The sequence below is a fragment of the Myripristis murdjan genome, chromosome 6 (genome assembly GCF_902150065.1).
Source record: "Myripristis murdjan chromosome 6, fMyrMur1.1, whole genome shotgun sequence".
Lineage (NCBI taxonomy): Eukaryota > Metazoa > Chordata > Actinopteri > Holocentriformes > Holocentridae > Myripristis > Myripristis murdjan.
Genome location: NC_043985.1, coordinates 11,517,776 through 11,589,864, shown reverse-complemented (window position 1 = coordinate 11,589,864; position 72,089 = coordinate 11,517,776). Strand labels below are relative to the sequence as shown.

Below are 72,089 nucleotides of genomic sequence, written 5' to 3'. Positions count from 1 at the left end.
GATGCATGTTGGCAGTGTGCTCTGGCATTTACTCTAATTGGCCTGATGCGGTTGCTCGGGGTGCCTGCATCATTTGTGGAGGAGTGGGGCATTGAATTCATTGACTACGTGACATGGAAATGGCTATGTGAAACATTTTTACCCTGTCTGTTTCCTCTCTCTGACCGAAGGAGTGGGACATCTTTGCTGTGAGCTTGATGCTGAGTCAGTTCTACAGTGAAAGGAATCTGTGCACAGAGGACCACGTTTCAAGCAAGGTTGCAGTAGGAGGAAACTCATTAAGGAAATATGATGAATGTACTCTATTTGTTGGCAGACACGATTTTATGTGGTACATACAGGAGTAGGAGGATTTGAATATAACTCAACAGATTGGAGAGCTCCGCGAGATTTTCTGTTGGTGAATGATGTACAAGGTCAGCTCTCTTGGGATGAGTGGGTCAGTGTGACACAGGAGCATTTTTTAGTCATTTTAACATGCTCATCTGGGGCGCGGCTGAGTTGCATAACATAACATAGTTATGTTATAGTGCGGGATGATTTTCTTATTACCAAATCAAAATTGGAATCTGTCAGTGTACTAATTGTTGGCCAGTTTCGGATCAATTAAATTAACTGCAATTAGGACCAGAAATAAGATCACTAATGTCTTTTCATTTCATTTCATTCTCATTGACCTGTTTCAGGGGATAAATGTGTGGCTGTAGTGGTCTGGTCTACGTCTTGATTGATCACATTATCCTTGCCAGTGAATGTCAGTGATGCTTTCAATTATGGCACATTTTGGTCCAATTAGGGTTCATTAAACATTAAGGTTATATTGTATATTTTCTGGGTGGCCATTTACATAAGCCATTACAATACATTTTAAAGTAATGCAGAATCTAATATTTTTGAAATGATAAGGTAGCAGAATGTACTGGCCTGACATGACTGGTTTCCTCTGTGTTGGCTTTAGATTAATTGAAGTGGAACCAAATTCAGCAATCTGATCTGTAGATATTCACTGAAGCTCTAATCAACAATTGTATAAGTTTCTAGCCCTTAACTATCGAGGGCATCATTGTTCCTCTGTAGTAGAAATGATTGAATGGTTAAATGGCTTTCCCTCCTCTTTTTTGGCATATAATTAACCTTCAATCACCATTTCACTCATCTGTGTCAGCCATAATTGTATAAATGAAATGTAGCACAGCAGGGTCCTGCTTGTGCAGGAAACATCATCAACTACTTTATTAATAGTTCTTTGGAGGCAGGAAGTAGTTCATATACGCTCAGTCCTCCCACAGTGAAAGGCTTTAATATTTGACAACATGTGCTGCCTGAGCTATTACTTTAGAATAGTTCAACTCGCACAGCCAAATAGTGCACCCCACAACTATACACTCACAGAAAATCATGCACTCCATAGAGTCACTATGCTATGCATCAACAATCATGTGAAACCAGCAGGATAATCAAGAGGACTGGTACAGCCAGGCAGAGTGTATTTCAGAATCCAAAACATACTGTACATCCCCACAGTTCTGAATGGCTCACTAAAAAATGTTTTCCGTCAGTGGTGGGTTGGTATGGGGTGGTGGGTCTGTTGTCATGTGAAAATCTTTGATGTGATTTTCATATTCTACGGTCAATTAAAAGTAGTGTTTAGGTTAGGGAATCTCTACAACCTTTCCATTTATGAAACACTTGAAATGGATAAACTCAAAATAAAAATGCATGGTTGTCATATTAATATGAAGGCTGGTTTCTGCAAGGTTGGCATTTTAATTAGTTAAATAATAATACATTAAGTTGTAATGACGAAGTGAAATATCAGTTTGTGTCATTAAATAATGGTAGAAATCTTTTTTATCTCATAATCCATGTTATGTTGGTTTAGCTGCTGGCTGAAAGCTGTAGGCTCTCTGGAGAATAATGTCATGTTCACTGCAGTGAGGGCAGGCAAGGGCAGGTGAAATAACTGGTCAATTTGATGAAAGGTATTGACACTGTTGTCAAACTTATTTCTGTCCTTCCAAAGATACTTCATGCTTTGTTTTACGACTTCCTGGTCACACTGTCACTTTGGTTATTAAAGTCTTCACCAGGGGCGGCTTGTGCCTTAGGGCTATAGGGCTACAGCGTCCAGCTGTGACCCAAGAAGTACCGCCCCTTTCAGGTGATTTTGGTCTGGTTGAAGGTCATCCAAACGGCACGCATAGACATTCATGTTAAGGCAAATGTTTGCAAACTGCAGGCAAATTTTCAGTAAAAGTAAGTAGTGTGTCTTATCATCTAAATGGGTTCAGCATGGGCTTGTCACTGAAATCTGTATTTAGCCTACTACAACCATTTCTGATTTTTAATAGACTAAATCCCTTTTCCCAGAGGTCCCACATTTGTGAGCTATATGCATCATGCTCAAACTGTAAAAATGTATATAGCAGAGTATATGGTGATTTTTACAAGTTGTCTGTTTTAATCTTTAGATTATACACATTATATTTGGGTTGCAAAAATAAGATAGTTAGCAGGGTGTTAAATGGCTGGTTTACTAGGTCATGAAATTTCCAGCAGTGAGTTTCATACAAGGATGGAAAATGCTTTCTTTTCAAACTTTAGTGCTCCTGTGTGGAGAGGAAAAGTTTCAGACAAAAAATTCTAAAGAGAATAATACAGCAACAGTGCCACCGCTCTATGTTCTGGATTTGCGGCACCTAAAATGAAATGTATGCAACAACTGAATCAGATGATTGTGAAAGATGATTGTGAGAGTTATTATTCACTAATGTTCCAGTCATTGCCTTTACATCCAAAGGTATTTGTGAGGGCAAAGTGATAGATGACAATTTATCTGTTGATGACCAAAGTGGATTGTTTGATCACTTTGGAGCTAAAATCATTTTAGTCAAGATTTATAACTCAATAATAAGAACTAGATGTAGCTATCCACAAATAGGCCTATTGTACAGTAAGTATGCAACCTGTGGAACAATCCTTGTCTTATGGTATCATGGAGTGCTTGTCCCCCCTGACAAATCTGGCAGGTGCCACCACTGGTCTCAAGTATACTCTACTTCAAATCAGTCAGAGGTACCAGAAGTATTTTAACAGTCATTATGGGGGGCAGGAACAAGTGGTAGGGAGGAAACAATGACAAAGAGACTGACATAATGATGCAACACATCATCAAAAGTTGCCACTGAGTAGCTACTACATCCCAATATGACTGTCATTTCCATCAGTGTCTTCTTCCATCAGTGTCTCCTTTTCTCCTCTGAGCTTCCAAGCACTCTTCCTCTTTGGGATGTGAACATTTCCTATGGAGACTGAAGTAGTCCCTTGGAGGCTTTTTGACAATTACTGTTGATGTATTTAACTGTGTATTGGCAGCTCCTCTAATGAGTAGCTTGAGATGAAACTCGGTGAACAGCCATGATTTTAAGTCCAGAATTAATTTGTTACTGATGCTCTCATTCCCATGTGTGGCTTATGTGCCCATTAAAACCTCACTAGTGAGTATTGCCAGGGAAAATTGTCTTCTCTTCAGATTGGAGAGTGCATTAGGATGAGCCCATTGAATGACAATGAAATTAGGACATCGGGAAAGGGAACTGCAGGAGTAAAGGAGGGTAGCAAGAGATAGGGGAGGGGGGCATTACACTCCTATCCTATTTTTAGACATGCTCTGTTCAGTGTGGTTTGATTTAGCTCTCTCTAATTACCACATGTGAGTAAAACCATTTGACATTTGACCCCTCAGTCATTTGCTTAAAGCCCCAGTCCATGATCAGTGCTGACAGCAAGTCTCTTGTGCCTGAGCAAGGGATTGTTTTGTCTCCAGTAACCCACTCCACTCATCTCTGAGATGAATCTAATGGCAGAGGGTTTTTCTTGGCTTCATGAGAGGAAGTCAGGACAGGTAAAAATCAACAATATTATTTTCACTGTCATAACTAAACTATTAATGCTGTAGTTCATGTTTAATCTTTGGGGGAACTGGGAAATATATTGTTTGTTGATGCTAAGTGAACTAACTACAGCAGTTGGCAGGCCTAGTTAGCCAAAAGTAACTGGCATTCACGATCTGTGTGGGCAGTTTCCAAGGCACATTGGCTTGCACACACTCACTCTTCACCCCTCCCGTTGACCACAGTAAAAGCTGCATTCCAATGTATACAAAACAAAAACAAAAAGAGAGCTGGAGCAACAACTGGGACAATGGGTGCACGGCACGGCAATCACAGATTGGGGTTTTAAAGTCTGGACAGACATTTCAGCTCTGGATTTTCATCACTATAACTGGTGATAATGATTCCAGAGAGTTCCACACACACAAACACAAACACAAACACACTCACACACACACACACACACACACACACACACACACGCACGCACGCACATAAACACACATGCACATAAACACACACCATGATAGGACCAGCATGTGCACATATTGAGAAATGACTGTTACACTGAAACAAATAAATCTGCCCAAAAGAGATCCAACAAATAACATTTTTCCCAACCTTATAATCTGCTTGGCAACTGCAAGGAAGTAATGCAATTCTGTTGAGACAGTTTAGAGGCCAGAGCAAATGCAATAGATGTCATATCCAACCTGTGTACAGTTGGGACACATGCGCATGTGTATCTGTGTGCACGCTTTTCTGCATGCACGCATTTGAGTATGTGCCAGTATGTTTGTGTATTTGCCATTTGCTTGTAAAGGTTGGACAGGTGGAAAAGGTTAAAAGGCTTTATTTATTTGCTGTTACCTGTTTGCTCTGCTGAATCTCCTATCTCCATGCTCCTGTGAAATTGCTGTTTGTACCATATCTGTATCTATCCTGAATATAGCAAAGGAAAATGATACCATTGTAATGATAATACATTGCATACCACTGGTTTTCGAAGAGCATTGTGGGGTAAGCAAGCTACTGACTATGAATAGGCTTGGTGGCATGAGAAGGAATATTGTGGAAAGTCCTGTGAGATTAGTGCAACAGAATTGCACATAAAGCATTTACCTTCGTATTACCTCTATTATTCAGATTTTACATGGCGATCACAGGTTAAAAATGTTTGGATGGTGATACTTAACAGCTTTCTTCAGACCTGTTCAAAGTGCTACAGGTTGGACTCAGCCATAGCTGATGCAAGTCCACATGCTATTTTGTTTCTCACTATAAAGGACTGATTACAGAAGTTTAAGCATGCTGTTGTTAAGGTTTTTGGTGTTTATGTTTGTTATTGTGATAGTGTTACATGGGGGCAGTAGGGTAGCACAACCTGTGGATCATCTGTACTTCAATCAGAAGGCAGAGGTACACAGCCCTGAGTCAGAAAGCATGACTGCTAAAGTCTTTGAGAAAGATAATATAACCATACTAGCAACCATGATGTTGCATGACCTCCCTGAAAATGTGCGGCCAATGTGAATCAGTAAAGTACCAGGGTGGGCTGGAGGGGGATCCTCACGAATTGTCAGGCATATAACTTCCATAACACCATTAAACACTGTAAGACTAACGTGAGGGCATTGCAGAGCTCATCTCCAGTATGGACATAAACTTCCCTGCTAATTGGTGCAGTGGAAGGAGGATGCCTCTACTGACCACTGAGCAAATATAAAGCTGATTGACCACATGGTGTTGCAATAATTGGCTAAAATGCTTAAAATTAGCTAGAATTTCACCAGGCATATCCCATGAACCATTTACGATGAGGCTGTGAAATTGCATGCAACCCCTCATGTGAAACAAGTTGGTAATGCACTTGGCGCTTTGAAGAATTTATTATTCCATGTAGAGCTGGCATATATTGAAAATGGCATAGCATTGGATAGCACTTAAAGTGATGTACTATAGTTGTCTATTTGTTTGCTGACTAAGCCTTGCACCAGTCGAGCTTTGTCATTTCTTGTATTGCACCAATTAGAATGGCTTCATATCTCTTGTAACTGCACCGTTCATGTCTACAATTTTCGAAACATTTTGTTCTATATTTCTTTTTAATTGCCAGGTTTTGCAAGTTGAGCCCAACATGTCTTTGTTGTATCGCCCAGGGTGATTAAAGTGGAATTCTTGTACCCTGTCAAGTAGATTTTACTGTTGTGGTTCATGCTGTAAAGTTTTCCATGTTTGTCTGTGAAATTGGGAGGGCAGTTGAAGTTCAAAGCTGCTGCTCAGTTTTTTGTTGCTGCTGGCCCATTTTGAATGGCAGTGGGTTGTTCATGATGGAATGGGTACTCCTGTAAACCACCAACACAGAACTGCAGATCATGTATGCACCTTTGTTCTCATTGTCAGGGCATCTTGCTTGTCTCTTTCGATTGAACTGACCTTAAATGGCAGATGGGTAGACTGTTTGTAATGTCTGAGACAGGTCTGCAACAGAAGTACTCTGGGACTTTAGATGTATTCCCAGAATAGAAATGGAATATAATCCTAATGAATAGTCACAGAGCTTGACTACATGACCTAAAATGGTACATTTCAAGTGGTACTTTGCACCTATCTGTACAGTATACTATAGTGCGGGCATCACCAAATGGCAGACCGCTTTCCGGGCATGAACCCAGTGACAGTTCTGTCTGGACCCGTGACAATTCTAATATTAATAAATAAATCATTTGTTGTTATTTTTTCGTGGCTACAGATTAGCTGCATGCACAGCTAATCTAGCTAATACGACAGGAGCGTCATCAATAGCCAAGCGAATCAAATGTATTGTTTACCTTTCAGCACCAGAGAATAGCGGAAGATAGTAGTAAATGTAGTTAAGACAAGTGCAGTATTGTTTTCCATTCAAGTGCTATACAAGTTCAGACTTATCAGTATGTTAAAAGTATATTACTTTGAAAACACTTGAAAACAATTGAAATTTGAGATTTCACAATAAATGATATAGAAATTTACATACGTTGTTGATTTTGTTTACATCAGGGTACACTATTTAGACATTATAAGATTCTGACCTTTGCTGGGAGGAAATTTTAGTAACTGGACCTCTTTGAATTTTAATTGAATACCCCTGCTATAGTGTCAGCAGGGTTTGAGATAAACTTTTTTAATTATCACTGAGCAAACTGGCTATGAAGTCTGTAAGTTTATCAAAGTTTATCAAAGTCACAGCATAGATTTAAGCATTTATTGGTAAAACTGCATAGCAAATGATAAAATCAAGGAAAGCCAAGGAGGAAAATGCTTTAAAATGACAAAAATCCCTGTTTCTCCTTCCTTCTTCTTTCATTGTCCTCTCTCATAATTCCTCCTTTTTCTTGTGTCTATACTCTACATCAGTTCTGTCTTTCTGAGGTATACGTCCAGCACTTTTCACATAGCATTAACTTATTTTCAGACTTAAACAGAAACCACTCGCACACCAGTCACCACTTCAAATTAAAACTCCTCATTTTCTTCATCTCCCCTGCTTTTTTTCATATATATATCTCTGGTTCCTCGATTTTCCTATTTGGCCTGGTCTTTCTCCACATACCATAGCTGGTGATGTTAGATAAATTGAGCTTACTAGTTAGCTAAGTTAACCTAGAAATCACTCACCACATAGTGTGAATACTAAATTTTTCCCATGTTGCATGCAGTTCCACTAGCCATGGCAATTCTATCGTTTAGTAGGATTTTTTGTGTGATGCATGCACAGTACGCCCTCGTGCCTCAGCTTAATCACACAACAACCAGGAAATACCAAAGCAAGACTCATGTACACGTACATGGCATGGGTCTGTGTGGTTTTGCATTGATAAATTGCCTGTCACTGAGAACATCCGCTTGCCAGAGAAACTTTTCCTATGAAACTAAGAATGCTCAAGGCAGTGTACTATGGGTCTTGCTATGTTACAGAATACAACTGAGGTAATGAACAGGATAACAAGAAGAAGAAGAAGAAGAATGGCTTTGTCTAAGATGTATTATTGTGCTATCAACACTTGATCCAAGGGTGATAATCTTGCTGGAGCACACAGCAGTGTGTGCAGTATATGCTCAAGGTTTGCGTGAATACAGAAAACAAAGGTTGGCAGTGTTGCAGAAAAGAAGACAATACCTGAGACATCTCAGTCAAGACACTGTCATGCTCACACCATATATTAGAATAAAAAAAAGAAATCATGCTTGGGAACGAAAAAGCTTTGTTGGGGTATTTTGTATTCATTTTGAGTACCCAGCACCTGCAAAATAGTAAGGATGGGTGTGCACTTCTTTGACACTATCGGGGTTACAGGCCTTTAACGTAGATATCATACAGTAGGGTTAATGGTGCTAGCCTTCATGAAAGGAAAAGATAGTGTGGGAACATTTTTAGTCTTAATAGCCACCTCGTTCAAATGAGCCATTAGCTTTGCACAAACCAAAATATTTGCACTGGGAAATGTGTGAGGGATTAAAAGTGACATGTCTATCACTTGTTGAATATAAAAATATGCTGCCAAGAAAACAGATAATGTATAGTGTTGGTGTAAGGAGCAGTAATGTATTTTTGATGCACCAGTGGATCGCTAATGTGCAGCAGATTTCTGTGTGACGACAGTTTGTCAGGTCGCAAAGCAGGGTTTGATGGGGAGGGTGTAACTTTTCCCTGGCATAATAGCAACATGACAAGGCTTTGGCTTTGGGACAGAGTGCCTATTTACACCCCAACTGCAGTGTGGATAGCATGATGTACAGCTTTACATATTAATATGCATCCATATCTGTATCTGTGGTGTTACACTTGTCTTTGGTGTCATATTCGTACATCGTGGCTGTAATGGGTCAACAGGGAAACACTGGACGAACAAGTAGTAAGATGTGTTCACATTTTGGATGCACAAGACAGAAGAAAGAGCAAAAAAATCACAAAGCAGATGCTGGTCCCTGTGGGATGTCTGTGAAGGTAGCTGAGTAGGCAATCATTTGCACACAATTTCTGAAGGATTTCAGTACATTATATTCCTCACAGTTCTCATCAAAAGCTCAACCAAAATAGATTCTGGTTGCACATCTCTCTTGTTTGAGCCAAAGCTGCTGGTGCCCTGATTCAATAAAGGACACAATAAACAGGAGACTGTTTGAGGCAGGTGTCAGTGTTGTCAGCAATGTTATATAACTCTTTGTTGAATCTCTTCCTTGGATTCTACCAAGGAACAGATACTTTGTCTGAAATAGCCCATATTATTTCTTTTAAGTGATACAACTCTTATACATTGCTTTACAATTTCTCTGTGACTCATGCCTTTGAGTGACAGTATTAAATGCATGAACAGCATTAAGCAACGGGCCACTGGAAAATAACCCACAGGCACTGGGCCTCTATAGGCATGTGTGTCTGTAATATCAGCAAAATCCACAAAAACAGTCCATCTAGGTCTTTATTTGAAGCTTTTGTGCGGTACGAAGAGATTTCACAGCATAACGTCCGTAAGGCTATCCCTCTCTTGTGAGTATCCTACATTATGTAGCAGTTCAAGGAGAAGTGAGAAACACAGTTCAGAGTGGACAGATTAAATACCTGGATATATTCTACTTAGCATTGCATTAGGTTTTGCAGGTCTTTCTGATAGATGAAGGATGTTTTGTATTGCCTTTTTTTTTTTTTTAACAAATTTCAACTCATGAAATTGCCTTGCAATACAATGTGCATTGCATCACACTGAGGAAAACACACTGAGTAAACTAAACTTTATGTCTGTTCATTAACAGTGAGTCAGAAGCTGAAGAGAAAATGGGATTAGACGATTCGCAGTATGCAATCACTCAACTGATCGGCACAGATTTGGCTGTCAACAATTTACTAAAGAAATGGCGGCAGCTCTAAAGTGATTGAATTCTCTCTAGCACTCAGGGTGGGGTGTGTACGTGTGTGTGTGTGTGTGTGTGTGTGTGTGGTGGTGGTGGGGGTGGGGGGGGTGGGGGGGGTTGGGAGGGAGTTAAAAAGATCTGTGTTGAGCTACCAAACCCCTTGAAATAGTGATTACCTTACCAGTGTACACTACTCTCCAAATCCCCCCCTCACCCTTTTTTACTGTCAGAAAAATAAAGGGATAGGATTTGATTCAGGGCCAGATTAGGTTTGTGTGCAAGTCTGTGTGTGTGCACGTGTGCAAGTGTTTGTATATGTGTGCATGTCTGTGTGTATTGCACGGAGATCGAGGGGCTGCAACATCTTTTACAAGGAGCTCTCATGTCAGGAGGCCATTGTCTGCGCGGTGAGATGACAGGCGGGCAGCCCTGGCGATGGATGGTGCCCTGCAGATGGAAAAAATAAATAAAACAGGGCCATTGTTTCAGGGGCCATGAGCAGAATATCTGCAGGGGTCTGAGGCTGAGGCACTGCTCATAATAGCTCATCTATAAGAGAACACATTTGTAACATTTGACTCATTGGCAAAAAGAAAACCCAAATATGTCTTTATACTAGATAACAGAACTCCAACACTGTAAATACTATTTAATGGCAATTGGTGTCCTACAGCCAACATTTAAATATAGAGTTTTATTTGAATGTGAGATATCCACTGTTTGGAAAAATGTCATATATAATATGACAAAATGATCATTGGTTTTAAAGTAAGTCTTGAACCACTGGCAAAATAGTAAAACTTTAACAGACGTATTTCTGCCATTCAAATATGAGTTAACACTGGATGTGCATGCCTACATGTAATACAGTGTAAAATGTAATACAATGTAACAACAGGCAAAATCAAATGCAGATGTGTGGATAAGACTTTACAATAAGAGTACAACAATTAACGTTAGTTAATGCCATAATAAACATTAAGTAACAGGTAATAAACATCAAGTGACATTTAACTAACCGTGTCTAAGAATCATGTACTAATGCTGTTCATGCTAAGGTATTAATTTATATGTTATTTAAGGGTTATTGTAGATATTATTAACATTAGTAAATGCCATAATAATCATTAACTAGCAGTTAATTAAACATTACAGAATTAACTAACGTTAACTAACATTAATTGTTGCACTCTTATAGTAAAGTGTTACTGAGGTATGTTTGTCTTTCTGATTTGCAGTGTGGGAAAGTGACTGTCAAGTACTACGCTGCATTTTTTTTTTTTTTTTTTTTTTTTGGGCCTCACTCGGCCATCTGATTTGGATAGTATTGTCATGGGCCAAAGCAGTGATGATGGGAATTTCACAGTGAAGCTTCATTTGTAAATCCATTTTATTCATGATGACATTTAAAGATATTTCAGGGCACTACAGCTGCATTCTAGGCATTTTGAATATTTGCTGCCTCTCCGGCTGCAAGAGTTAAGCTTTTTTCTCTGTCAGAAACCAGAAGAATCTATGCATAAAAAAGTGATCCATGACGAGCTTACCTACTCCTAATTGTAACAGCTGCAAGACTTATACCTTTATAGTGAGGTAGTTATGAGGCTATGATGCTAGCACTTCTTATGGAGACTGACACATTTATTACACATTAAGAGGAGAGTCTTAAATAATTGTGTTTATTTTAATTAAACACACACACACACACACACACACAAACACATAGAAAGACACACGCATTTACCACAGGACCTTCATTCTTCACAAGGATCTTTATAGGACTGTTTTGTTGGTGTGTGAAGCAAAATGAGAAAATCCAGTAATTTCATTCTACCGGGTTGTGCAGTTAAGGGACTGCAGCATTGTCTTCCCCCAAAAAAGAAATTTGTGTATACTTATGAAATGGAATAGATATCAGCGATAATGCAGAGTACAAAAAGGCAAATAGCAGAGGATTATGCAGTCTCATTTGAGCCTCAATGATAGATTAAGCCCCAGAATTCAAAGACATAGTGTTTTGTTCAAGGGTGGAAGTGACTTTGCCAAGACATTGAGAGATAAGAAGCTAACTGTTATTAGTTTAATGAGAATGATAGTCTGCCCAAAGCAGTGTGTGCAAGTGGCATGGGAGCATCATTTTTCTTTGCAGTGCTCTTGCACAGTGCAGAGGCTGGGGAGCAGAAAGACAGTAGCAGCCTTTGTGGGAAAAATAGACCAGCAAAGAAAGTGTTGATCATCCGACTGTTGGCTTAACAGAGCTGGGATTGATTTGCTTCAGATGGTGTGAATAAGTTCCTTCTGATCTACCTTAATTTGATGGCATAATTTTGTAAGCATGCCTGGGATAGCTTAGACAGTACTGTTGATAAGATGCTACTTACAGCAGCAACCAAGTGACCAGAATAAAATGTTGTCATTTTACATTTCTGAAAACCAAAAACGTTGAAAGGTCAATGCTTCTGAAACAAAATACATTGTATATTAACATTTAGATTTATAGCCAATGTGGTGGTCTGTGTTAACATCATGTGACTGTTAATGTTTTTGCATGCACGAAGGCTAACTAATGTTAGCTCCGTAGCTACTTAAGCCACATTTGTTTGGTTCTTTAGATGGTTAGCCCCCAAAACTACTTGGTTAAGGTTAAGAAGACCTTTGTTGTCATGGTTAAGGCTAGGAAACATTAGCAGATGTTTGTTAAAACGTTAGCTAAATACAAATACAGCTCTTGCTTGACACAGGATGTGAACCCCGGCCTGCACAAAGTGCTGTTGTCATCTACTAACCCATCTACATTCTAACACAGAGTTTTTTCGCTCATTTTATATATAATGAAGTTTGAAAATGTGATGTTTCAACATATGCTTGGATTGTAAACATGTAAAATGGTGACTAGTCTGAAAGCAGACTTTTTCAAATACTTTTTATATTAGGTTTAGATTGATAGGTGGATATGTTACTGTACTACTGTACTGATAATGCATATAAAACAGTGGTGGATGTTTTTCCGTTTCCTGTTTTTTTTTTTTTTTTTTTTTTTTTTTTTTCATTCTTATGCATGTAAAATAATTTGAAATGAACATTTCAGACAGTAAACACTGACTGAAATATGTTACATAAAGATATTTACCTATGTACTTATGTACTATACATGTTAGTAAGCACTGTGTGTAAAGCTGTAACCTTCAGTATGTTCTTGCCTGTGATTACAGGTACTTAGAAGCTGGGTATTTGGCTGCTCCTTATGCATATTGCATCATCGCTGTACCCATAATTATGGAAAGATTGTCATCTCGTGTAGTGTTGCTATTTCACACAGATTTTCTTGATCTTGATAACTGTCATTATGACTCAGGTTCAAAACCTTAGTCACATCATGGCTTTGAACCACCTGTCATCAAAATAGCTTTTCCCCTAGAACAGTTGTGATGGCAAAAGGAAATGTCACGGACACTCTCAGCCTCACCACTTTAAATATCAGATGTCTGTAACAACAATACAAATTCATCACTGCTTTGTTGCAGCAAGGCAATAAATGTTTTTGATTCTCATTCAGAGCCTAGGCAACTGAAACCCACTGAGGGTAGTGTCCCCTTATAACCTAACCAGATGCAGTGCCTTTCCAATTTCCCTGCACCAGATACTTTACATGGTAGCATGATACAGGTATGGTTGGATGAGTGACTGTGAGGGAGAAAGTGGATGACAGAGCATGAGAGTGTGTGGAAGAAAGACTAAATCAGTGTTGGACTATTTGAAAGGAATGATGTGTATTTTTACAACACCTGTAACACATCTTCCCTGTTATAACTGACGTTGCACACCCTCATTATCATGACACAAGAAGGCAATAACTACTTTACTGGGTATCAAACTGTGACTACAGTTGTATTTTTGACAAACCAGCATTGGTGATGTTCCTCTGAACAAGAGCTACTCTGCAAACCATCCTCCAATTAATTACTTGAGCGCATTGCCTGTCTGTAAGCACACTGATAATGTGAAGTGGATTCAACACAGAGAAATGACAAAGATGTGTCACAGTGGAAATCTTCACATGTTTGTGTGGCTGAGAGGAGAGGCTGTGTGCTGCATTTGGCTGGAAACACAGGAGAAAGTAGAGAATTTTTCTGAAACTGCTTCTGCCGCTAAAGCATCTTCCATTTAAAGGTCACACAGATAGGCCTGGTGAAAGATGGCAGTAGAGCAGAGTCTTTTAGGGAGCCAGTGTTAAAAAGGCCACAGGGGTAGGGTGTTGGGTGTGGGGGGCAGAGCAAAAGACCCTGCCTTGGAGGGTGATCGAGTGGTCTTGCTGCAGCGCTGCTTGGGATGATGGAGACTGTGATATGCTTTTGCGATTTAGATACTGATCTGACCTGTGTGTGCAAATAAAATAGAGAAGACCTTGCACGCTTTCATATGTTCCTATGATTATCACCATAGGCTGTAATGTAATATCAGCCAAGTGTAATAAAAACACCATGGGGGCATCTTAGAGTGTGCCACCAGCACTTGTTAGACCCGTAACACTGCTGGAGAGGTTACATGTTTCACAGAGCCCCAACAGCTATTAGCCTTGGGAACTTCCATGGTCCTGTTTACAGTTTGGAGGCACTTCTTCAGTGCATGCCCATTTATGCCCAACAAATAGTAGTTGCTAATGAATATTTCTGAATGTTAAGTGTTGGATTGATATTCACAATGTTTGAGTCAGAGCTATTGCCTGATTGATTTGTACACTCTGATCCACTTACTAATTATAACATTTTTTTAACTGTGCAGACCTGGGAAAATCATCATAATATAAAGGACACCAAGCAAGCCTGGCTAAGCATAACCCGACTCACGCCTTTGAGAGGAACGCCTGGCTGTGCTTCCTTTATGAGTCGTGGCTCTGGGAAGAAAAGCTGTCCTTGGTGCTGACTGAAATAAATAAAAGAACACGATGGCAAATAATTTGGCTATAAATGTGGTGTGGATTGGAAAGCTAGCTTTGTGTGTGGTGCTGTAACAGGAGAACATGTTAAAGAATGACATTTCTGTGGCCGTGGACCCATCTGCAGTGCTGTCACAGTATGGTACTGTCCATGGTGCTGAATAGAAAAGAGAGCTGGCCTTGTATTGCTTTGGCTTAGAGTGACTGGCACTCTCCATGGCTCTGAATACAACAGTCTGCACACACTGTGGACTCACATTAGGCAATCTGTAACACTGCACATGCTCATATCATGCATTGTTTTTGTGTGTAAACTGGAGCTTAATTGAGTATAGAGAGAAAGAGGCAGCCGTGGCAATGACAGCTCTTTTTGTGATTTTTAGATGCTGCTGAACAGAGCAGAATATTAAACAAAACAAAATGTGAGCCTATTTTCTTTTGGCAAGTTGCAAGCTTACGTCATTGGAAAATGGGGTCAACTTGCTGTGAAGCAGATTTTTTTTGTTTTGTTTTGTTTTCAGTGGGAGGGTTTGGCTAACTTTGTGTCTTGTCAAGTGCCATCCAAATCCTGTACTAAGAGAAACACTGTAAGGTATTCTAGTGGGGCTGCTGTCATAGCATGGTGCATAACGCTATCTGTGCGGCTGAAAAGAGGACTCAACACATTCACCTCAAAAACTTTTCTGGTAGGAGACCTAGTGAAGATTCACACATATCGCTGGGGAGAAAAAAGAAATGCCTTGACCAGCAAAAACCTCTTTCAGTTGTAAACAAACCTATGTCAGCATCTGTGCTACTGAAATAAGTCAGTCACACAGTTTGTGTTCAGTTTGTGTTTCCCTGCCTCAAAGCTTTATGATACAGAGACATCATAAAGTCCCATGTTATAAAGTGGTCAAGTGCAGCTGCAGTGCTCACAGAATGTAGTGAATAACACAAAGGTAATGGCCTTAGGTGAACCCTGAGAGATTCAAATCACCTTTTCCACAATCATGCCTTAATATTTTTCTTGATTATTATTTTTCTGGGTTTATCCAAGTTTTTTGGAAGCTATTTCCGATAAAATATAAATGGCAATATAAGATAATATAAGATCTGTTTTTGTACAATTGATTTTTCCTACACCCTGTGCACTGTAGACAACTTTGCTGGTTGGTGGTCCCAAATAGCAGCAAAAGGTAACCGTGTGAAACCTGTTTGAACTTCAGTACACAGAAATCAAGTAATTTGATGTCAATAAACTGCACACAGCATGCTCATGTTTACCAAACCAGCCAGCCTGTGATGCTCTTTACTGTACCAAAGGATACCCAAGGGACGAGAGAGGCAAAAGATCTAATGTGGGTGGGTCCAGCTTACTCACTGTTATTCAGGAGACATTTTGTATTTTGCTCTGAGGTTTGATTTTTTTTTTTTTTCTCTCTTCCTGTGGGTGTAAAACTGAACATGTCCAAAACCAAAATTTTATTTGGCCAAACATGGCCAATCTACAGCATCTGAACTAGCAAGGATGGGATGCTCTTCTCTGTTGCAGCTCCACTTGATTTAGGCTGATAAGATTATGTATTTTTTACCCTTAATATCCTTGAATACCAAGAATGACAGCCTCTCAACTTAGTATGCAAATCACATACCTGCAGAAGACCAGGGGAAGTGGCTCTGTAATAGCAACAAGAACAATGTTATTTTATCATCCTATCAAAAAACCTTTATCTTTTAGAGTCAAGAGTCTCCATGACTGACATTAGTCAGTCCATGTAGAACAAAAGATTAAGGACAAGCCTGCGTGCGAATGTTAACGACCACATGCAGCAGAACACATAAATTATTGATGGTATGCTCTCAGAGCCAATTGCGTCACTAGGTATCCATTGTTACCTCAGTTGTTGTTTGCAGTTCTTGGGAAGGAAGGAGGACAGACAGACATGAACTTAGCTACTCTCCACCCTCACATGAAGTGCATCCTGCCAAAGCTATTTTCCTGATTTCCTTTTCCTCCTTTTTATTATTTTTTGATTTCATTAGTGAGGCAACACATTTGGACATATTTGACCAAAAAGCTTTTTTTTTTTTTTTTTTTTTTAAATAGGAAATAGGATAGGACAGATGTAATATGTGTAAACAAAATTTAGGCTGCAAAACAGGCAGTGCTGAGTTCTAACATAGCATTGTTGGTGTGTATATTTCTGTGTTTATGCATTGCTGTGTGTTGATTGCTATTTTTATTTATGATGTGGTTGTGTAACTCTTGACAAGTGCCTCACTTATGCTTGGCAATATCTTTTTTCAGAATCTGAACATGAGGATGCCATTTTTAATGCTCTAATTGGAAGTTATTGATTCATAATGCTAAAAAAGATCTTATTTTACTAAAGCAGCTGTTCAATTGCCTCTACCATTGAGTTTAAGTTTGGTCATTTGGTGTACAGCTCTGAAAGGAGAAGATCTGTATCACCTCATTAAGGCTAATTCTGGTATTTTTAAAACTAGGCCCTGTTTTCCACATTTTTGGGTTGAAATGACTGATAGGGACAAACGTTTTTGAAATTGGTCCAATATCGAGCAAAAATGCTTCAGCCGGCCGCCACAAAACAGGCTGCAATGTAATCAAGCTGAGCATATACACCTGTCAAATTATGTCCAATAAAAGTGCTTGTTTCGCCACTGACAGGCTCAGATTGTTATTTTAAGTATTTGATAACATTTCTGAAAGGATCCCCAAAGAGATAGGCATTTTTCTTTATGTCTAACAACATTAGCTTCACCATGTTGACAGCAGGTGTTGTCACTCTCTGACCAGTGTTTTTCTTTCAGTAAAAATGCTTTGATGTAGGATTTCTTCTACTCTTTGGCTGGCGGTTGTAATCATCATGGTCGAGACCTGATGATCTGCAAGGCGTAGTGTACAGACAAGAGTGTTTGGATCCATTTGTAGCACAAGTAGCCGCAACTTCAGTGTGTCCCTATCAGACGAAAGAAATCTGATGTGCAAAGTATGGCACGTCATTTTGTTGCCACAATTTGGAAATGCACAAACATGAACCGTTGTTCTTTTTTTAGCTTTTAGATAACAGTAAGCTATGCTTTCTGTACTCCAACACAACACCCTCTTCCCGGTGACTCCTCTCTCCAACTCTCATGTTTCCACTGTTGTTGTTGTTAGGGACCAAGCAGTAAAGCAATGAGGAAACAGGTTTTGTAAATGAAAAAAATGTGTTATATTTACCCCCCAAAAATGCAACTTATTAAAAACCAAGGATTTTAAGTACAAGGCCTATAAAACAGGTCAACAAAACATAACTAAACTCAATATAACAGCAACTAAACCAGATGTTAACTGAACAAACTGACCTAAGACCTAACACATGAGGGAACATATATGGTGGCTTGGCAAAACAAAATAACAGACAAGGGGGTGAACACAATTAACAGCAACTATAACTAAATACAAAGCAAACTAACTAAACCTCCGGTGTCCAATCAACCCTGCACTGTCAAAATGCGCGCACTCCATGTAAAACAATGTAAGATTAAATCAAATAAAGATTCTAAATCAAACAAACTGTGATGTCAATTGTTGAGGTGTAATTCACTGCAAATGAAATTAATCTGTGCAAGTAACAAAATAATGAGACTATACTGAAACTATGTCATGAGAAAGTGTGAGTTATGGGGCAGTGTTACCCTGTGTGGCTGTGACCATCACAGTCATCCTGCAACAACTCACCTAACACAGGATTTCAGAAAAGACTTCTCCTTGAGCTGAACTTCTGTTAAGGTGATGTGCATGTCTGTTTCTTTTCCATAATGTTGTCAGACACTTAACAATCTGACTTTTACGGGACGTAATTTGGACTTTTGGTGCAAGTAATTTGATGGGTCAACTTGCCTTGTGTGACTACAATGCAGCTGGTTTTGTGGCTGCCAGATAAAGCAATCTATCTTAACACTGGACCAGTTCAAAAACATGTATTCCTTATCACTCTTTTAGACCCCAAAATGCAAAAATGAGGCCCAGGTTGAAAACTACCGGAATTATCCATCCAGGCAGGGAGATGCAGGTCTAAAATACAGAGAGTGCTCTGTACTCATAGTCAGGGTGCCTTGGCCATGCGTGAACTGATGTTGATGACATTCACATGTAGCTGCAATGCCTGAGTGGCTTAAGTTGCTCTGTGGGTCTGTGCAGAAAAGCTTGAGGATACAGGAAGGGCAGAGAAGCATTTTAACACAGCCAGACAAATACATTAGTGGCACATGCTTTGTTGTGGCTTATGAATGAAAACTTAAGTGCAACATGCTCATTTTGTCAGGATGAGTGCATTAAGTTATGTAGGGTAGATTAATCACATGAAATGCAACTTCTGTTTTAATGCCTGATGCCTGCAACTCAACTGCTACTGAAGCTTGTCCAATTCATAAATCCTTTATCCCATATAGCTTCTCGACAACAATGGAATCAATTCGTCATCAGCTCTGTCATATATGGAGGGGAGGTTGTGAGAATCTTTCAAAAGACAAAGTACTACTCATGTTTAATCTTTACCACAGTGACTACAAATGAGTATTATCATTCAGTTACTAATACATAACTTAACATAATTAGCGGTGAACTAATCCCAAAAGACCCAACGACCCTTTCACTTATCAGCAATGATAAACTCTAGCCATGCATTAATGCCTGCCTAATAACAGCAGTAGATTTGATAAGAGTTGTCTCATGTGAAATATTTATCCCCCTGCTCATTCAAACTCATCCCTTTACTGAAAGTTACATGGGAAGCACCCTTATCGAAGCTAGGACTACTTCAAAACCTCTCACTTTAAATAAGCGTTGCAAAACAATTGTAAATACAGAGGGACAATGTGCTGCTAATATTAAATCTGATCTCATGTGGGTAGGGGAACCCTTGGATAACTTTACTTAAAAAAAAACCCTGGGAGTACAGGAAGAAAGGTGGAAACTAAGCGCCTACTCACATTAGCCCATTCGTGCCGTGCTCAAGCATGTTTGACCCCAAAATCTGGATTATTTGACTGGTGTGAGCGCTCCGTTCTGTGATTCAGTACAGTACACTTCCTCCGCTCTGGCACGGTTGGACGAAGTATGCTTTAGTACAGTACGGGCGTTCATGCACGAGCACATGCACGGTCACGCATGCAGCGCGCAAACGTGGATATAACGTAAATCATGCGACCGTCCCTCTTCTGTTTCCTCCTGCCTCCGCAAAAATTGTTTTATGCGTGCAGTGCGATTAACTGCGAATCGCCGCCTCACTCAATCAATAATCAACCATGTTGTCTGTGTTGTTGTCCATTGTGCTGCTGCAACTGTATATAAACAAAAGTCAATTTATGATGACGTTGGGTCATGCATGTGTCATATTTCAACGTGATGCTGTACGTACCAGAGGCAATCGCGCTTAAGCACGGTTGGGCTTGGGGTAATGTGAGTGCAGGCCAGTGGGGGACTGGGGAGGGGGGGCATTCATGCTTCAGCATGATACGGAGCAACTGGGCCCAATGTGAGTAGGCCCTAAGGGATTGTTGAGGGACCAAACACAACTCTATGCAATTAAACGAGTTACTAATAAAAAAGGGCTGAAATATTTTGATATATTATACATATTACAGTGATGGATCTTTTGAATGGCATAATTTTCCTACAAATAAAAATTTGTCTGGGTTTTAGAGGGTTAAAAGATATAAGGGAATCCCACTTCAATTAGTTTCTATATTATGTTTTAAATATCCAAATAAGAGCCATTTCTAATGCTTAGAGATAGGCCAGTGATTAATGGTTCTAAATGCTACCACCATATTTCTCATATCCATAATTAACATGAAGGATATGGGAAAATAATGGCCCTTGGTAACAGAAAATATGCATTCTGACAAGGTAAACATAATGTGACACTGAAACTATGCAGCTGCAAATGGAGCAAGTATGCATTTAACACATTTTATGGTCAAATATAATATAAATCACTTAAATTAAAGCTTTTATACGTCTGCATTGAGGAGTTTGTAGTTGAATCCGTGTACACAGATACAGACTTTTGATCTACAAATTAGAGTGCGTGACCTCACACAGACGTGACACCAAGTTGAGATTCTACACAAAGACCCTTTTCAGTGCGTCAAATAGCATCAGTTTATCTGCAGAGACACTGTTTTTATTGAAGTCTGAAATGTGTTTTATGTGGGGGAAAAAAAACAAACTAAAAAACGACAACTGTAACTTAGATTTCATATCTAATCTGACTCTTTAGCACTGTAAAATGTAGTGCAGAAACCAGGCAGGATGCCAATCCTCTAAGCAATAGCCCTGCATGTTTAAGCTAATTATACTGTCTCAAAATGAAAGGAGTTTTTAAATGTTTATGAAACAGTCTCAAATTAATGCTGATGCCTCTATATGACCTGCGTGAGCAATGGGGCCATCAATTAAAAGACTGGCTATTTTTACATAGTTATTCTAAATACCTGTCACCAGGTCCGTGTCCCAGTTAACCAGACTCCACTGTATTTACTGTCGCTCTGCCTCTGGCTGCATGTCTTTTCCTCCTCGCCTTCACTGTCTCTTCCCTCGGCCATGTTTGGGCCGCCGACTAGCTGGTCAGCTACTCTGCACAACCCTTACTCTAACCCATGACCCCCAAACGTTACTGTTTCCCCAGCTTCCTCCCTTGTAGGAAATATTGTCACTCCAGGTGTTGCTTTTTGCTGTGTCCTTATCTTTTTTAGTGATCAAACTTTTGAGCATTTACTACTGTCAGCCACAGTCCAGAATTGTCTCATCTCAAGTGCTATGCTGATGTCTTTCTTTGACTTACTTTCACAACAAGGCCAGATCAAGATCTTTATGACACAAGGTGTTAGTACTTATAGGAAATGTAGTCTTTATGCTGGAAAACACTATCGCTTTTGTCCACAGGGGCCGCCAAAATCAAAACAAAATGAAGGTTCTTTGAAGAAGTTTTAAAATGCTACATGTAGCATCACCACATTTTGGCGCACTGTGTGACTCTGCTGGGCTAGGATCTAGATTTAAATCCCACTGGGCCTTTCTCCACTCTGTCACACATAATCTGTCTCTCTCTACCTCTCGCCACTTTCCCACTGTCTAAATTAATAATAGAAAATACTTAAGTTGAGTGGACTACCCCTCTCGTTTTTTTAAAAAAAAAACATAACAACTTTAACTCATTACCATGCAGTAAACTAAACCTGACACACACCCCACTAATTAAAACTCATACAAACAAATGACTTAGAACTGGTGCTTCCTGTAGTTGAGGAGGTTGAGGGGAGTGTTAATGACCAGCCGAGGAGGCTGGCTGTCTTCCTCTGATGCCCCCCTACAAACTTCAGCTAATCAATGCACTCCATGAACAGTGATTACAGATGAGTTATATCATTCTGCTACTTACATATGCAGCAGGAGACTTAATTGAATGTGGCCAGATCCCAAAATATGCAGATCCACAAAATCAAAATCCAATCCAGTGTCAAGCCAACCTGATCAAGGCTGTATCAGAATAAGATGGGAATGCTAGTTTTCCATTCTTTAACTTTAGCAACACATTATAGGAGAAGAGAACAGTGGATTTGACAAGATAAGAGTTTGCTTCTATAAAATATTTACTCTTCCAGCTTTTAAAGCCCCCTGCAAATTCTAACCGGTTGTGTCTGAGCCCCTCTTTAAAAATCACAGGAGAAAGAGAACGGATCAGACGTATATTAGAAAACAGAGTTACTCCAGGGCCCGCCTCCTGGAAGAAGCACTGCAAAACAGAGGCAGTGAATAGTTTTGTGTGTGTTTGTGTGTGTGGTATCTGAAGCCCACAGTGCCACCAGGCCCTCAAAAAAGGAACTGCTACTTTCTTATAGATCCCCCCTCCCTCCCTTCTTCTCCCTCTCCCTCCCTCCCTCTCTCTCTCTCTCTCTACGTGCGCGCACACATTCATACACTAACACTTATTTCTAGGCTGCGAAATAACTCTTGTCGGTTAATATAAAACATTTTTTTTTCAGATGACCATCAAAATATAGATATTTCCTCTGGTACGATCTGACTGCTGTGTGTTTGTGCGTGCGCGCGCCTGTGCGTTCGCGTGCGCCTCAACAGGAATGGGTGAGAGTCTACGCTGGTAAGCAGAAGGCAGAGTGGTTAAATCGGGTGCAAATAAACAGACTATGCGTCATATAGAGTGATCAAACACATATAGGCGAATACACAACCACCCCACCACCACATACGCACACACACACTGGATGATACCCACACACTGTGGTAGGACACCGAGCAGAGTGCATTCCGCTGATCATCTCCGTCCCTCCCTCCAGCAAGCGGATTGCCTCTGCCACTGACGACAGCCAGTCACACAGGATTGTGTGTGAGAGAGAGTCTGCATCAAGGACTGAGAACTGTGTGCTTGCACTGGGAACGGATGCGTGGGAGTTGTTCTCTCTTCCTGCCATTTGCATCCCTTCTTTATTCTCTCTATTCCTCGGACGAGTTCAGGCGCACAGGAAGTCAAAATTTCCAAGGGAGGATCGCTGTGTGTGGGTCGCCCGCTGTAACTACTTCTGCTGCCGTTTTATAACCGCCGTACCCCGCTGCCTATTTTATCGTCAAACTCGCGGGAAGAATCTGGGAGGAACGAACGGCTGCTCTCTTTCTTCGTTTCCTTTCTTTAAATCCCATAGGCTATTTCAAAGCGATGGACTTGAGATAGTGCGTCTCAATTTTGAGTGTTGCTGGCTGGGAGTTGCCGTCGGGGAGATATGCGTAAGGATGCTTGGAAGCAGTAAAGGTTATAGCAGGTGAGTAGCGAGGTTAAGAAAGAAAATATGTTCATAAAAGTGCTGGATTTTGCGGGAATATCCCGGAATGTGCGTGATTATGTCGATGTAGTTTAACATCAGCTGAGGCCAGGATTTCAAAGAGATGAATGAGCATCCAGAATGCAGCTAAGCCCCGATCTGCGCGGGCTACTTTGCTTAAAACCCCCCCTCAATTTATAAATTCGTGTGCGCCAGTGGTTACATCAGTCTGCACAAGTAATTTTTATCCATTTCCAAATGTCGATTTTCGATGTCATATCGCACATTTTCCTGCAAGTTGACGATGAATAGTGTAGAATAGGTGCAGGAGAGCAAAAGCAAAACTGGGGCTTGAGTGCACTTAGATTGGTTAGGCGCGTCCTCTGCAGGTAAAGAAGCATCTAAATCATGCAGATACGAAATTAATTTCTGGATTTTAATCAGTGCACGCATTGCCGGTTAAATCTCTCTTCCTGCCTTTCTCTCAGTTTATATATATATATATGTGTGTGTGTGTGTGTGTGTGTGTGTGTGTGTGTGTGTGTGTGTGTGTGTGTGTGTGTGTGTGTGCGTGCGTGCGCTTGTCTGGAAGGACAAGGGCTTTAACCATTAATCAAATTTAATTGTCCCGCGAATAGGATGTGTGTGTGTGTGTGTGTGTGTGTGTGTGTGTGTGAATTACCAAATGTTATCTTAATCTAGCCTTTATTTGCCCACGTAGGGCCTCCCGAGATAACATTTCTCGTTGTCTGTGGCAGTGATCGCAGTCGGGATCTTCCCCTTGCTATTTTGTATTCATCTGCAAAGATGGCTATCTGTTTTTTTGGACGACCAAGCATCTGCTGCAACCGATCCATGCTTTTTGTTGATCTCAGGGAACGATTCGTGATCTGTTTTGTCAGTCACTGCTCACAAAAAAGCCATGGGATCTACATACAGGCTGCAGAGACTGGATGAAACTTGTGGGTATACGCGTTGTTTATCATTCATGACAGCGTTTGCAGGGGTAGGTGATATGACAGGCGGCCCCTGAATTCCACACTTTCCGCTTTCTTCTTTTTTTCCCCCCAACGCTACCTCTTACAATGCCACGCTGAAACAGATGCGGTAGGGTAGAGTATCAGAGGACTGTGTGATGCTGTGCCTGCGGACATTCATAAAGTGCTCTAGCTCTGTTGGTTATAAATAGCCGGAGGGAGCGGACAGCCAGATAGAATAGGAGCAGTCTCCAACAGCTCCGGCGCTACAGCACAGGCTCTCCGGCTTTATCTGGGCGCACAATCCCAGATGATAGATAGCAGATGCACTTTGAGATATCTCGGCTATACGTCGGCAAGGGTGTGGCACACTGAGCCTGATAGGTGCATTATATTCCTGACCTCCCCCTCTTTTCAGTCTTGTGCTCTATCTATCAAAAACCCACATAAATATGCCTATATTTTAGATACTTTTAAGTATGTGACGTCCACCAAGTGTATCCTTAGTGGTGTTTTTAATTCCTAGGTATTCCTCTGTGAAATGTGTGTAAGCTTAATTTATAACTTATAATTATATGGTTTAGTGCTCTTTTTTCAATGGTATGCCGTCTCAGTAATGCCTGCGTTGCTACAACCAAGAGGCCGCTGAAGTGTGTGATCCGCTTTGTCCAGAGGCATCGTTGTCATTAAACAAATGTGCGGCCGCCTGACCTTGACGTTTTAACGAGTAATCAACAGGATTCACCTCTCTGCCCCACAGAAGGCTTGGGCAGATGTAAAGCCCCCTCCCACCCCCACCCACCCAACAGACAGACACACACACACACACACACACACACACACACACACACACACCCCTCCATCCAAATCTAATTCTGCTGCTTATATTCTATATTGAATTACAGTGTGATGATCAATGCGTGCAATAAGCTAAAGCTCTCCATAGTGGCCCATATAATGCAGTGTATCTGATGTCACAGGAAAAGCATGGACCTCATAATGGCATTATATTTCTCTAGGGTATGGTTTCATCTTGTCCTGTTTGTAATTTAATCAAATGCAGACAAAATAGAACAGCAATAAGAACAGAATAAGAGTGATTCCGTGTGTGGCATTCTAATCAGTTTGACAAACTAAAATTTGGAATATCTTAGATTATGGGTAGCAGAGTACAGCTTTCCATAGCTAACTTTGCATGCAGAGGAGCTGTTGAGACAGTGGATGCCAATGATGTGGACTATGATGTTTGTGCATGAATGATGGCAGCCCTGCAAGACGTTCTCACAGCACACTAATTGACCAATAGCGGCAGTGAGCGGGCTAATGTTGGCTTATGACGTTTTGGCATGTCTCTTGGAGACACTTACCCTGGGTGTAAAACTGACACCTACTGCATTGACAAGGTGTTTATTAGCTCCCAGTTGTGAGGCCACAATGTCTACATAATGCTATGATGACACACTGCTGGGAGTTTTCATCGGGGACAGCAATTATGTTGTTTTTGTAAGACACAACTGCCATTCCACTTGATACCACTGCCTTGATACAGCAGTGCCTGAGGCTTGATGGGCTGTTTATATATTTAAAAAAAGCCTGCGGTGGGATCATAGTTGCTGCTTGGTGGGAGGGGGGAAGAGGGAGTGGGTGTCCTTGTTCAAAAGTCGCCGTTGTCCTTGCTGGATATCTTTTGAACTAGATATGCAGGAACAGCAGTCTCGCTGCGATTCCTTCTGTTAAGTTGCCATATGATCTGCCGATGTTGAAAAGTCAGAGGCATTGTTTTGGTCTTGTGTTTCAGCAGTGCATTCCCACTGAGCTGGATTTCTCGCCTGTTGTGAAAGTGTCCCAGCCAGCATGACACTCATGGCATGTGTCTTCAGAAGTATCACTCCAGGAACATTAGTTTATTTCACTCCATCCTCCTTTTAGTGTCTGCTGAAGCTGAGGCTCAGTTATGAAACAATGTGTGATTGCTTCCTGTGATGTGACAACTTGCTGTCATGTAAAATAGGTGCACAGGGCATAATGTAACTGCACAGATTTACTGTAAGTGCTGCATTATGTCAGACAAATTGTGTACCTAAAAGCTGCAGTGTTGGTGTTCCTTTGCTGCTCTCACAGGGGTACAGCATCACGTAAAAGCCTGAGCTCTAGCCTCCAAGGGAATCTGATTTAAATGAGCTCTCTTAAATTACCACAGTTTTTTCCATTACTTATGAGGCGTGGCTTCCTAAAAGGTCCAGTGTAATGAAAAAAATCACATTTCCCAATTTCACAGCTTTATTTAACAAAGGCCATGCAAATTCAAAAAAAAAAAAAAAAAAAAAGGCAAATCAACCCAAATTTTAATGAACGGTCTGATTGGTTGACAGTATGAAGTATGAACAGCTAACGAGGTGTGAGAAAGACAGGACAAAGGCAGCTGAAAGTTTGGACTGGTTTGCTGATTCTCATCTCTCTACATTGAACATAGATATTATTTTCCTTTCATCAGACTTATAAAGTTAAATGAAGAAGATTATCAGAAGGCAGTTGAACTGTTTTTTCTATGTTGGTGTGTGAATAAGCATTGAAACACAAGGAGAGAGGGAGGGAAGGAGAGAGAGTGAGAGAGACATCCCTTTGGCTTTTACTTCCCAGTTGGCATGGAATTTGACATCTGACATTTAAAACATTTTAATGGATATTTCGCAGGAAGCTTTTTCTTCCACAAGGAATTTATTTTAGCACCAATTGTACTGTGAACATTAGATGCTTTAGATGTAATGCTTAACCCTATAAAGCCATTCGTATCATATATGATACGCATTTTCAATTTTGTTTTTCGTTTTCAGTTTAATCAATACTTGACCAAAATACTGTTATATACCTTTGAACACTCCCCCTGTTCACCCTGGACCAGACCACTGGCACTTCAAGTACATATCATATATCATACACCAGAAAGGTCGTGTAATAACATATTTTTTTATTTTTATTTTTTTTAAATATATTTTATTATAGGACTAAATAAAGGGTTCAATTTCAAAATAAGGGAATTTTCTGCCAATTCTTTCATAGTTCAGGCTTTATAGGGTTAACTAAAAATAGGATGTGCTGCATGTTGACAGGGTCATGGCACAAATGAAAAAAAAAATGAATAAATGAGGATTATTTATTTATGTATTCATTTATTTAATCAAAATACCATATAGTTGGTACTCATTAAAATAGTAATAATGGTAAATATCCCATAACAGCCAATCACATGACACTAGCTGAATTCACTTTTAGATATATACAAATGATATAACTTTTGTGTATCAGCAAAGGAACACCATGTTTCATTGTTATTTTGTAGATAATGTTATCATATCCAACAAAATGTCGCTATGGTGTTCTACACCTGATTTCAGTAGAAATTACTCTTTCAGCACTTAAGTGTTTTTTTTCCCTTCCATCCCATTCTTTTTTTTCTCATCATATTCTGAAGAATCAGTTAATTTTTCGACAAAAAAATAGTTCCTTTTTTCATGGTGATGACGAGACTATGACAATAACAAGTTGCTCTGTGAAAACAAAAATTCAAACTAAATATTTTTCTCACTGCCAAAGACAAATGATGTCACAAAAATGTCAGAGGTAGAGTAATAGACATGCACAGATAAACGTAAATCTGCCCCCCCTTTCTCCAACAAGACAGACAACCCAACAGACAACTAAGCTGCTTTCATGGGAAGTCCAACAGCAAAATGTCCCTCTTGTAAATTTGGAACCTTGGTGTAACTGGGGGAGATATTCACATTTTCAACTTGTAAAAAGTCATAATTTCCTCCACAGGAATACAAGGAAGAGAGCGTCAGCTTTCCTGGCGCCGGAAACACCATGTTGGTTAAGTTTTATAGATGATACTCTGATGTCCTGTTGCCATGAAAGCAGCATGGAGCTGCACTACAAATTATCCAGCTTCAGAAAGCCGACAGAAACATTCAAGTAAAGAGAGCTGTTGCTATGGAAATGATATGCCGGCTCATCTAGTCTCACTGGTGAAAACTGGCAGGCTTCAGAATGTTGCAGACTTGACATTTTAACTTTCTTATGGAGGTAGCCTAGGTGCAAGTGTCAACTCATCTTGTCCTGAATCTTTGGTGTAAACTGGTGATGTATTGAAACTCCAACAGTCATGTTAGTTAAGAAGAGAGCAGGTCATAGCGCTTATTAACAGGCTTGAATGTTTACATCCTCAGGGTATAGTTTATCCTTTCTATTGTTTCAGGTGTAAACTTAATACAGTGTTAAAGTCTCACTTATTCTAAAATATGAGTTAAGAGCAAACACTACACCTTAAGTAGTATTTTAATATTTTTAGAATAGTATCCTGTAATTTGACTAAATTAATTACAGTTATTTGAAGTACCTTTGAAAAAAAAACTTGACTAAGACTAATGTAAAATTGATGGCTAAAATCTGACTAAACAAACAATATCTCAGCAAATGACTAAGACTAAAACTAATATTCAAATACCTGTCAAAATTAACTCTTCATACAGGCCAATTGTGATTAGTTCTTGAATTCAAATACTTCCACATTTTGTTTAATCACACATATTCACATATACAGTATATTACAGGTTAAATACATCCAAATATGTTATTGATGTGAACTCTTAGCCGGTGCCATGGGTTGCAATATCATCCTGCCATAAAGCATTTGGGGCCCCTTAGAGGATGCATCATTAAAACAGCCTTTCATGGTGGACAAGGTTATAGGTCAAGGGCTGGGGAGGTAGTTGTGCTTACTAAGGCTCTTAAAGGAGTAAATTTGTATTCACCGCATAGGGACCAATCAATGCTCATGCTGGCACCTGCATTGCCAGGCGGAATTAAACTGCAGCACCTATCATTTGGATGATGATATGACTGACATGTATGTCATTCAGCCGAGCTGTAAGTGCTGTAAATTACATTGGGTGAGGCAGTAAATGGTCCCAGACTACAGTCTTGGGGTTAGAGCCTAGGCAGAAGTTGCTGACAAGACGTTGCTAACACCAACCAGCAAAGACTTGTTTATTTACTTGTGGTGGGGCCATATTCATATACACGATATTTGTGCTGGAGATATTAAGGACCTTTTATAATGTAAGTGTTAGTTCCATTTCAAATGCTTGAGCTGGACACACAAAACTACATGAAAACAGAAGCACCATAAAGTGATGTCAGTTCCCAATTCACATTTATTCATAATGCTTTCCCTTTGCATTTTTAATCCGGATATATCTGAACATGCATTTTTACCTGGAAAGTCAACCATTTAAAATTGTTTTGCACTAGTGATCATAATTATTATTGTTTAGGAAAATAACAATATGGAGGATCGACTGAAAGCATCTTTTCAAACACAGTGCTGTTCAGTGGCAATAGAAAACACAACAGTGAGCACACAACTGTAGATCCACTTACACAGCCACACTTGAATGGAGCATATGATATTTTCCATAAGTGGAAATGAGGTTTGTATTTGTGGCCCAGCTCCCAGATATAATGGCTGTCAAAATACTCCATGGAGATCCAGAGTTCACAGGGTTCAGTGTTTAGGTGTTAGTACTCTTGACTCTGTCTAGTAGGGTGATTGCTGCCGCCTCTGAGAAACACAGTCGTTATTTGCAGCCAACCCAATCCAGCTCTTTTCTCATAATTTCAGAAGTTAATGACAGACTGGGTTTAAACACTATTCATCAAATTTGTATTTTGTATTTAATGTTGGGAAGATTCAGCCATGCACCTGCTCAGAGTTTTGCTAAATTTCTTGGTGCCCACATTGAGGCAAAACTAATGTATTTTCAGGAGGATCTCACCATCTTTGCTGCTCTGGGCTCAAAAAGTGCTATTAATGGCCACTAATCCCATTAGGATTCATTAAGGACATGTGCCCTCTTGTTCAAATGCTGCCAAAGTATAGAAAGGCTACCCTCCCTTATACTTGAATTAAAGCGTCTCTGATAATTCTAATATTTTAATGTGTTTCAAGCCCATTGTCCCCTCCGTTCACCGGATCAATGTGGTTGCTTTTTATCCGGTGACAGCCTGTCCCTATTCATCATGTGATTCGAGACAACAGGGGCCCTGCTTTGAGGTACAAAGGGGCAGAGGCTTTTAGTTCCCTAAAAGCTCTCTATATCTCTCTCTGGTGTTCTTTCTCTCTTTCTCTTTCTTTTTCTCTTTCTCTTTCTCTTTCTCTCTCTCTCTAGCTATAGGTTTTCTTTCTCTGAGTTTCTTTAACATCTCTAAAAGCTCCCTATCTCTCTTACATTCTGTCTCCCACTCACTGTCATGGCAGAGAGAAAGAAAGAGAAAGAGAAATGACAGAATCTTGCAAAAAGAGCTGCTAATGCTGTCGATGGAGGAGGGCAAGAGTGCAGGCTGGAAACAAGAGGTCGGATTTCAGGTTATCAACCAGACAGGGATGCATGTTGGTTTGTTAGAAGCAGAAATACTCTACCAACAGTTGTACTTGAGACCAAATGCCTCACATCACACATACAAATGCTGCAACTCATGCTATTTTACTGCAGAAAGTTAGAGAATAATTAAATGTGTTGTTTTAATAAGAGGAGTTGCTTGCTCAAGTGCATGATTCATGATGATTTCATTTGCACAGGGCAAAGAGTATGGTGGGACAGTTTATTATGAAAAAGTTTGTGCAGAAGTTCCTTATACAATTTCTTCAGTTTGTGTACCATTTTGTTGGCAAATCCGCTTAACACACTTTGTCTTTGTCTGGAGCTTAGCATATCCATAACTGACAGCCTTTTGTGGTAGCCTCGTTTGATTTCATCATCCTTCAGTGTGCAAATAATGGGTTTGAGGTGATGTCCCATGTCAAAAAGAGATGCAGCTATTAGTGAGGGCATGAGGACAGTGATGCTTATTTATATGTGAACATGCAAGATGAGAAGCAAGGGGAGAAGCAAGATGGATGCTCTCATTTGATGTGTTTTGGATCAGGCAAAAGAGAACGCAGGAAGCCTCACTACAGGACAGGAGAGCTGTTATTAATCCTGGAAGACACTCAGATTAATGGCAGCCAGGGTCAAAGCTTAACATTACCACTAATTTGAAACAATACTCAAACACTGTTGGTCTGTGTTTGGACAGAGTCTTTGTATTTGGTCTAAAACATCACATACCCCTGACTTGATTATTTCAAGAATCAATTTGTCTTTTTCCCTTACATATATTGGGAGAAAGATACATTTCGGTCTCCACTAGACCCAGTCACATTCTCTGAGCCAGAGAGCATGACCGAGGGCAGCTTAACAGGTGAAATGGTGCTGCTGGTTGTGTGTGTGTGTGGGTTGGGAGGGCGAGATTGATGAAAGAGCCAGGCATGGATCAAAGGCGAGAAAATGAAATGGCATTTGACCTTGTTGGACGTTGATGAGTGACGTGCTGCCACAGAAGTGCAAAGTAGTCGGGCACCTGTGGGAATCGGGAGGGGAGAGAGATAGGGTTTGCCGACTGCTGATCCGGCTGAAGGGATGATCCATGCAATTTAACCCTTCCATCTCATTACTGATTTAGCAGAAAGTGCTGTTCAAAAGTGGAGTGTGTGTGTGTGTGTGTGTGTGTGTGTGTGTGTGTGTGTGTGTGTGTGTGTGTGTGTGTGTTGGTGTGGAAGGAGGGTGCTAGAATGACAAAATGAGTCAATCCCAGAAGAGGAAATGACTTTGCCTCTGGTGTGCCTCGTGTTGAAATGTGGCATAAGTGTACAATACATTCTTCTTTAAGATGACAGGTAATGTGCCTTGTAAATCGGTGAAGGTGGTCTGATGCTCCAAAAAGGACTCATGAAATTAATCTCCCTGCCTGATACCATCCCCTCTCAACCAAAGTCCTGAATCTGTGGTAGATATGCAAATGTCAAATAAATAATTCAGCTCTTTTGCAATTCTTAGTGATTGCTTCTGCCATGTCGGTAATAACGAGCAAAACAATGATAAGGAAAGCGTGTAGTGCCTCTGCCACTCAACTTGGCCATTCTGTCAGCCTTAAAACAGATTTGGGTCCAAGGCCTCAATTGTTATCATCTCTGACAATGAACGTCGTATTAACCAATATTTGAATAATGAAAAGTTGCATTTTCTTCTCCCTACTCTTGTTTTGTGACATTTCAGTGGCGGCATACAGGTTACTAACAAGAAGGTTTCGTTGATTAGTGCAGACCATAAAAATATAATGCAACATTGAAATGATTGAAAACTCTTCATTTGCCAGAAGTACAAAACTAATACCAATAAAGTTAATTTTGAATCTTAATTCCATGAGGAAGCTTTCAGGTTCAAGTATGTTTATCAATACAACCAAATATTTTCTTTTACTTCTCTGTCAGGCCATTTCTGTAAATATGAATGGGTTTTAAATCAACTAGACGCCCAAATACAGTTTTAAAACTGACAGAAATCAAGAAGTTTGAGTGTGAATTTAATTTTTTTCCTGAAAGTTTATGTTTTAGCACTATATGCTTTCCATTTGCACTGTAAATATAAAACAACTTATGTCCTAAAGGCTAAAATGGCATGATTAATTAGAAGACATTCTAAAATGTGTGCTGGCAAGTATATCTGCCTGCCTGTGTGCTTGAACAAAGACACTGCTCTTTCCATGGGAAACAAAAGAAAAGACACAGTCATTCTCATTAATTAAGGCTTGAGTGGCAGAATAGATCACCCGTCTCAGCTCAGCAGATTGAGGTTGGATGTGTTTTGATATGAGTTGTGCTCAGAATCAAATTAGGTCCTTGCAGTGTTGCAAGATATAAATCCACACATGTATGAGCCTGCCAGAATATACCATTTCAAATCTTTCTCTTTCATCACTGCAAAATTGCTTTCAGGACATGCTGAAGTTCAAAAGAATAATGTCCTGCTGCAATTTTCTAAAACTTCTCTATAGCTGTGCACAAGTGTTGACAAGGGATTTGCAGTGTCTTTGTCAACCTGAAAGCCATCTGCTATTACTACAGAGGGTCACCTTGTCATTGATCCATGTGTAGCATGTGGAATACCTAGATTGTCTTTCTAAAACTTAGATTCTGCCTCCTCTAGAGCCCCTAGGATTAGCAGAGCTGGTGGGATGTGAATCTCTCTTTACTATCTTTATGACCTCCTCTCATACAACAGGGAAACAAAGATAGGGAACGGGAGGATGCAAGGACAGCTTAGACAAGTAATTTTGCCTTTAATTGCTCAAAACTCCCATGAGTGCCATTGCTTAAGCACTCTAAAAACTGTTGTTGTTTTCCTCCACATAATCTTTGATTATATGAAGGTCAGCATTTTCCTTTAAGCTTCTTATGAGAGAATTTGGAGCAGGTGGATTGCGTGGAGAGATGAGACAATGCTCCCCTGCTGGAGTTAGGAGTGAGAGTGAACTGCCCCCTTTTTCCATCCACAGCAGTTACTTTGCCAACCGCCTCCCAAGCCCATCTCAGCCACCCCATATAGTCTTTGGTTTTTGTTCTGCTTAGTCCTCATTTCCAGGCCTGTATCAATAGCGTCATTATGTGGGGTTTTATCTGGCTAATTAAGGCTTCATCTTTCTGGGCGATCTCTCAGAGGACACGGATTAAGCTCCCCTATCTCTGCACTGGAGCCACGATGGGGTCGACCAGGCCTGCTCTGCTCTCTGAAGATTGCTGTGAATGGAAAACACTTGGACGCATCCAAGTTGTTTTGGTGAAATGATACTTGGAAGATGAGGCAAATACATATTCAGGTGTGATTTAACATGTCAAGGTTTTGAATCTACAGTACACTCAAGTGGGCCTGAAGACAATGGACTCTATCAAATGTAATACGTTCTCATGAGAAGCAGGCTCTCAGTAGTGAAGGTGAATGTACTGATGAAGAAAACAACAATTAGTTTAAGTGCCTGCACTGTCTTCTGTCATTACTATTGATGATTTATTCATGACCAATGTGAAACTCACACAAAGGTTTATATTACGGCTACAGTGTACATTGCAACTAATCAGACTACAACCTGTATAGCTTATTTTCATTGCATTAATGATGTGTGACAGGTCATGTTTTATTGCCAGCATGTCCCCAATTAGGTCCTGACTATTCTAACAGTCAGAAATGCATTTGAATCAACAGCCTACCACATCTACGCATTTAAGGCAATTCCTTTACAGGTGGTTTTGCATGCCTCTACAGGCGCCATTTTGTTTGCATATACAATCAGGTGATTCATTCTAGTTGGAGAGGGGATACTGAGTCACTGCTCAGAACAGCACAGTCTGAATTTCAAATACCTTGTTGTGCTGGGTCTACTCTCATTATTTTTCAGTGTTGAAAGTCAACAGATGAAAGTGTGGGGTCAGTGCTCATTAAAACAACAGGCAGCATACCCAGGCCATTTAAAGGGAGTGGGAATAGGGAGACCTCGGTAGCTTCAAATGATAAAGTGCAAACCTATCACTAATTGTGTGGGCGGTTTAAGCTACCTTTTGACTTGGCTCACATTGCAGTGGATAAAAAATATATATAGATATATATTTTGTTATGGTGCAGCTACTCCATTCGCCTCAGAGCTTGGGCTGGCCCATGTGCAGTTGTTATAATGCACCCCTGGTTTTTGATAAAGCACTTATGAGAAATAGTTTTTTAGAGCCCACCACATTGGAGGAGATAAATCCTAAATGAGTAAACTGAAGTGACTTTGCTCAGGCAGTTTTATATATCATTCAAGAGCCTGTGTATTCGAGGGTCATAAATCAAGAACTGTTTGGGAGAGAATCTCCTTTATGGATTGTTTCAAGATGAAATTGTGTCTTGAATCTTGTTCTTTGTCACCTTGGTGAAGGTGAGGTTAAACTGGGACTTCTTTGATGCCCATTAATTACCGTACTGTATGTCTGTATATGCCTTTCAAAAACAACCATTAAAAAGTATAGGAAAATACTATGCCCTTTCACATGTAACTAAACTGACAAAAAAGGTCGCAGTGGACAGGCTTTTGATACTTATTTCCTTTTCACCTTTTTTGATTGCTGATGAAAAATGAGTGATAGTGGCAGCATGTAAAATAGCTCACGTAAGGATGTGGGAGGAAGGCCTTGGGAGGCGGATGACGCGATTGTTGCTTTAATCCTTTCAATGCCACTGGACTCCTGCCTGAATTGGTATGACAGTTGCAGTTCAGGCAAGCATTATTGGCATTATTGAAAACACAGCCTTTCTTTAATGATAAAGTGGAATTTAAAAAACATAAAATGAAAGATATTAGTGGCAGAACAAAATCATAAAATCGAATACTCCAGGTTTTAGTAACTAATAAAACTACCTACTAAACAACTCAACACTAAGAACTACCAATAGCACATGCCACTAAATGTTCATAGTCAAGAAAATTGTCTTATTTCTTTTATTGCTGTAACAAATTCCTCACACACGTTTGATTAATTTTGTCTTGGACTTTTGTTTTGATTTTGAAAGGGATGTTTCAGCTAATTTTGGGGAGACCAGATACCCCTGCGCTACAGATTTATGCAGAACCTAGCCTCAAAAACAATCTCATGGAGCTGGGTCAAAGAAACTTGTTGCCTGCATTATATAATTTAATAAAAATATTGTTGTTTATAGTCACATCAAAGACAACACATATAAATTAGTTTGATTTAGTGATGCCTGTTTGCAGCAAGATTCGTGACCATTTTTTTATTACCTCAGTGCAATTCCAACATTTATGTTGCAATGTGATTTTCTACAAAGATGGAGTAAGAAGGAGCTGGATTTGATTCCGTCCTCTGCAAAGTTTGCATATTGCATGATGCAAATGTATTGATCCCTGTGGGGATTTTAGGTAAATGATCTCCTTGTGTTTGTGTGGGTTTCCTCCCACAGTCCAAAGACATGCAAGTAATTCGGATTGGAGAATTGCTTAATAGGTGTGAATGTGAGCGTGTGTGTTTGTGTTTTTATCTGCGCCAGCCCTGTGTCCTGGCCATGGTGGGACAGGCTCCAGCCCTTCAGGATACTGAAAAAAGTGTGTCTGCATGAGAAAATGAATGGATGATTGAAAGAATGTATTTAAGAAAAAAAAAAGTAGTTTTCCTGCTTGCCTTTGAAGTAATGAAGACTTATTAACAAGTATACAGACGCTCTAAACAATGTTAATCAGCATTACAAGAGTGGCTCTAGCTGTTTCTGTGTTTTTCCCTTTCAAGTATTTCATACTAATCACTTGAATTAAACACTGAAAAACAATACTGATGGTAGAACACAATTTCTGTATTGCTGGAAAACCCTTTTACCACTTCACCAAGGAGGCAGTGTTTGCTTTTTAAGATATGTTGTTCTCTAGTAGGCTGCAGCCATGACTCCCTATGCCTGCACCCAGTGTGCTTGTGTGGCATTTTCTGCAGGAGGGGTCACCTCTCTATCAACTAATTACAGCTCATTTCACTCTAAAGGCCTCTCTGAGAGCTGCAGGGCCAGCTAAGCAAAGGGGACATTTTCTCTGCCACACTGGGAGGAAAGCCTTTAAATGCCAGTCACGATTAAAGTCAATATGGCCCCCAGCAGCTCCGCACTGCACCCATCACACACACCCTCGCAGACGATAAGATGCAGCCTTAATTATTCATTGTGAGATGAAGGCATGTTTCCATGTTGACTCTCCTAATCGAGGAAGCAGTGTGGCTCGTGATGTAGTCTTATGTATCAAAGCGACATCCTACAGGCTTATATGGAGGGACTGATATAAGGACTGGTGGCTTTACAGGCCAGTGCAAGACATAATGCCCCTCTCTGTTCAACTTCATCGCCACGGAACCTGCCTAATTCACTCACAGCAGAAGAGAAAAAAGTATTCACTTGCAAATCAAGTAAGAACAGTAATATGTTTAGTTGTTCATTTTCCCTCCACTCATACCCTTGACTTGAGATGTTTGGCAGATTTCTCATGTTAACTTTCAGTATTTTTACATCTTCAGCTTTCAGAAATTATCCTTCCCCCATAGAATTGCTTTGAGGACTGTTTTGGCTTGTATAAGTAAGTACTGTCATTCTTGTATTACATCTGACACTTTGTCTCAGCAAATGCATATTTGCAATAGAGGAGGTAAGGGCTTGATTTAGCTGCATAATTTTAACTTAACACTCATGGATGATTAATTCTGAGCAAAATGTGGATTATTTAAATCAGTTTGGCTGCACCAGCAGGATATGTAGCTGAGGTGACGGAGACTTCACTTATTTGTTTAGTGTGTCAGCCGTGGGTGACGAGCTTAGATGCCTGTTTTTATGGCTTTACATCCATGTAATCCTTATCAAGTAGTCATAAGGTCAACAGTATAAGCATTTTCTTACGAATAGTAATCATAATCAAAATTAAAGTACAGGATTTCTTGTATGTTTCAGGAGAATAATATGGTCATTGAAGCAAAAAATCCAAATCCAAAAGAGGCTGAATGTGGGTTTTGGATTGATTTTTTTTTTTCTTTTCTTTTTTTTTTTTTTTATCTTAAATGTGGTTTGCTTAGATTTTCTTGCTATTACTTGCAAGAAGGGCTGTGTGATATAGTGATATATTTTGTGTGACGGGTGAGGGTTAGACTTAGAAAAATGTTTATTGTTCCATATTTTGCTCTATCGTTTATTTTGTTCTGTCACAAATCAACTTTTTCCAGTCATTTATTGTGCCTTTCAGTACCTCTCTCCATGTCATAATTTTATATAAACTATTTCTTCATGTAATTTACTGAAAATTTGCATATATATATATATATATATATATATATATATATGTATACACACACACACACACATACATACACACATATATTGTTATTGTTATATTGTTATTGTTATTTTGATTTTAAATTATTAAACAGTAAAGAAATAAAGAAAACCCTTGTCAAAGTGAAGAACAGGTTGATGATTGCATATACTGCTTTGTCAAAGTGGCAATGAGTGAACCTGTTTATATGCGTAAGCTCCTTTGCTTTTTGCACAATAGGCTGTGAATTCATTACACTGATAATAGCAAGACATAAGTGTTTCTTTCTATTCAGAGGTTTGTCGGTACATTGAGCTAGAAAAGGAAAAGATTCTATTTTTTAGACAAAAATGTATTGGATAACACTCTATTTTAGTTGGAAGTGAACTTTACCTTATCTTAATTGTCATGTGGATACTATGTATTGCAAATATTCATACTATTCTTCTTTCAGGGTGAGCAAAGCTATCTTAAAAATGAGAAGTCTTTTGGATTCTTTTCAGTGAAGTTTTAATACGGCCTCGGGGAGGATTTTGTGTACAGAGGATCCAAAGCTGAGCGAAACTACCATGAACATTTCATTTGAAATAACCAAGCCTGCATGCCCACTACAGAGTGAAGTTGAATCACTCAGTTTTGTTCTCTGCAAATACCCACAAAGTATGGATTTTTTTTATTGTAAATCTGAACATGCAAACACACATGTATGCACGTGCACACACAAATACCTTTATGTTAGCAGGGCAGGTGAACTTAAATTGTTCTTCGGTATTTCAAGTATGAGAGGGACAGTTGGGTATGATGCTGATTTATTGAAATGATGCCAGATCTTGAGCATAGTTAAATATTTTAAGTGTCACCACAAATCCCTTGGACAGACTGATGTGCTTTACATCTGCTTGGCTTTATAAATTGCCTTTTACCACTATATATACATTTGTTTCAATAGTAGTCACTGAAACAAAGCTTGTGATATGACGGCTTTATAATGTAGTGTGAAGAGCAGTGCTGACTGCAGAACACTGTCTCTTTGGCCCATTGCTTCAAACAGACTTCGTAAAAGCACCTCATGGGAACTTGTTAGCTCTGGCCTCTCGAGTTCTCCTTGCTAAACAAAGTGGTGGGCTGAACAGGCCAGGTTCAGCCCACAGATTAAAATTCTCGTGCAAGGTCAATATCCCATATGAAATATGAAGCCATGTGACCTTCATCATTTATTCCTTCCCTTTCATTTTATTGCTACGGCAGCAGTAAAAGTTTTACCAGTTTAGCAGCAAGTGGTGCTAAGGAGCACTAAAGGTTGGCATCTCCAGGGGAGTCTGGCACGGGGTGTGTATGTTCGTGTGTGCCCTCATACCGGAATTGCCTCAAACTTTGACGCCTCTGTCAGCAAGCTGTCTCCAACCCAAAGGAGTTCAGCGTGGGGGTTGTAGCATTATGGGACAAAGCAATCCACTGACAAACAGAAATTTTATAAGGGCATGTGTTTGCCTGTGTTAGAACCAGGCCTCCCGCCTGTGAAGCATTTTCTGTCAGCCTCAGGGAAAAAAGAAAAAAGGCCATTCAAGCAGCCCTCTCTTGGGCAGCTCAATCTTTCACAATCTAACTGTTCTGGTCAGTTTCTCTCTGCTTGCTAACTCTCCAAATGTTCTGTGGCTGCTACAATGAACACATTACATTTTGTCCGCTGTTGTCTGTGTGTGAGTCCCCCTTGTAAGGGACAGTAGACTGAGAGGGGGGCTGAGGTCATTATTGTTGGACTGTATATTGTCATTATGTAATGTGTAATTGCTTTGTATGGTCTCTCAAACAGAAAACACACAAATAACAGTGTCAAGCAACAAGATATGAGAGTCATTTTATGTTCTTTTGAGTTATTTTGAGTGTATTTTATCAAATTTAGAAACTGATATCAGATGTTAGCTTTTGATAAATATTGTAACTATGCAATTTTTTAGTTGCAAGCACAGGTGCTTGTAATTAAATAGATGTACAACAAAATGTTTGGCATGCCTAACAGTGTTAAAAAAAATCAGGCCTTAAGTAAAATCATATCCATATCCAAAACAACTTTCATCCAGGATTTTTGTCAGGCATTTTGAGGAAAATGTATTGAGGTCATATCAATGAAGCTTTTAGCCTTAACAGAACCAGTTGCTCTGTTACTTTCCCGCATAAGTTGCATAAGGTGAACTACTTCAATCATTTGACATATCACATTGAATTTCAGCAGTTTTTGGAACATTTCTCCTTCAGTAGCAGATACAGGATTTATGACTAATTTATATGAATTACTGGAGTCTTACACGTTTTTTGGAATGGTCTGCGTCTGAGAAGTCTTGATTAGTGAGTTGTGCTGTATGAGTTCTCTCATAACCAAGCATCAAGCTATTAGATGTCTGACACCGTAGAAGCTCTTCCAGTTTGAGCACACATCGCCTTAATGACCAACAGTTAATGCTGGCTGTGTTGGAGGAGCTTGGCAGATGAAGCTAATAAGCTCAACCGATAAGACAAAGGAACAACACACATACCACTGCATGCCTGTGAGAGTCTTGTCCAAATTAGGAGCCTGGGGGAAAAAATGTTAATGAAATATGACAGTGCAGACAAAATCATAAGGTCTCTCACATATTGTCATCTGTATGGAGATTTTGGAGTTCTGACATTATTATTATTATGATTATCATGATTATTATAATTAATATTATAGTAGTTGTTGTTACAAAAGTTTTCTTTTTAAACTCCCACTGTCATTAAAATCTATACTTTTGTACTACAGGAAAAACACTTTGTTTTTGTGCTGTTAGTCTAATCAGTAGTAATCAGTAATCAGTGTATGTGTGTGTGTGTGTGTGTGTGTGTGTGTGTGTGTGTGTGTGTTTGTGCGTGTGTGTGTGCGCGTGTGTGTGTGTGTGTAACAAAAATCCTTGAACCTTTGATGGCAATAATGATATTGTAATAATAATTGGATATTTTATTGATTCCCTTGATCCCCTCCAGGAAAGTTAGAGCACAGGGTCAGCAACATAACAAGGACACTTCACAAGTGAGATCGTAAAGATGTCAAAACGTGGATCAGTTCAGTAGACTAAGAATGGGAACCCACAGCTTCAGTTTTGCACTAGAAAATGGCCCATTATCACTTCAAATTCCCCTCAGGTGCTTTCACTGTCACCTTTACTCTCTCTCCCAACTCATTTCTCAAGAGCCCTTTAAAATAATGTTTGGGGAAACACTGGAGATCTGTACTTAATACTTATAGCCTTAACATCTCAATACATGCTCACAGTGAGATCACAGGATATGTCTGAGAATTATTTACATTTTTAAAATGCAGTATTGTTATTGTAGTAAAAAAAAGAGAGAAAAAGGAATGAATATGTAAAGTGAAACCTGTTAATAACTGAACTAAACTTAATAACTGAACACATGTTTAGATTAATATTATGTCTTCCATTCATTACTGAGACTTAAAACAAACTTTCTGCATCTCAAGAATAGCAAGCAAGTACCTTTTTTCCTCTCTGCAAATACTTTTATGTTTGCATAGTTAAACTGTTTACATGCTGAAGGGAAACATCTGTTCACGCTCTCTGAACCTCTCCAAGTATCAAGTGTTCCTATAGAAGGTGTTATTAGTGGTGTGGTGATGATGATGGGCCATGGTGAGGAGTTGCACTTGTGCAGAAATGGCTGATGACCCCTTCTGGAGGTGAAGTTCAGGAGAGACATGTCGACAGGTTTTGTGGCAGAGCTTCGATAGGACAACAGCTGGCCACTGTTGGAATTCTGCACCTTGTTGCACTGACCAGCTTCTTCACCCGGATTAGGGCTTTGCTGCCCATCTGTCCGGCGTCGGCTTACATTTAAGCCTTGCCATTTCACAGGCCCATCTCCAGCCAGCAATCCCACCAGGCAGCTTAGCCTCTCAATGACACAAGGGTAACCTTTCTCTTGAAATTCAGCTAGGCAACATTATAGCACTGCGAAAGTGGTCTTACGAGGGTAGATAAAGGTCAGACACTCTGCCCTAACAATGCCTGCGTAATATGGATTTAGTGTGGCTGTCAGTATGCATGTTCTTCTGTCATAACTGCCAGCTGTTACTTACTGCAGAGAACCAAACCAGTGAGCATCCTAAGAAGCAGATTTGACAGGAGTTTCTGAATTCTTTCTCATCACAACAGCTGCGTCCAGGGATGCAACTGCAGTGCCTCTGTTTATGTACACAGCACACGTAAGGAAATTGATTTCCAAGCGATGAAAAAAGTGGGAGTAAAAATAAAAAGGAAAAACAGGAAAACAAATATGTTGTTGGTCGAAAAAATTATGGCAATAAAAATGAATTTGATATATATGAATATGAATTTGTCAATTCTACTTAAGGAGAGGGGTGGGGAGGGGTGCCATACCGCATGCTAACCTCAAACACACCATCAAAGTCATGCAAATGGGATAGTGAATAGTAAATAAACAGGTAGGTGGGGCTGTCCCCTCTGGATTAGCCTGGGAGCTGAGTAAGCAGTAGTTTGCAGAGGCGTTGGCTCTAAGGGCTTTTAACACTTTATGCCACAGATAGTGTCAGCAGCATCTCAGGGATTTTCCCCGAGCTTACAGGTATTTAACTACAGTATTTAACAAGGCTCAGGAGTGATGTCTCGTGACAGGTAATCTAAAGCTGCAGCTTCAGTGATGGTTAAGTCTTAACAATACCCCTCCCTGCTTATGTTCAGTTGTGCTTATTGTGGAGAACTTAGTGATGTTGCACAGTTAGGCTTCTGTTTTGATAAACGGAAGTATTTTAGGGCTTATTGTGTTTTGTTGGCTTTTCATTTGCTCTAGAATGTAGTGACAAGCTTTGGTGCATTGCCTATGAAAGCGAGGTTTATTTTGCTCATTTTTATTTGATTTGACTTGATTTGATTTAGGTTTAGATTTCATTTGAATGACCTGTTTATCCAACAGAGATCCAGCAAATGCTGTAGAATGTCATATTCAACATACAAAAGTCTTACACAGACATAAAAAAAGAAATGTCTCAATATAAGCATTACTTTTATAAAAGAAAAAAACAAAAAAAAACAAAGCAACATTAACAGCTGTGTCCATAATAAAGGAGAAGATGTCAAATAAATAAATATTTGACATCCCTGACCTACCTATTACCACTCTGTATCTTATATGCTACTGTCAGTCCAGCAAAATAATGAATTGAAATTGGTTCAGACATAACAACATTAAGATTTTAGTCATCAGGTTTAAGTAAAGCTAAAGCATCAATAATAAATTAGTCCAAATATTTCTAAAAACTGTGGATTTCTTTTTAGATTTTTTCTTTTTAGTACAGATTTTTCCCCGGAGTACATTAGCAGATAAGCTCACTGATCCAGTGTCTTCTTGATTAAGTTTACTTATAATTACTCAGGTGTATTAAACCTGTTGAACATTGAGCCAAAGGATTAAAGCAAAGGAAGTCAACAAGATCCAGATCCTTTCTAATACAGTAGGCTAATTGTTAATCTGTATGTGCAACAATACTGTTCACAGACATAAGATGAACTGCAGGAAACAGACCTCTTTGTCTACTGAGGATGCTATATCTGCATAGCCATATATGTCAGATTGATAGACAAAGTTCTGAAGAACCCCTGTTACAGCATTAACATCAGAGTGAGAAAAAAATCGGTAAGTAACATCTGAAATGAAAAATGAAAGCCTTTTATTGCAAATGTCTCCTCTTATGAGAGATGACAGTTCAAATTAGAAAAGTTTGCAATAGTCTTCACTGAATACTAGCAGGTTGGACAGGAGGTGATATAACTGTGTGGGTGTGTGGGGGTGTGCGTCTGTAGATATGGAATGAGTGATTGTTTATGTGAAACTGCAGGTAAAATGTGCGTGGTGGAGGACAGTTTACATGTAGTGGTCTGTGCTAAATGTTGTTTGTCATTTTAAGCAGGACAGGATATGTATACGTAGAGGATATACAAGCTCCGTCTGGATGCTAGCAGTCTTCCTAACGTACTTAAAGAGATGATCTCTGTGTTTTTGTTTCAGTGTTAATGTGCGATTTATGTTAGTTTAACCCCCTGCTTGCATCTAACCTAGATTGCACAAGGCTCCTGCTTAGTTCACAGCACAGGGAATAGTTACATCAGAACCTGCAAGCTGGGGATTGTAATTCATCCGCAATCTTCAAAACAAAGTAAAATGAGTTTTGACAGCCTTGCGCCTAGTGAGGTAATCATGGAGTCATTGGTAATTGATCAGCAACTGGCAAACTCAGACATATATTCTCGTCATTTTGTGCTTAGACAGTAAAATATTTCCTTTCTGCCCTTTTATAAAAATAGTTGTGCATTCTTTTCTTGTATTATTATTATTATTCTACCATATTGTAATGTTTTTAGTTAATCTACTGTGCAAAGAACAACGAGAAACCTCTTTTTGCCAATATTTCCCTTGTACTGCATGTGTCATGAGTGTAGAGGATCACCCAGTTCATAATGCAATGCTTCACTGTAACGCTGAATTCCAACGGGTGTTGTCATAGATGCATCTATCTCACCATTCATTGATCTTGTCATTATTGGTCTTGGACCAGTGGGTCCTCATTTAATGAGCTCTGTTGTTTTATTTCTCTTCAACCACAATCATTTCTTTGAGAACTTCGGCTCAATTAATGTATTTCTCTGGGAGCCAAATGGAGCACTGATTGGAGTGAAGAATTGCATTAAGACTACATGCCTGCAAGGGAGTGATAACACAAGATCATTAACAAAACGGAGCTGTAAATGTTTAACCATGGGTAGCATTTTTCATATTAATGTGTCCCCATCTTTACTTGTATTCCTCCATATTTGCTACTGAAGCCATGCGCAATAACTGTCAGGGCTGCTCTGTCATGAAAAGCCATGGGCACACCTTCATTTAGCTCAGTCAGAATGGTTTTGGAAAGACTTGGACTCATTCACAAATATCTGCACAGAAATGTTTTTACTTTGTGTGCAGAGTAGCCACACACAGTGTTACCGCCATATTCATACAATGTGCATAAGAGCCACCTTTGTTCTCACCCAGCCCATGATTTTCAATTATCATAATAGCATGTCCCATTTCTTCATATAAAGAAAGCCATTTGACCTTTGAAGACAAAAAGAAATACTAATACTGATCCTGAAATCCAAATAATAATTTCAGAGGTGTAAGCCAAAAATAGACTTACTTTTCCATAGCATCCTCTCTTGTCACACCTGTTTTGAGATTGCTGTGAATCCTTTATATAGCCTGCATACGTAATATCGTAATATGCAGGGATTTTCATTCGTGTATTAAACCGTGGCAGCCATCATGTTGTAATTTCTACTGCCATAGTTTCACCTTGCAGCTGCCAGTTAAAGCAAAAGGTGTCAGTTTCCATTGTGGAAATATACACTCCAATATATACTTTTGTCAGTAAAAATACATTTTATACCTATTAATAATTTACCTATGATGATTTATTGATGATAAATGACTTAATAATTCATCATTAATTTTATAATGAATACATGAATTTTGTATTAATATTAAATGTACAGTCTTGAATATTGTATATTTAGTCTGAATCATTTTTAAGTATTTATGGTTCTGGTATACTATTTACATTGGCTAAAGTTTGGTTATATATGATTTTAAGACTCATACTGTGCTGGTGCACAGTATGAGGCAGCTCTGTTGAGTAAGAATAAATATAAGTAAGAACATACTAACAAAACTGAATTTTACTTTTGTTCAAAAGGTTTATGCACAGCTTGTGAATGAAATCCTTTGTGTCTTTCAAATGGTCTGTGGAAAATAATCAGATATAATATGATTGGGTTATCAGGGATATTACTGCATGGGGATTTTGAACCTTTGTAGAGGCAGAGACCTGACAGGACTCATTAGGACAAAGATGCCTACCTGCAGTCCATGTCCAGCTGAAGTTGCAGAAATGGAGCTTTACCAACAAAGGATTATGACTTGATCGTTTTCTTGATTGTGTTTCAGTGTCATTGGTAATGGAGTTGGACATAATAGCATCTCTGTGAGTGATATCCAATATGCATGCCATGACAAAGGGTGAGAGATGGTGTGGATTAGGCCCCTCCTTCTTGTTAGGAGTCTTTAAATGTTGCACAAAGCTCCATGACATTCCATGTCTTTGGACCACTCACATCGTTGAGCACTGCCTTGATCAGTGTGGGCTAAGGAATGAGAATGTGAGAACAATGAAGCAAGGTCGGAGGCAACAAAGAGCTCAGCAGGCTGTGATTCAGTTCTCTCATCTTGAACACACATCCCTGCTTGTTTTGAGAAGATGTTTCACTTGATTGCTGATGTTATCGTCAAATTCTCCATCTGAACTTTGAACTCTGTTGGAATCAAATTAAATTGTAAGAAGAAAAAACATTATCACCATAAACCCCTTTTCTGATGAATCTAGTGTCCAGTTGTCTGTTGCTCACTGGTAAAAAGTTATTAGTGTTGACCACAATCGCAATAACATGTCACCCCATAATTAACTGTCAGCCATAACAGTATTGATCCCCCCATCTCTACAGTGACAATCTGTCACATGTAATGTGGCCCATTAAGTGTGCTTCAGCACAGAAGTGTGTTTTATCCTTTTTCACAAGCTGTCAGTGAAGCAGGAAAAAGGCCAGTATGAGTTGTTAGCAATGTTCTTAATAGAACAAAATTAAAAAACAGGTTACACTGCAAAGCACAAGGAAATTCTGGCCACACAGACAACAGTCATCACAGATTGACAGGAATCCCCCAGAGACATGTCTTAGGATAGCTGAGAATTTGATGTGGAGGACTTTGTCAGAGTTGTGTTTTCTTATCACTTCTAGTCATCTCAGTCAACAGCATTCCAACTTTGCTTTCATGCATGTCTGATGTGTCTTTCAAGAGCCAATTCAAGCATTAATTCATAGCTAATGAACTAATAGCTACAAGACGATAAATGATGGACACCATAATAAAATAGGCTGGTTAACTATTAAGTCCTGTCATGCAAAGTCTTGCAATTCAACTATTAGTTATAAGGTACATCTGCATTTTACTGCCATACCTCAAGCACCCTTTAGCTTTGAAAATCATTGTTTGTAAATGGTAGCATAAACTATGCTCCCTATTCAGCGTATAATATTGAATAAATGACTTTCTAACTGTTGTGCCATCGTAGTTCTTTACATAACACTGGAAATTCTGTAATGATAACATCAATTTTTAATTATATTGTTAACGAATGGGGTGGAGGGGCACTGACAGATGGCATTGAAATTAAATGTGGTTTGTTTTTATGCTCCTAAAGCCTGTATCTCTCTCTCTGTATCCAATTCCCTGGTGTTGCATGGTCTATATTTTATGGTAAAAGATTGCCCGAGCTGAGTGTCAGCCACAGCACATACATCACACTTGCCACCATCCGTCTTTGATTGCATCCTCCTGCTGCTGCTTCTGCTCCACCCCCTACTGTTTTTTAACTCACACAGCACATTCAAGCTGGAAATAGAAGGAGAAGATTGGGGGGAGGGAGAAAAATAAATGACTTTATGGTAACAGAACACACCGCAGATGTGCTCAGCATATGTGTCCATGATATAGCATGAATTGGATTACCATCTGAAAAATGTGGTTAATTCTACTTGCAGCTGCCCCTCTTTGATAGGCTACCATTTCAGGGTGATGGCACTGACTTAGTGACCCTGAGTAAAGTGTTGGGCAAGGCCTTAAGGATATACACAGCAGACATATACACAGGATGTTTCAAAATCAGTCCATAATTAGACAGTGATGCCAAACCATGCCACCATTATACAAGGGTCACATAATTCAACAACATGAAAATAAGGAGCACTTATGAATAGAACTAAACTTATGTACCTTTTGTTTTGATCCTATACATTTTGAGGTTTGCATATTTTATCTTTTAAAATGTGCATTGCAATGGCTGTTTTGGTATGTCTGAGGGGAAAAACTCTGCAAGGCATCAGATTTTTAATATCATAAGTGTAAAAGTGAGTTTCATTTTCTAAACTAATGTTTTGTCTTGCTTCTGTGTCTCCCCAGGTACTGATAAGATGGCGGCCGGGGAAGCGAATGGGCACAGCTACCTGGTGGCTTGCTGGCAGCCCATTCTGATCCTGATGCTGGGCACTGTGCTGTCTGGCTCCACCACAGGCTGCCCATCCCGCTGTGAGTGCAATGTTCAAGAGCGCTCTGTGATGTGCCACCGCAAGAAACTCATGACAGTTCCTGAGGGCATTCCCTCAGAGACACGGCTGTTGGATCTCAGCAAGAACCGCATTAGAACCATCAACCCAGACGAGTTTGCCAACTTTCCTAACCTTGAACACCTTGAGCTTAATGAAAACACCATCTCCACCATTGAACCTGGGGCGTTCAACAACCTGTATGGTTTGCGGACACTGGGGCTGCGTAGCAACAAGCTGAAGTTGATCCAGCTGGGTGTCTTCACAGGCCTGAGCAATCTCACACAGCTGGACATAAGTGAGAACAAGATTGTCATTCTTTTGGACTACATGTTCCAGGATCTGTACAACCTCCGGTCTTTAGAGGTGGGTGATAACGACTTAGTTTTCATCTCCCATCGTGCTTTTCATGGCCTAAGTAGCCTTGAGCACCTGAGTCTGGAAAAGTGTAACCTGTCCTCCGTGCCGACAGAAGCCTTCACCCACCTCCACAGTCTGATCACTCTCAGGCTGCGCCACCTCAATATCAATGTTATAAGGGATTACTCCTTCAAACGGCTCTATCGTCTCAAAGTGTTGGAAATAGCCAATTGGCCATATTTGGATACTATGACCCAAATTGCTTGTATGGATTAAATCTCACCTCTCTGACGATTGCAAGTGCCAATCTGACCACAATTCCTTATGTAGCTCTGCGGCACTTGGTCTATTTACGTTTTCTTAATCTGTCATACAACCCTATCCATACCATTGAGGGGAATAAGCTCCATGATCTTCTGCGACTTCAGGAGTTTCACCTGGTAGGAGGCAGGCTGGCAGTGATTGAGCCCTACTCCTTCCGTGGGCTAAATTACCTGAAGGTTTTAAATGTGTCTGGGAACTCTCTCAGCACTTTAGAGGATTCTGCGTTCCATTCAGTGGGAAACCTGGAAACCCTAGCCTTGTATGATAACCCCCTGGCCTGTGACTGTCGACTAATGTGGGTTTTCCGAAGACGTTGGAGATTGAACTTCAACAGACAGCAGCCAACCTGCGCCTCCCCTGAGTTTGTCCAAGGCAAAGAGTTCAAAGACTTCCCAGATGCTTTGCAGCCAAACTACTTTACATGCCGCAAGTCCAGGATCAGGGATCGGAAAGCCCAGCAGAAATTTGTTGATGAGGGAGCTATTGTTCATTTTGCTTGCCAAGCAGATGGGGATCCTGCCCCAGTGATAATGTGGCTCTCCCCACAGAAGAAGTTTATCACCACCAAGACAATTGGAAGGCTCTCTGTGTTACCAGATGGTACCCTTGAGGTGCGCTATGCCCAGATTCAGGACAATGGTACATATGTGTGTATAGCCAGCAATGCAGGCGGAAATGACACCTCTCTTGCTCACCTGCACATTCATAGCTACTCACCTGACTGGCCTCACCAGCCCAACAAGACTTTTGCCTTCATCTCCAACCAGCCCACGGAAAATGGTGCTAATGGTACCCGAGCCAATGTCCCTTTTCCCTTTGATATAAAGACATTGATCATTGCTACTACAATGGGCTTTATCTCTTTCCTTGGTGTTGTCCTGTTTTGCCTGGTACTGCTGTTCCTTTGGAGCAGAGGAAAAGGTAACACCAAGCACAACATTGAGATCGAGTATGTGCCACGGAAATCGGACGCTGGCATGAGCAGCAGCACGGCAGATGCTCCTCGCAAGTTTAATATGAAAATGATTTAATGGAGCTGTGGAGCTGAGTATGTTTGAACTTAAAAATAAGACAAATGGAAAAATAAAGACATGCTATTTCCTCTCTTACAAACCTGTGGATCCTGGTCTGTTAACATAGAGTAATCTGTTTTTTCCTGACTGAAACACTAGAGAGGAGGGCTCCTGGCTTTCAAAAGTGAGAGGGATTGAAAGCACATCCAATGTTTCAGTGCATTGATGGTTTCTGCAAGGCCTGCAAGGGTATCGTTTGAAAGTCAGTTTTGTCATAAGCAGTTCATATTCCTGTGGATTTATACTGGGGGAAAAAATTATATCAGAAAAGAGAAACACTTCTGCAGCCAGAATGCAAGGGGAAGATCATGCTTTCGCCATCACTGTCTTTTTTCTGTATTTTTAGTTTATTTCTTTTTTTCTTTTCTATTTCTTTTTTTTTTCAAGAATAGATGAAATTTGCGTTAAAAAGTGAGAGAGAGATTTGTATGGGTTGTCGAGCACATCCACACAATATTTGTGGTACATTTGTACATGATGTATTTCATGTACATATACTACACCAGTGTTATAGTTGTGTATACTATGTGCTACATATATATATATACAAAAAACATATATATGTTTTTTGTTTTGTTTTGTTTTGTTTTTTTCATTTCTATGTTGATTGTTCTGGAAGTCACAAGACTTGTTCAAGATGCATCATATGTCTGTGTTCTAAAACCAGATGAACATTGTTTGTTGAAAGATAATGTCCCTACACTTATGCAAAGACAACTGACAAAGTAGGATGATATGGTCATATTGCCAATGGAAAAACAATGGAATGAAAAAACAAAACTGTCAATGACACAGACAACTTAATTTGAGTGTCACAGTAACAAATACATATCCATATTATTTGCCAAGAAAGTATATGAAAATGTAAACCTGTTTTCATTGGTCATTCTGCAAACTGAATAACTGAATGATTCATAAAAACAAGTGCTTTGCAACTACTTAGCTGCAGTAATTATTTCTAGGGGTGCATCAATATTACTTTGACTGCTGACACCAATTCTGAGTACTACCATGTAAAAAATTTTTCAGACAAATCAATTTTTTTTTTCAGAAAAACAGATTTTACAATGTAACAGTGTAATGTTCTAAAGAAGCATAAAAACAGTTCTTACATACATTTTAGAGCCCAGTATCTGATACCAGTATCAGCATCACACATCCCAAATTTCCAGACAGCACTCTCATTGTATTCAGACAGCACTCTCATTGTATCCAGAGTATGACGCAGCTGGAAATGTGTGAGATGTTGCTGTGCTGATATGGGGCTCCATGCCAACAATGGAGCATTTATCTTAAGGTTGTGCCATCAGAGTGTTTGGCATGGCTACTTTAAAACTATATGTGCTCATCTTTGGACCTTTTAAATTGCATTTCAAATGGTCTTACATAAGGGTATTATTTTGTGCTTATCATGATTATGTGCTGAGGTTTTGGATAGAATGTGCTCTTCAACCTGTAGAATATTTCTTTCATTAATGTTTTTTTTTTTTTTTTTTGGTTGTTTTATGGAATTTATGATTTATCTATCCAATTGCTCCCCCCATCAAAGCCATGGAAATATTACCTTCTAGGTTTATTTACAGGTATGCTATCCCCAAAAATGTATGCTGTTTGGGGGGAGGGATGTGGGGGGAAACTGACACATATTATGCTCCCAAATGTGGTTCTGCGTATAAAATATGAGGTTACACCATTACCTTTTCAAGTACACACTGTGGACAGCTTGGCTTTGTGAGTGTGTCCAAAGATAAAGGCTAAGTTATTTATGATGGATGACATTACAGATAACGGCACAGTAATGGGCTGGAAGTATGGACTGAATATGCAGATGGTTGGAGTGACACAGATGGTTTCACCCGTGGAGTGATCTGAAGCAGCTTTGGTGTAATCCGTTTTGCATAAAGAAAAAAAAAACAGTGGATATGGCTCATGGTTCTCCCTCTTGCTGATTATGAATGCTCTCTTCGTTCAAAGTGTGGCTACTGTACCTAGCCTTTTTTGGTCCCGAATGATAACGGGATTTGTTTTTCTTTTCTCTTGTTCCTTTTTTTTAATTTCCACCCTGGACTATGTTGACCATGTAGTCCAAGCCAACTTTTTACAAAAAGATATTAAAAAAGAAATCTATGGAAAAATACATTCAATTGTTCTGTGCAATAAAGGTAATATGCAGATTTTTTTTTTTTTAATTAACAAAATTTTGTTGATGTTGAATTGTTGAGAATATGGTATGTTGTATTAAACAATCTATGGAGTTTTTTTAAACACATGATAGTCCTATCATTTTTTTTTAAATGTGTAACAAGTGCAAATTTTAATCTCTCATACAAACATGTAATATGTTGTATCAGCTTGATTTTGAAAGGGCTGAAGAATTGTCCATGTTTTGACATTTCAGGCACCCCTCCTCCATCCTCTCCACCACCACCCCACATTCTTGCAGTTCAAACTGCTCAGTGATGGAAGATGGTGCTACAACCAAGCTACTTTTTACAAGATTGCAGCTGCAAAGCTTAAAAAGTCCCATTTTTAAACCAAAAAATGCAAATGACACAGTGGTAATATTGTTCCACAATTTTACAGTGTGATACTGGATTGCCTGTGTTGGCTCTCTGTTCTAATCAGTCAGCTTATTTGTTTCCATTATGAAATGAAAATTTATTACTTAATTCAACTACAGCCCTCCATAAGACCTGTCAATGTTGCTCTAATTGTAGTTGTGCTATCAAAGCACAATGTAAATCCTAACTGTGCATTTGACTGTTGTGGGCATGAAAATGAACAAAATAAGGTATATATTGTTTTATTTGATTGATTTAATACCTTTTTTAATGGTTGGAATGGTAAATTAACATAAGAATTGGTCCTTTTTCCAGTGTCTGCTCCCCAAATGTTAATCACGTTTAGTAAAAGATCAGAAAAAACTATGATATAGGGAGGTATGTTATTCATTTACATTGCAAATTGGTAACCTTAAATGCACTTTACCATGGAATTGTATTTTCTTCTGGGGTGTCTCTCAGTGAAACAAGCAAATTGGGTTACCCTTCCTTTGAAGGTTATGGGAAATGACCAGGGATACAACTAGGATAGCCTAGTTCCATAAAACATGGTGCTGTTCTGCATTAAGTTGGATCTCTGTCCCATTCCTTTTATTCCACATCCTTGCCGCCTTGGTTGGAAATCCATTGGGACTTTTGACTTTTTTTTTCTTCCTGAAGCTGTATCAAAGCATACTCATTTATCTTCTGACTTGAAAACAGACAGGCAGGATAGAAGGGAAGAGAAGCTATTCTTGAGGCCCCAGAGCCCCAGGGAATAATGGAGAAAACCATTGTTTTCATTCCTCACATATTGGATCTGTGCCTGATTTCTAGGTCAGGAACAGGCTGATGGATTCTGACATTGAACGACAAGTCTCGTCTCCTCAACTGAGCATGAAAATATAGACACACCTCTGGGTGTTCCTCACACTCATCTAAATCCATGTGCTTGACTTCAACTGGGAAACACTGTATGTAAGCAAACAAAAGCAGGAATGTGCCATTGGCTGTGCCTCTTATCACAAACAGAAACATCAGATGCCTCAGATAAAAGAATGTCATTTGAGATTCACTCTTAGATGTTGAATCTTAACTCATGGCAGGTTGGCCATGTGGCATTTCCATTTCAAAGGGTGCTATGTAAGCCCCGTTTGGGATTATGAAATATGTTTCTACATTATATATGATGTGTGTTTGTTCATGTACCAGTTGTATATGTAGAAAATATCAAAAGTTGTTAGTATTATCAAAACATAAATCCAGCTAATTTAGGAATTGAGCAAAAATATGGGAGTCATGTTGTTATGCTGTAACCACCAGGTTTTTAGATATCACATAATAAGAGAAGACACTAAAAACTGTGGCTAATGACTCCAGGGGAAGACAAAATGGGTGGCACTCATTTCTATTCATGTCTGTGTGAAACACACGTAGGTTCAGATTCATTAAGATTGCATTGCAAGGCCAATTTGCACATTTTTTGCACCTCAGTTGTTTGAGCATGTTTTCCCTCTTATTCACTGAGAAATCACATTGTGGCGCAAATAAGCACTGCACAAGGAAATAGTCCCCTTTGTGACCAAATGTAAGAGCAAATTACATGTTTAAGAGACAAAATTACTCCACCAAAAGGTAGTACCCTCCATCCTAAATATTCTTTTATAATTGGGGTGTTTTATCATCTGAAGCTTTAGAATGGAATATCTTGTGTGTCTCAGTGTCTCACATCGGCGCCTACTTATTGCAAGAGACAAGTAGGCAACAATTCTTGTATCTTGCAGCTATAACATTTTTTTCTTTTTCTTTTTTTTTTGCATTTTTTTGTCACCTTTAAAAAGATCTCATATGCACTACAATTATGTGGATCAATTGGTGTTGCAAAATGTTAATGAGTTAAGCACAATTTTGATTTGATTGGCCTCACCAGCCAATAGCTATTAAGTGGGCTAAAGACTCAAATTTGCCTATAATATATATTTTACAGGTACATGACCATGACAGGTGCAAAGAGCTTTTATTTCCACTCATTACTCACAGGTATACACAGGTATTAAGTATTACTGTATTTTGATTTGGTCATTTTGCTGATGTAATGCAGCATGTGAACCTCTCGTGAAACCTTCAGTGTATCTGGGCCTGGGTATACAAAATGTTACAGACAGCCTCTTAATGTTGAGTTCTACCACCATTTGCATAAACCAAGCCTCAACCATTAGTCATTAGCAAATCCTTTTTAATCTGTTTACCACGAGGTGAAATCAATAAGGTATTATAACTTCAACCTATATTCACTAGCTCTGCGTATTTCATGGCAAATGCAGGTCACATGACAATAATTTGTACACAGAGCATTCTAAGTTAGTTTGTTTTAAATGTCAGTTTCTCTCAGTGGGCATATTGAGAGATGGAGGAAAGGCAGATTAACTTGAGTGACAGAAAAACATGTAGAGCATAGCATACGGAATGTTTAAAATGCATTTTTTTAAGAATTAAAGTACCCTCTACAACAATGTCAAAGTCAGGCATTTAAGTGCGACAGGATAAATGCAGCCTGCAGTTGATGGATAGAACCCATAATGGCATAATGGTCAACTTAGAATAGTATAGTTATTTAGAGTTTATCATTTCACCGTTGTAAAACTTTGTATGCTGGGGATAGTCGTTTTCACGCATCATTAAGGCAAAATGGAATGGAGTGGCAAATAATTCTGAGACACACATAACATTAACTCAAACATCTTCCAGAGGCAGTAATTTCCCAGAAGGCTATATGCTGCAGTTTTATTAATCAATCAATCAATTAATTAATTAATATTTTTTATTCTCCAAATGACCTCTAGACTGCCACAGCATGTATCACAGGACTGAGGCACATTAAAGATGATTCCTTTGAAATTTGAACTGTTCTTCATAGAATGGTGTCCACAATGGAGACCTTATTTTAGAAGACATGATACAACTAAATATTTAAGCCTATCATGTTGTGTTTGGTTCTAAATCCACTAAATGATCTGCTCATTCAGCCAGTCCATATCAAGCTAGGCATATGTACTGTACCATGGGAGAGGAGGAGGAAGGAGAGTGGGATTAAGTAAATGGGTTTAAAATGTCAGATTCTCTCAGATTTAGTTGAGCGATTGCTAGTATTATGTACAGGCATATACCCAAGGCCTCATTTATGAAAAAGGTCCTTTCACTTCAGCCTTGATTTCTAGAATAATTTCAAAGAATAGGATAAAAGAAACAATAGCATTTATGTTATTTGTACCTTAGACATGACATAAATGAGCTTGACTGTACGTTTTGAGATACAAAATATATAAATCAGTCAATCCAACAATTGGGTTTTCAGTGGTTTTTCATACATTTCAAGAGAATCCTTTTTTCAAAGAGACTGACTAAATGTTAAAAGGCCAAATACTGGCTTTATTCTGTGTGTTCATTAAAATAGGCGGACATTTCAGAGGTGCGGGGTGTGCCGATGAAAAATATTGTCTCTGCTGCTTTTGGGTTACATAATGAATCAAATTTAATAGTCCATTTTCCCATAGTATTTAAACAAAATACAAAACAAACTGTATCAAATCTCAACCAATCAGTCTGAGTGGGAAAATGTAATTGTAAAATAACATCAGAGAGGGGATTATTAGTTTTGTCAGATTGTGGACTGGCCATTTAAGGACTTACCTGACCAACATGAGTGTGTACAGAATTGACCATGAGTACTTCCTATTTTTGAAAAAAGCTCAAGGTGCAAACACTTCACAGCTCTTATAAGTGCTCACTCACTATTGAATTGGACTGGACACACAAATTCTCTTCTCTTTTGTTCCAGTGAAAGTCAAAATGAAAGCAATGTCAGCATCGTTACACTCACTTTAGATGTATATCAGCAACATGTCCAGATCTTTGGATACTGAGTGAGGTGCTCCTCTTAGAGGATTCAGAAAAACTGGAGATGACAGTCAGTTTTGTTTCTGACTCCCACCGACTACGTGATGTGCTTAAGGGGCTATACAACATGCTGCCAGGCCTGGTTTAAGCCTTAGTTAGCTGGGATGCGTCTCCATTGATAAATGTTCAGGATTCAAATTACCTTGTTGACCCAGCTCATCCCCAGTTCCGTAAGAACACTTATTGGATGGTTTCCAAGTGAAAATTAACCTCTCTATTTCATACTTGACAGTTCCTTCATTGGAACACTGATTACTCGTTTGCTACAAGATGCTAAGGGGTTTAAAAATAGGTTAGCTTAAATAGAATCTGAAATTTTAGAGTGCTGTATAGTACATACATTAATTGCACACAAGTAGAAAAATACAGCTTTACTTAGTTTATTTTTGCACTGACACAGGTTGAAAAATTAACAGCACCATTCCATAAATACTGTGTATTTGTGATTTTCAACACCGAAATCTATATGCAAATAAGTGGAATATATGGAAATTGTGGACCCAGAAGATGGTTTCTGAAGTAAATATGCACCATTTTACTTTCCAGAGAAACTAATAACTGAATCAACCCCCTATACACATACATACATTATCATGTGATTGGTGTGGAAGATGATTTCCTGGTAGTGGTTGATCTATTTATACTTGCAGCATAACATTCAGATGTATTTATGAGGCTCTTTAAGATGAACACTTGCTGAATTTTCTGTCTCTAAGAGACTTTCATCTTTCTCGGTCCAGGGGTTTATGTCTGGTGTGGCTCCCATGAGGAGACTTAGCTATTGCTTTGATGTGGAGCAGACAGTTATGCATAGTCTATATCCTCCCTACTTACCCACCAATCCCTCAAAAGAACACAAACAAACACACACGCAAAAAAAAAAAAAAAAAAAAAAAAATCTACCTGATACCCCTCTGCTAATTGCTTTTGACTGCTCTGCTATCGTTTGACTCTCTTGGCCCAGCCCATGGCCATCAAGGGCGTACCAGGTTGCTGTCCAAAAAGGCGATCTGTTGAGGCCTGTTTGCCTGGGCCATATGCCACAGCCCATGTCTCTGTGGGCGACTCAATCTACCCTCCTTATTTATTTAACAACCCCATGAAAGAGTCATGAGTTCCTAATTCTAAAAATGTGACAGCCAAAAGACTGCATCTGTCTGCCATTAAAACCGTCTTTCTGGCAGCTGACTAAAAACGACTCGCTACTGGCAAATGTCTATACTAAACCTATAATTTCTGTTCACTTAAGGAAACAGCAGATTGCTTGCGGCGAGATGCATTGCCAAGGTGATTTGGGCAATTATCAAGGTAAATAGGTGAGGAGGTAAGGGGCCCACCCATCCTGTAATTCTGTTCTACTTCCAGCTCCTTTGCGTGAGGCCTGAATATGCCACAGTGAAATAATTGAGCGCTCAGTTGTTGTTTCACCTTGAAGTGCATAACCACTCCCCAAATGATTTGGCTGCTGCCTTCCTGCCTCAAGGACAGCAGGTTGCTGAAATTCGATGGGGCTGCTGAGGCAGGTGCCAATGTGAGATAGACGATGTGATCGGATGAAAACAGCACAGCCAGGCTGCTGCTCCCATTTGTCAGCATTGTTCCAAGATTTCTGCAGGTGAGTGTGGGTTTCATTTTTCATTATTTTCTCCATCTGCCTCCTGATATTGTGTTTTTGTCTGTCTGGGTAGTTTTCCACAGGGCTTTCTGTTACATTATCTCAGTGAGGTTTAAGCTTCATCTTTTTGTTGAGCAGTCTTGCTCTGTGGGATAATCAAGACAGATAGAAAGATATTATGTATAGACGCAGAAGCAGAGTTGTGTGCAGGTCTGCTTGTCTAAATGACATCCTTTTACTTGCTTTAAATGTGTGTCCCAATCTGAATTAGTTATTGTGAATAGTTGATTAGATAGAAATCAAAATTAACCAGAAAATGTAAAGTGCAGCATGTAATAGCTTACTAGCACTTCAAGATGGTCTGTTTAGTTTATTCTTGTTATTGATAGGGTGTTAATTTGACTATTGGCCAGTTGGAGAGGGGTTAACATGTAGAGGCAGGTGTTTGAGAAGTGTAGTTAGTGCAGAAGTATATGAAACTGTGAAACTTATTTAGTTGACTTACATTCTTTCTTTACAGTCTTTCCCTAATGTTAGCCCTTACCAACTGATGCCTAACTCTAACCTTTGCCATTAAGCAAAAATTACCACCAAAATGTGAAAAAAAAAAAAATCCTTCTCCTACCAAGAAAAAGAAAATTTTACCTCCCGTTGCTAACCTGCAAAAATGAAGTTAGTGGACACAGTTCTGTTGGAAAGAGCCATACTAGTCACCACTCTTCCTCCACCTCCTTGATATGCCCATTGTCACCTGAACTCATTTCCACTGATTGCCTGCCAGTCTATATATCCTCCTGCAATCCATTGTTCTGTATGGCAGCGAGACTGAGCGCATGTTAGGGATCCTCTTCACCAATGCATAGTAGTAGATAGTAATAGTTATATGTAGCTGATGTGAGAATCTGTTTTATATTGCTGCAGTTCAGTGTTAATTTTGACAGCCATTTTAATTTTAGTGTTAATGCTTATTAGTCTTAGTCACATTTTAGTCATTGCGGTCCTTAATAGTTTTAGTCTAGTTTTAGTCAACGAAAATTCTAAATATTTTAGTCGAGTTTAAGTCATTAGTTTTAGTCATATATGTGTGTGTGTGTGTGTGTGTGTGTGTGTGTGTGTGTGTGTGTGTGTGTGTAAGCATACACGCACGCATGTCTTTAAAGTTTAAACTAATTAAATTATGCCAATACAGGTAGACTCCCATCCATAGAGATGCAACCATGCAGTACTTAATGATATACTCAGGACTGTACATTACACACATGTAAAATTGATAACAGTGGAATCAATTGTCATTACACAAAGACAGTCAAGAAACAAAACATTCTCTCTTTTTGATCGCAGCTTTATTTCTGAGAACCAGACCTTCAGTGTACTGTGCCACTATAATTTAGAAGATGCATTTCACTATTATGATGTAAAACTTAACAGACATCAAAACATACAACCCCAGTCTAAATTTACCTATTTGTTTAAGGTTAGGTAAATTTGACTTGAAAGTTTAAGTCCATCACCATCACCCATGTGTGTTACCGTGTTTGTGTGTGCGCAGGCTGTCTGGTAGCCTCATTTATACTGTGTCGACGAACACGACCGTGATCCGTCTGGGCTTGTATATCAGCTGTGTTTGCCGACACCGACCACGGTTGCTACCGCGGTGTGTTCTGCAAACTCGTCTTTCTCCTCCTCCTGTGACTGTGGATCTGCTGCGTTTAACTGTTGTGCCTGCACTTCCCGCAGCTGTTGCTCTGCATAGATCAACCTGCCCTCAAAAGATTCGCTCTGACTGGATTTCTTCCGAACTTGTCCCATAAAAAGGGTAGTTGTGACTGGATCGCTTTTCCGTTCGTCCCTCCCTAACATTTTCCTCGTTTTTATTTGTTGACTAAAGTGTCAGTTATATTTTATCACAGTCTTCGTCATCATATCTGACTTTTTATTTAGTTTTTATTTAATTTTCGTCCATGAAAAAGGTTCGTTGATGAATATTTTTCATCCTAGTCTTCGTCAACGAAATTAACACTGCTGCAGTTAAATGCTTATGGATTCATATTTGAAGGTGCCTCAATAATTAATCAATGTAGGCTGCAGGTCTGTACTCTTACTGATGAATGTTGAAATTCTAAATATTTTAGTGGACACTTTGTTGTTTGCCTTAATATTACAGCCTGATTGTGGTGTGTAAGTGGCCAGTGTACCAGATTTATTAACTGTGATTGAGGAGAAGCAGTCATGTGAATCCTTGGTAATTATTTTTTTCTATTTGTGTTGTAGTACTCTGTTCTGTTAATTAGTGGTAGGCTTACCCCCTCCCCCATCTACAGAGGCAGAGTGCTACTGTTCATTGAATTTAGGTACCTACTTTGTAATGTTTCAATGAAATTAGTGTTTTATTAATTTCTAGTGTTTTGTTTGTCACTTATCGATTAAAAAAAAAAAAAAAAAAAAAAAAAAAAACAACCATGCAAAGCCTCAAGATCAAATCTACATGTGTGCACTGTGGCAGTAAGTGTGTTAAATGGGAACAGCAGCCGCCACCTCACATTCTTAATGATGCACCCATGCTGATGTTAACATTCCTCTGAGCAGCTCCTCCTACTGAGCTACAGTAGCTCTAACTAACGATGGTTCGGCTATCGGATGTCAGTGGGGGATTTGTTTAATTTCAGACTTTAAGGATTGTCCTTGTTCAGTTAGATCATCCATTTTTAGGGGGCAACAGTGTTATTTTCTAATTAATAAAAATTAAAGAGAGCTTCTGAAAGTGATTTGCATTTTGTGTGTGTGTGTGTGTGTGTGTGTGTGTGTGTGTGTGTGTGTGTGTGTGTGTGTGTGTGTGTGTGTGTGTGTGGTCAAACTAGAAAGCTTCGCAACAACTTGGGATAATCTGAGAGATTATATCAGGTGATGAACTGAAAAACAAGGAAAAATAGCTAGTTTGTGTCATTTTGGTGGTGAGCAGCCAGCCATTTTTGCAAGTTACTGTGTTAGCCACCCTGACATTTCATGTTATATAAGCTAACAGTTAACCTCTTGTGCCTCAAATGTGCTAGAGCTACTCAACACAGTCAGTGGAGGATGACAGGTGATGTTTTTATGTGTGAAAGGAACATTTTAGTTATTTTAAATGCACTAATGAGGAACAAGATTTCAATTTATGATCTGCATTATTTTCTTCCCATTTACATTTAGCATGCCACATTCATTTTTTCTTATTTTGTGTGTTGCCGTATGTGAGGATGTATGCATATATGCTGTGTTTCAGGCAACTCAGAAAATCTGAGTTTTCGACCTCCAACTGTGAAAAGCACAACAGAGCCCCATTTGGTGTCCAAGTTTCTATTTTTTTTTTTTTTTCCATTTGCATCATTGATTCATCATTCTTACATGGCATGTTAATAAAACATGTTTTTCTTTTAGTGTGTGACCACACAGTTTAAACAAAGAATCTGTTGGATCATGAATTAATTTTATTGATTTCACTGATTAATTTTAATGCTTGAATTACAAATTGCCAGTTTCATTGAATAGTCCAAGGGGTGGGGTAGAGCGGTTGTTGTAATCAGGGGGTTCAGAGTGTGTCGAAGTGTCCTTGAGTAAGATACTGAGCCCCTCACAGCTACTGATGGACAGCTAGGCATCTTGCATAGTAGCTTGTGCCATCAGTTTGTGAATGTGTGGCAAACATTGTAAAGTGCTCTAGTCGTCAGAATACTAGAAAAACACTATAGGAATGCAGTTCATTTACCATTTACCATTCCTATCTTTTCTAAGAGATGATTTCATTTTAAATTTGAAAGGTGTGCTGTTGTATTTACATTTAATTACAGCTACATGTTAAGTTATCCTAAGACAGACATTGAGTACAAATTTATTTCACATCATTTTATTTTTAGTAGGAAGCATATGCAGATTCATTATAAAGTGTCAGGCGGTAATGCATGCTCACATTTGAGAAGGCTCACGCTGGCACAGTGAATAGGCACCAACACCATGATTGTGAAAGGAGTTGGATTAGGAAAATAATATTATCACTAGATGCAGGCTGTTCTCATTCAACATTCGTACAAATTCCTACGAAAAATAATGCACAAATTTTCGTGCATATTCCTACGAATTTCCAGCAGCACGAGCGATCAGCGCGCCTGCGCGAGCCCCGAAGCGAGAGCCTTAAGAAAAATGGCGGACATTCCTTTTATTCTCAGTGGAAAATGCAATATTTTAAGAGAGCTTATGCATTTAAATGCGTTTTGATAACATTTCTAGTGGGAAATGTGCATTTTATTTCCAAAATCTTCATTCAGTTAGTGTATATAATGTTTACTTTGTTAGTTATTACGAAGATTCTTTCAGGTTTCTATCGTTGCTATGGCTGTTGCTATGGACGCTGCTACCACTGTCGCTGATGTAGCTTCCGCTCGGAAGTATTGTCCTCACTGTCACCGTGCAAATCTGGGGAGGGAGGCCTGGGGTTAACCTGCTCTCACAGAAATCAGTGAAATGAGCATGACCTCCTAATAACGCATTGCGTGCTCCTCGCATGTAACCTGTTTTAATCGATTTCTATGGTTTTAATTCCATGTGATCACCACACAAACGGTGTTCACTGGAAGTCGGCGAGATTCCGTGACGTCACGCTGTGGGTGGTGGTTCATAGATCCCGGAAGTGCAAATTTAATCGATATTCCGGAAAAAGGTTACAGTGCAGCAACAAAAAATGGCACAGACATGGGGTCAACATTTTTGGAAAGCTCTTGACCTCTACTATCATGCCCGATGGCAAACCAATAGGGGGCGCCACTGACTAGTTTCAAAACATGGAAAAAACATGATTTCACTATCTTAAGAAAAAAATAAATAAAATCTGACCAAACAGGCGTTCTTCCCACACCCAAAAACTATAATGAAGATTGAAAAATTAGTGATCACAACATCACATAATAGACATAACATATTAGAACTACAAAATCTATGGCGCAGGACACCTCTGTGTGTTGCAACTCCGCGCAGATTGTAGTTCTGGTACGCCTCTTCCGGGTTAGGGGAAAAGTTTTGAAATTAGGTTTAAAAAACATACAAACGGTAGTTTTTCAACACCAAAACTATAACCTTAACATGTAGCCTATGTTTATATCACGAATAAAGATGTGTTATGAAAAATAAAAATATATATATAAATCGTTAGTGGTATTTTGACGTGTTTCCGCGGTTTTTCCACCCGCTCTGTTTCGCTGACTGAAAGGGTTGTGTTCAATGGCGTAACATATCAGCATATTATCAACTTTCATGCACTTTATTACACTTTATTGACTTTACTGATGAAAGTAAAATCAGACACGTCGCTGATAAACCCTAGGATTATGGGTAATGTAGTGCTTCTCCGTGATATGACATCGCAAATAAAACGTGTTTTCTTAAAATAAAGTTGATATTATACGGGACTTGTGGACACATGCCATCGTTACACAACCTCATAGCTCGTGGTAAGTCTGCCTTGGATGGTTACAACGTTATGGCTAATAATCAGACCTTTTTCCGGAATATTGATTAAATTTGCACTTCCGGGATCTATGAACCACCACCCACAGCGTGACGTCACGGAATCTCGCCGACTTCCAGTGAACACCGTTTGTGTGGTGATCACATGGAATTAAAACCATAGAAATCGATTAAAACAGGTTACATGCGAGGAGCACGCAATGCGTTATTAGGAGGTCATGCTCATTTCACGGATTTCTGTGAGAGCAGGTTAACCCGAGCGGAAGCTACATCAGCGACAGTGGTAGCAGCGTCCATAGCAACAGCCATAGCAACGATAGAAACCTGAAAGAATCTTCCTAATAACTAACAAAGTAAACATTATATACACTAACTGAACAAAGATTTTGGAAATAAAATGCACATTTCCCGCTAGAAATGTTATTAAAACACATTTGAATGCATAAGCTCTCTTAAAATATTGCATTTTCCACTGAGAATAAAAGGAATGTCCGCCATTTTTCTTAAGGCTCTCGCTTCGGGGCTCGCGCAGGCGCGCTGATTGTTCGTGCTGCTGGAAATTCGTAGGAATATGCACGAAAATTTGTGCATTATTTTTCGTACGATATCATACGAACCATTTCATGAGAATACGTTGCTAGATGTGGTTGGGGCTGGCATCAATCATGGCTAATCAAATTAGCTCCTCACTTTCATTTAAAAGCAGTGCATTCCTCCTGGCACACTTATAGTTAGTCCATACCACCATCTTGCAGGAGGTAACTGATGATCTTGTCCATGCAGAGCTTCACAGTGTGAATATATGGAACCCTGAACATGACACCAAGGGCAGATGATGACCCTTTTAAGTTGAATTTGCATTTCTAGATATACTGAAATCCTTGTTACCATGTTTACTGTGTCAGCAGTGACTGATACTGGTATATAACCAGGTTTATCTTAGGAGACAAGGATTCGTGCACTAATCACATGTGCACAATAAAATGTGTTTCTATTACTTTGTCAGTTGCCTGTACTTTATAAAGCTTATAAAGGTTTATAAAGGTTGTATGCAGTAAGTAGTGTGGCTACTAAACCATGTGTGTCTGCACAGTAATGCCACAACTGCCAATCCCAAAAGCAAGGCAGTAGTCTCTTTAAATTTATGTGATTATGTGAACTGGCAGCTCTCCATAGTTAGTAAACCACCTGTGTAAATGGGATTGAGGTTGTCCCTGTATGAAGTATTTGGGCATTTCAGTTGATAGCCTAATTGTTTTTCTTGAAACTAATGATCTTGTTAAGCTATGATTTAAATGGGCTTTTATTTCAGAGACATTGCTTTTCTTTTCTTTCTTTTTTTTTTTTTTAGATTATTTTTTGGCATTTCTGCTTTATTTTAGAGTGCCCACAGAGGAAGGGGAGAGAGAGGATGACATGCAGCAAGGGGTGTGGGCCAGAATCAAACCCTGGTCACTGCAGTAAGGACTTAACATGGTACGTGTTCTTCCAGGTGAGCCACTTGGCCAACTCCAGAAACACTGCATTCATTTGGCAGAAGGAAAGCCTGGCTGCTGCCACATTCTTGCCTTTATTTGATTATGATGATTTGTTGTATATGAATGCATCGACACAGTGCCTGATGTGGTTTATGATGCATTAAAGTTTATACCAACTTGTAAATGACTGACCCACCATAGTAGCACCAGAAACAGCACCAGAAACACAACGTAAATCACCAGTCCATGTTGTTGTAGGCTGGAATTGTCCTTGAGTGAGATTCCAATAGCATCCCTTTCTATAGACCTGGCTATATCATTAGATCAAAGCCAGTCTTAGCACAGCATTTCACCATGACATCTGTGAAGTATTTTGTATCTAGCTCAGTTTGCAAGTAAGTCCATTTGCAACACCAATTTACGTGAGTCATGCCATTGATAACATAATGGCAAGGATCTTACACAGTATTTCCCATGAGCTGACAATTACGTTGTGGTTAAGGGTCTTATTTTTAATATATCACAGCCTGTAGTGCCTTATGAATTATTTGCAATATTACCCCTAGAAGAATCATTAGTACCTAGTGGGATTGGGGATGGGTTTCAAACAGAGCACAAAAGCCATTCTCAATCACATTTCTAACATTTATTTTTCTGTCCTACACATAAACAAAAATCAATAAGACATACTATGCTGTAATATTTATTTAATGACACTTTATTTAAAAAAAAATCAATTCAATTCAATTCAGTTAGCCTTTATTGTCTCCAAGGAGAAATTTGTCTTGGGCACCAAGAGACAGCGTTATACGTAAATACAAAAAAACATACATACCCTATACATACAGTTCATACAAAATTTAACCACATTATCCTACACCACATTGTGCCAATATATCAAGAGCATCAAGTATTACAGTATTGCACTCTCCGTCCATAAGGTGTTACCTGAATGAACCATTTTTACCTGACACACTTAACATTAACAATCAAAGGAAAAGTGCGGCCTGCTGTTGAGTAGGGTTTGGATTAGTAGGTGGATGATCGTTAGAAATGGGAGGCCTTCAGCTCTCTGACAAAGATTAGTGGAACCTAAGAAAACAGGAGAAAATGCTGATATTTTTACTTCACTCATTAAGTTTTCATCATAGTGTTGGGCAGTTTTACATATTTCTGGTACCTTTAAAAGTGCCAAGTTACCGAGTGCAATCACTTTCACGAATACATGTCAGTTATCATGGCTCAGAGTGCATTATTCTCTGAAGTGATAGAAAATCTGAAGTAATGCTTGTCCTCTTGGCCCAGAAATAGAAATTTAGATCAGTTCTGTGCATCTTGACCAACTTTCTATTTTGTGGTGACTGTGCCATTATTTTAGCAGTGCACTGCAGATGAGCCTCTGTATGGGAAACACTGTCTTACCTGTTCAGCAGATTCAGCTGATTTCTTGCTGTCATTATTTGTGTCTATGAATCCAGTGCAGTCTCAGGTACAACTCTTGGTTGTCTGTGATGTTTATCATGCTCCTTTTTTGCTTGCAGACTTTCTGCAGAGCAAAATCTTTAAGGCTAGCTGAGATGACTGTGTAGTTGTCTACCACTGTTATGAAAAAACTGGAGCTACTCCTGTTATGTAGTTTTGCATCATTTCTGGTGCACCAAGAAGCTATTGGGTAATACTCAGCGAATGTCCTGTCCTTTCTAAACTGGAAAGCCTAAACAGGAGTAAAAGATAATAATCAGAAATAAGTATTCCAAATGTAATTCATACCTGTTCAACATGATTATACACATGATTCTGACATGTTTAGAGGAGGCTCAAATGTGACAGCCATGAACCATGGTAACCTGAGTTGCAAATGCTTTTAACATTTTTTGTATACTTGTTTACAAATGTCACAGTACTAGAAAAATGTGTTATCTGACAAACCTAGCAGTAAACAACACTGAGCACATGTTTATTTTCCCTCCAATTTAACCCTAGATTAGCTATTAAACTGTGATATGTTGAATTAGAGACATGAAATACATTTAACATCTAGCATGTATGGGGAACATGCATTAGGCCAAGGAAATTGCCACTTTTAGTTTTAAGATGGTTCCCAAAGGCTTTTTTAAATTACTAGGCTTTGTTAGTCAAGTCTCTCTGGTAGCTAATTGATCAGTTGGACATAATGATGGGCTTGGACATCCTTTAACTGGCTGTCCTAGGAGTAGTGTAGAGAGAAGAAAGCAATGTGGCAATCTTGTAGGCTAACGGCAAGAAACATCACCAAATTCCTTTATGATGTTTCTTGCCTTTAGCCCACTGTTCGCTGAAGGAGTGTAGTGATCCTGAGTGCCATAGGAAATGAAATTCACCTCGCTTGAACCCCTTTTCCAGTGTTTCCTTTGAAACAGTATCCCCTTTCCCTCCTCTGTAACAGGAAATTAAACAATGGAGTGAACTTAAGGACAAAAATCTACAGCTGTTTATGATAACTTTACAAAAGTCTCTTCATGTTTCCATGGACTGAAATGCAAAACTATTGCAAAACCATTTTATCTGAGAAAATACTACATGTATGAAATGTACAGTGCTAAGGACTAGATGCCATAATATTAAGTGATAATAAGTGCTAATTATTGAAATCAGTTACCTTTTTGCCATGATATATAGTAATATAACTGTTTGTCCCATCTCAAAAACAAAACAAATCACAAGTCATTGGTGCATGAACAACTATGCAGTGCAAGTGGAGACAGTGCTATGCGGCTGTGTAGCAACACTTGCCCTGAGCACTTGATGGTGAAAATTAAGTGCTAGAAACACTGAGTATTCCAGCAATGAATTATTTTCAAAACACAGCTGTGCCTAATCAAAGGCATGTTTTCCAAATCAAGTATATTCCCATCCATTAAAATCACGATGGGCTGCATTAAAGATGCTGTCATCTGCATGATAAACTATGCCCTCCACAATAGAGGTGCTTCTTACTATTGTCATCCTAGAAGTGAAATAATTTAAAATTGACTAGCTGGTAATTACAGGGCAAACTCAAAAAGAGACACATCCTAAGTCACTTGTATCAAATTAGACACACCATAATCATTGTACAGAGTGTGCTTTATCATATAATTACCTGAGGAATCGTGACGAAATTACAAGGCAGCCATTCGTTTCCTGAGGATGTGAAAAGTGTGTGACAGGATAACTTCCACAGATCAATTGATATCTTAAAACTGCAGCCATGTTGTGGAACATCAGACAGGCTTAACAACACAAAAGGGACTGTGATCAATCTGTTTGGTCTCTAAGATCCAAATCCCTTGGAGTAAACCAGTATAGATGTCAGAATATAGTTGAATGCCTCAGCAATGACTTTTTCCACTGTGAAACTCAAGGGATGGGCAATACAACAATGGCAAGGCACCACATAGCTGTAGAGATATTACAACTGTAAGCTATTTTGGCTTTCTCAACAGTTTCACTGCAGGAGGCCACAGAGGAATTTTCTCTCATTCAGTGGGACAGAATTGCTTGGCTTTTCTCTTCTTTCAGTGATGGTAAAAAGAGTCACAGGGAGAAAGACAAGGGTGAGAAAATCCCGTTTCTGTTCAAATTACACTGCAGACAAGAGCCCTTGAGATGCCTCAGTTGTCTTACAAAATAATATGTAAAGAGTCTATTATAGTGGGAGAGAGAAGAAAATGTAGGAGGAAAAGGAAAAATGCCAAAAACGTGTTAAAGATAAATTTGTATTTGTTCAAAATAATCATTTTGTTTTTCATCTAGTAAAACCGATGTTTTTGTTTTACCTAATGTTACCTCAGCTCTGCAACATGCACTTTATGTTACTGGTAGATCACTGATAAATGCTCAGGAAGAACCAGTCTTGTTCAGAAGAGGACTGAAGTGAGCAGCATTTTATTTTCATTTCTGTTTTTAATGGAAACACATTTGGATACTTTTACTGTATTTATGAGTAGGATTGCTTATTTATTTATTTTACTATTTTTACAATGTGTCTTACATGAGAATGGCTTAGAAAGGGCCTTGAACATTTAAAATGAATATTTTTGAATTGTACTTGATTTATATTTTAAAGTTGTGTACACACATATAGACCCATAATACTACGTCCATATAGGCCTACAAATGACAATAATGGCTTGGAGCTTTGCTGAAGAAGAGCAAATTTTAATTGAAAAACAATAGTTCAGAGTATATTATTGATCTGAAGGTTACACTCACTCCTCCTCATCTAAATTTGGGGTTTCCAGGACAAGCTTGTGCTGATACAGCAGGAGGATTAAATGGAAGGCAATAATTGTGACTTTTCACGATTACTATTTTGCCACGGCCGTAGTCTTAACCTTAATTAATATATTGTGTGGCCCTATGCTGCCTGGCAGTAAATCCATGCAACCATATCACTATTGGTCAGTAACTCATTTTGACATGAGTTTGTAAATCATCAGGCAATCACTAATTTATGTGGGGTAATTTTTTTTAACAGTGATTGGGTAAAACAACAGGATTAAAAAATTTAATTGGAACATCATCATCACTGTGAAGAATCTCAAAGCCTGCAGGAGGTTTCCACTTGGTTCACACACACACACACACACACACACACACACACACACACACACACATACACACACACACACAGAGAGAGAGAGAGCGAGAGAGGGCGAGAGAGAGATTGTACATGTGTTGCAACGGATTAAAATTCAATCAGTTGTAACCAATTTGGAACAAACTCAAACAAGACTTTCTTACCAGACTCCATTATGAAGCCCTTATTGGCAAAGGTATTACTGGAACATTTATAAAGAATTATAATGAACTCATAATACTTGGGTATTATGAGTAAGAGGGTTCACTGATCATATTCTACATATTGATTTGTTGCCTCCCTTCCCAATGTGAATAGTTTATAAAAACATTTGAATAAATTACTGTGTAGTGAGCCCAACAGTACAGTAAATGGTGTAGCGTCAACAAACTACATAAGTAATAATAGGAGAACAACGCAAATTGAAATAACTTGGGATTAAAATTCATCAGTTCAGTTATACAGCATGATCAAACAAATACAACTTGTTGTTTGATTCACAAACTAGTAGAGGAAATAAGAGAAACAAGCCCAGGGGTGTACTTCAGGCACACTCGCACAGAGCAGGATATTAGTAAAAACACCTTATTGAGGTAAAAAAAATTAAAGTAAAGGGATGCCCAACAAATGCTGACTGGTTTGAATCAGGTCCTTTGTCAGGCTGTGGCTAGAAAGAGTTGTCAGGAAAGATAATTCTTGAGAAGGAGATAAGCTGTGTGTTTGATACTGTTATAGACCTGTTAAAAGTCTGAACTGAAAGCTATACACTGTCAGCCTTATGTCATACTCTTTCTATTGCATGAAAAGTTCATTTATTTTAGGATTATCTCCTATAGTTCTCCTTAAGACCTGGATAGTTTATGTGGTTGTACACCTACCTAGCAAATTACCTTTGTATTAAAGATGTACAAGCTAAAGTAAAACTTGAAATGATTTTTATAATGAAATTAGGGTTGGCTCTGCATCTTGCATACTCTGACATATTACCCATGTATTTATATTGTCCTCAAACTTGAGTACCCCAGCACCTAGGAGTTTGATGGGGTCTGCGGTATCTTATTTCTTGTGGATGGAGATCTGTCACACCGGTGCTTAGGTGAGGGTAGTGTAACACTGCAGCACTAACTCTTAAAATGAGTAAGGATGGCAGACACACACAGCAGGGCAAAGTTCAGGGTGATTTATTTTATCAAGCACAAGGATGGCAATTTACTTGGGGCGGTCCCAACATGCCTGTAGTGAAGACAAAAAAAAAAAAAAAAAAACATTAAACACAATCCAAATTAACAGTGTATAATAAATTAATCCCAAATACAATATATAAACAGACACATGAACTCAACAAAGAAAACTCAGGAACCATGGTTAAAATAAAAAAAGTCAACTTCACCTTTAAAGCAGGCAGCACAGCTCCTCATAGCAACACCCAGCAGCAGGGCAGGGAAAAGACCTGAAGTGAGGATTTCACCTCCTTTTAACACCTCCAGCACTTTCCAGGACTCCACCCACCCAGCCTGAACCATTCCAATCATCCACCATTACATGATCATGCTTGCTTTTAACCAGGGTCCTCCCCTCTTTTAACAATCAATCATATTTAGCATTTTTTTTAGTCATGTAATTTTAGCAATAGTGAACCTCAGTATTAACCTTTTAATATGAGAATTTGCACTTCTGATTTGGTATGTTCCACCTGCACTCCTCCCTGGTGCAGGTGTAACCATTTACCTCAATCAGGAGCAATCAATGTGCTTAACCAGGCCAGACTCTGCCTACAGCCTCTCAGCCCCAAGGAATGAACCACCGGTGAACATGAAACAAAGAAAAGCTAGATCAACAGAGAAAACAGCAATAATAATAAAAATAATTAATAATAAAGTTCAACTATGGTAGATGTCAGCATGACAGTATGAACTGGATGTGCACCCCCAGCAAACCACACTGTACAGGTGGCCATCCACTCACTGTCCATTGGCATTGTCTGCTGCCACAGTGGCCATGTGGTCCCCATGGTCACAAGATCTTATGTAGTTACTCCTGGAATCTGTCAGAGCCATTCCGAATGCTCCAGTCACCGTTGGAATAGGACTTTGTGTGTGTGTATTATTTAT

At 39.2% G+C, this 72,089-nt stretch overlaps 1 protein-coding gene across 1 annotated transcript; it reads left to right on the top strand.

Annotated features, from left to right (window-relative positions):
- Positions 1–22,901: 22,901 nt before the first annotated feature.
- Positions 22,902–52,241, top strand: lingo1a (leucine rich repeat and Ig domain containing 1a). Its single transcript, XM_030054173.1, is given in 3 exon segments — positions 22,902–23,550; positions 48,393–49,145; positions 49,148–52,241. Coding segments are annotated over 2 exon segments (1,845 nt in total). The 5' UTR covers positions 22,902–23,550; positions 48,393–48,403; the 3' UTR covers positions 50,251–52,241.
- The last annotated feature ends 19,848 nt before the right edge of the window (positions 52,242–72,089 follow it).